Source organism: Triticum dicoccoides, chromosome 5B (genome assembly GCF_002162155.2).
Source record: "Triticum dicoccoides isolate Atlit2015 ecotype Zavitan chromosome 5B, WEW_v2.0, whole genome shotgun sequence".
Taxonomy (NCBI): Eukaryota; Viridiplantae; Streptophyta; class Magnoliopsida; order Poales; family Poaceae; genus Triticum; species Triticum dicoccoides.
The window spans coordinates 324,154,899-324,226,987 of record NC_041389.1 but is presented as its reverse complement, the minus strand read 5'-3'; the positions used below and the strand labels follow the sequence as shown (position 1 = coordinate 324,226,987).

General features: G+C 42.8%; 3 protein-coding genes across 3 annotated transcripts; 2 read left to right on the top strand and 1 right to left on the bottom strand.

Moving 5' to 3' along the window:
* Positions 1-43,240: 43,240 nt before the first annotated feature.
* Positions 43,241-49,371, top strand: LOC119308695 (phosphoglycolate phosphatase 2-like). Its single transcript, XM_037584828.1, has 11 exons — positions 43,241-43,427; positions 43,516-43,583; positions 44,593-44,685; positions 44,766-44,837; positions 45,923-45,994; positions 46,737-46,796; positions 46,893-46,945; positions 47,358-47,455; positions 47,538-47,637; positions 48,738-48,841; positions 48,938-49,371. Exons 1-11 carry the CDS (start codon positions 43,349-43,351, stop codon positions 49,036-49,038), a joined length of 900 nt encoding a protein of 299 aa, XP_037440725.1. The 5' UTR covers positions 43,241-43,348; the 3' UTR covers positions 49,039-49,371.
* An 803-nt stretch (positions 49,372-50,174) lies between these two features.
* On the bottom strand, positions 50,175-65,728 carry LOC119305543. Its single transcript, XM_037582038.1, has 2 exons — positions 65,455-65,728; positions 50,175-50,531 (listed from the first exon to the last, which is right to left on the bottom strand). Exons 1-2 carry the CDS (start codon positions 65,654-65,656, stop codon positions 50,413-50,415), a joined length of 321 nt encoding a protein of 106 aa, XP_037437935.1. The 5' UTR covers positions 65,657-65,728; the 3' UTR covers positions 50,175-50,412.
* A 735-nt stretch (positions 65,729-66,463) lies between these two features.
* Positions 66,464-69,626, top strand: LOC119308694. Its single transcript, XM_037584827.1, has 2 exons — positions 66,464-67,871; positions 69,353-69,626. The coding sequence occupies exon 1, from the start codon at positions 66,564-66,566 to the stop codon at positions 67,845-67,847; it is 1,284 nt and encodes a 427-aa protein (XP_037440724.1). The 5' UTR covers positions 66,464-66,563; the 3' UTR covers positions 67,848-67,871; positions 69,353-69,626.
* The last annotated feature ends 2,463 nt before the right edge of the window (positions 69,627-72,089 follow it).

Here is a 72,089-nt window from a genome sequence, read left to right as displayed (position 1 = left end):
ACATGGGCTGTAGGGGGTGCGCCTTGGCCTACATGGGCCAAGGGCACCAGCCCCAAGAGGCCCATGCGCCTGGGGAAACCCTAAAGGAAGAGTCCCAGCAGGGGAAGGCACCTCCTAGGTGCCTTGGGGGGGGGGGAGGACTCCTCCCCTGGCCGCCGCCCCCTTGGAGATTGGATCTCCTAGGGGCTGGCGCACCCCCCCTTGGGATCCCTATATATAGTGGGGTAGGAGGGCCTCCCAAAATACACCTTATGCCTTTGGTGCAGCCCCTCCCTCTCTCCCAAGTTCTTCTCCTCTCCCGTGGTGCTTGGCGAAGCCCTGCGGGATTACCACGCTCCTCCACCACCACCACGCCGTTGTGCTGCTGTTGGATGGAGTCTTCCTCAACCTCTCCCTCTCTCCTTGCTGGATCAAGGCGTGGGAGACGTCACCGGGCTGTACGTGTGTTGAACGCGGAGGTGCCGTCCGTTCGGCACTTGATCATCGGTGATCTGAATCACGACGAGTACGACTCCATCAACCCCGTTCACTCGAACGCTTCCGCTTAGCGATCTACAAGGGTATGTAGATGCACTCTCCTTCTACTCGTTGCTGGTCTCTCCATAGATAGATCTTGGTGACGCGTAGGAAATTTTTTGAATTTCTGCTACGTTCCCCAACACTTTCGTTCAAAACCAACACCTTGATTCTTCCGGTGCCTTCCTTGCTTGCGTACAATTTCCTCGAATTGCTTACTTCTGGCAAGGCTCTTGTAAACACCTTTCTCTATAATTCCCTTCAATAAGCTATTTTCTTGCTCAAGTGTAACTTGGCTAAGAGAATCATTAGTGTAATCAAGAGAACTACTAGAAGCAACAACATTGGGTTTAGCATGATTATTGTTACTACTAGAAGAAGAATCTTTCTTACTCTTGTTGCTAGATTTTACTTGTGGCATGTAAGTAGATAAGAGTAAACGCTTGGCAATGTAAGAAGAACTTTTCTTGTGAAGATCATCATTGATTGCCTTTAAAAACTCATGCTCTTGCTCCAAGTTGAGCTTTTCAAAGCGTAACTTCTCATGAGTCTTTAAAAGTTCTCGATGATCTTCCAAGGTAGTTTCATGAGCTAACTTAAGAATGTTTAGTTCTTTAGTTAGATGCTCAATCTTCTCCTTATCATTGTCATTCGTTTTATCTTGATTAGCATGATTAATTGACGTTTCATCATGTATTCATCACTAGAGTTGTCAACAAGTAAATCATCATCACCTAACAAATCATCTTCATCACTATTGAAATCAACATACTCGGGGTGTGATACCTTTGGGCCTTTAGCCATGAATCATCTTCCAATTCCTTCATTTGGGGAGTCAAATATGTCGTAGGAGTTGGTTGACACAAGTGTTAGACCGGCAACACCTTCATCTTGAGTATATTCAGAGTCGGAGTGATAGCTTCTTTCGGAGTGATGGTCGGAGTCGGAGCGGGATACCCATTCACCAACATGAGCTTGATGTCTTTGCTTTGTGTAGCTCTTTGATGATTTGTCCTTCCTTTCTGAATCCTTGCTTCTCCGGGAGGTTCTTCGTTCATAACGATCATCTCTACTCCTTCTCTCTCTTGGTGGTGATTCCTCTCTTCTACTTCTTCTTTTAGGTGAACCTTCTCTCCTTTTGTAGGGAGCCGTACACTCATTGGAGTAGTGTCCGGGTCTTCCAAAATTGTAGCAATTATGTTCACGACTCGAAGATCTTTTTTCATTGTAGGACCTTGGCTTGGAACTTCGTTCCTTGCTTCTACTCTTGTAGAATTTGTTGAAGTTCTTCACCATTAGGCTCAACTCTTCATTGAAGGTTTGTTTCTCACTTGATGATGTAGGAGCATCGCATGAGGCTTTGTAAGCACCACTTGACTTGTTGTGAAGCTCTTCCTTATCCTTGAGTGACATCTCATGAGCAACAATTCTTCCAATGACTTCCGTTGGCTTGAGATCTTTGAATTGGGCATCATTTGGATCAATGTGCACAAGGTATCATATTTTCCATCCAAGTCTCTTAGGATCTTCTTGATGATGAATCTATCGGTCATCTCTTCACTTCCTAAGCCGGCAATCTCATTTGTGATGAGAGCAAGCCTAGAGTACATTTCAGCGACACCTTCACCATCCTTCATTTTGAACTTGTCAAGTTGATTTTGAAGCACATCCAATTTGGATTTCTTGACGGAGTCGGTACCTTCGTGCATATCAATCAAAGTATCCCAAATTTCCTTTGCATTCTCAAGGCGGCTGATTTTGTTGAACTCTTCGGGGCACAATCCGTTGAAGAGAATGTCATAAGCTTGAGCGTTGTATTGCAGCATCTTCAACTCTTCCATGGTAGCTTCATGGTTCGGTTCTCTCCCATCAAAGAATTCACCTTGCAAGCCAATACACACAATAGCCCAAACGACGGGGTTATATCCAAGAATATGCATTTTCATCTTATGCTTCCAACTAGCAAAATTAGTACCGTCAAAGTAAGGACCTCTACGGTGGTAATTTCCCTCGCTAGATGCCATACTCTCCTAGGTTGTGAAACCAAGGCTATGATCACCAAAAGCTATGGAAATCAAGGGAAATGGAGACCGTAGCTCTGATACCACTTGGTGGATCGAAAGTATGTCTAGAGGGGGGTGATTAGACCACCTGACCAAATGAAAACTTAACCTTTTCCCAATTTTTGTTCTTGGCAGATTTTAGCAACTTAGCATAAGTCAAGCAATCTCAACACAATTCAAGCAAGCATGCAAAGAGTATATGAGCAGCAGAAAGTAAAGCATGCACCTTGCAAGAAAATAAATGGGAGGAGTTTGGAGGGAGAAAACACAATGTTGACACGGAGATTTTTAGCATGGTTCTGATAGGTGGTGCTATCGTACATCCACGTTGATGGTGACTTCAACCCACGAAGGGTAACAGTTGCACTAGTCCACAGAGGGCTCCACCCATGAAGGGTCCACGAATAAGCAACCTTGTCTATCCCACTATGGCCATCGCCCACGAAGGACTTGCCTCACTAGAGTAGATCTTCACGAAGTAGGCGATCTCCTTGCCCTTACAAACTCCTTGGTTGAACTCCACAATCTTGTCGGAGGCTCCCAAGTGACACCTAACCAATCTAGGATACACCACTCTCCAAAAGGTAATAGATGGTGTGTTGTTGATGAACTCCTTGCTCTTGTGCTTCAAAGGATAGTCTCCCCAATAGTCAACTCTCTCTCATAGGATTGGATTTGGTAGAAAGAAGATTTGAGTAGAAAGCAACTTGGGGAAGGCTAGAGATCAAGATTCATATGGTTGGATTGGAATATCTTGGCCTCAACACATGAGTAGGTGGTTCTCTCTTAGAAAATGAATGCTGGAAGTGTAGGCATGTTCTGATGGCTTCCCTCACGAATGAGGAGAGGGTGGAGGGGTATATATAGCCTCCACACAAAATCTAACCGTTACACACAATTTGCCAAACTCAGTGGGACCGAATCATAAAACTTGGTCGGACCGATTTAGTTCATAATGTGACCGTTAGGCATTTCGGTGGGACCGACATGTCAACTCGGTGGGACCGATTTTGTTAGGGTTAGGGCATAACATAATCTCGGTTGGACCGATTACATAAACTCAGTGGGACCGACTTTGGTAATAAGCAAACCAAAGAGTTGGTCAGGCAAACTCGGTGGGACCGATTCGCTCATTTCGGTGGGACCGAAATGTTATGAAAGGGAAACAGGGAGTTTGCATTACGAACTCGGTGGGACCGATTGCTCATCTCAGTTGGACGAAAACGTTTCAAAGGGAAACAGAGAGTTTGCAATCCCATCTCGGTGAGACCGAGATCCCTATCGGTGGAACCGAAGTGACTAGGGTTTTCTGGCAGTGGCTATGTCAAATGAACTCGATGGTGCTAGATGGATCAAATCGGTGGGGCCGAGTTTGAATTTTGGTTTGGGACATATGTGGATATGAGAAAGTGGTTGAGGGTTTTGGAGCATATCACTAAGTACTTTGAGCAAGCAAGCCATTAAGCAACACCTCATCCCCTTTTAATAGTATTAGCTTTCCTATAGACTCAATTTGATCTTGGATCACTAAAAGTAAAATGTAGAGTCTTGATCTTTAGAGCTTGAGCCGATCCTTTGTCCTTAGCATTTTGAGGGGTCCACAATCCTAATCCATGCCATGGAAATCATTGAACTTTCCTGAAATATTCATCTTGAAATAGCATTAGTTCAATGAGCCATATGTTGTTAATCATTACCAAAACCACCCGGGGATAGTTGCACTTTCAGGGGTATGAACCATGGAAAAGTTGGAATACATTAGATATTACACCAATAGAAATAAAGAACGAGTTTGCAACAATACCTTAAAGTGGTGATTTATTTTCTTATACTAACGGAGCTCATGATATTTTCTGTCAAGTTTTGTGTTGTGAAGTTTTCAAGTTTTGGGTAAGGATTTGATGGACTATGGAATAAGGAGTGGAAAGAGCCTAAGCTTGGGTATGCCCAAGGCACCCCAAGTTAATATTCAAGGACAACCAAAAGCCTAAGCTTGGGGATGCCCCAGAAGGCATCCCCTCTTTCGTCTTCATCTATCGGTAACTTTACTTGAGGCTATATTTTTATTCACCACATGATATGTGTTTTGCTTGGAGCGTCTTGTATGATTTGAGTCTTTGCTTTTTATTTTACCACAATCATCCTTGCTGTACACACCTTTTGGGAGAGACATGCATGAATCGTGATTTATTAGAATACTCTATGTGCTTCACTTATATCTTTTGAGCTAGGCAATATTGCTCTAGTACTTCACTTATATCTTTTTAGAGCACGGCGGTGGCTTTATTTTATAGAAATTGTTGAACTCTCATGCCTCATTTATATTATTTTGAGAGTCTTTTAGAACAGCATGGTAATTTTGTTTGGTTATAAATTTAGTCCTAATATGATGGGCATCCAAGAGGGATATAATAAAAACTTTCATATGAAGTGCATTGAATACTATGAGAAGTTTGATTCTTTATGATTGTTTTGAGATATGAAGATGGTGATATTACAGTCATGCTAGTGGAGTAGTTGTGAATTTGAGAGATACTTGTGTTAAAGTTTGTGATTCTCTTAGCATGCACGTATGGTGAACCGTTATGTGATGAAGTTGGAGCATGATTTATTTATTGATTGTCTTCCTTATGAGTGGCGGTCAGGGACGAGCGATGGTCTTTTCCTACCAATCTATCCCCCTAGGAGCATGCACGTAGTACTTCATTTTGATAACTAATAGATTTTTGCAATAAGTATGTGAGTTCTTTATGACTAATGTTGAGTCCATGGATTATACACACTCTCACCCTTCCACCATTGCTAGCCTCTCTAGTATTGCACAACTTTCACCGGTACCATACACCCACCATATACCTTCCTCAAAACAGACACAATACCTATCTACTATGGCATTTCCATAGCCATTCCAAGATATATTGCCATGCAACTTTCCACCGTTCCATTTATGATGACACGCTTCATCATTGTCATATTGCTTTGCATGATCATGTAGTTGACATCGTATTTGTGCCAAAGCCACCATTTATAATTCTTTCATACATGTCACTCTTGATTCATTGCACATCCCGGTACACCGCCGGAGGCATTCACATAGAGTCATATTTTGTTCTAAGTATTGAGTTGTAAGTAAACAAAAGTGTGATGATCTTCATTATTAGAGCATTGTCCCATGTGAGGAAAGGAAGATGGAGACTATGATTCCCCCACAAGTCGGGATGAGACTCCGAACGAAAAAAATAAAAATAAAGAGGCCATAAAAAGGAAGAATGCCCAAATAAAAAAATGAGAGAAAAAGAGAGAAGGGGCAATGTTACTATCCTTTTTCCACACTTGCACTTCAAAGTAGCACCATGATCTTCATGATAGAGAGTCTCCTATTTTATCACTTTCATATACTAGTGGGAATTTTTCATTATAGAACTTGGCTTGTATATTCCAATGATGGGCTTCCTTAAATTGCCCTAGGTCTTCGTGAGCAAGCAAGTTGGATGCACACCCACTTAGTTTCTTTTTGAGCTTTCATACACTTATAGCTCTAGTGCATCCGTTGCATGGCAATCCCTACTCACTCACATTGATATCTATTGATGGGCATCTCCATAGCCCGTTGATACGCCTAGTGGATGTGAGACTATCTTCCTCCTTTTTGTCTTCTCCACAACCACCATATTCTATTCCACCTTAGTGCTATATCCATGGCTCACGCTCATGTATTGCATGAAGATTGAAAAAGTTTGAGAACATCAAAAGTATGAAACAATTGCTTGGCTTGTCATCGGGGTTGTGCATGATTTAATTATTTTGTGTGATGAAGATAGAGCATAGCCAGACCATATGATTTTGTTGGGATAGCTTTCTTTTGCCATGTTATTTTGAGAAGACATGATTACTTTGTTAGTATGCTTGAAGTATTACTGTTTTTATGTCAATATTAAACTTTTGTTTTGAATCTTTCGGATCTGAACATTCATGCCACAATAAAGAAAATTACATGGATAAATATGTTATGTAGCATTCCACATCAAAAATTCTGTTTTTATCATTTACCTACTCAAGGACGAGCAGGAATTAAGCTTGGGGATGCTTGATACGTCTCCAACGTATCTATAATTTTTTATTGTTCCATGCTATTATATTATCTATTTTGGATGTTAATAGGCATTTATATGCTATTTTATATTATTTTGGGACTAACCTATTAACCGAAGGCCCAGTGCCAGTTTCTGTTTTTTTGCCTATTTTAGAGTTTCGCATAAAAGGAATACCAAACGGAGTCCAAACGGAATGAAACTTTCACGATGATCTTTCTTGGACCAGAAGCAAACCAGAAGACTTGGAGATGAAGTCGGAGACGCAACAAGGCACCCACGAGGGTGGAGGGCACGCCCCCTACCTTGTGGGCCCCTTGTGGGTCTCCTGACGTAGTTCCTTCGCCTATATATACTCTTATACCCCAAATACTTCCAGGGGAGCCACGAAACCACTTTTCCACTGCCGCAACCTTCCGTACCCGTGAGATCCCATCTAGGGGCCTTTTTCAGCGTCCTACCAGAGGGGGATTCGAGCATGGAGGGCTTCTACATCAACACCATTGCCTCTCCTATGAAGCTTGAGTAGTTTACCACAGACCTTCGGGTCCATAGCTAGTAGCTAGATGACTTCTTCTCTCTCTTTGGTTCTCAATACCATGTTCTCCTTGATGTTCTTGGAGATCCATTCGATGTAATATTCTTTTGCAGTGTGTTTGCCGAGATCCGATGAATTGTGGATTTATGATCAGATTATCTATGAATATTATTTGGTTCTTCTCTGAAATCTTATATGCATGATTTGATATCTTTGCAAGTCTCTTCGAATTATTGGTTTAGTTTGGCCTACTAGATTGGTTTTTATTTCAATGGGAGAAGTGCTTAGCTTTGGGTTCAATCTTGCGGTGTACTTTCCCAGTGACAGTAGGGGCAGCAAGGCACGTATTGTATTGTTGCCATCGAGGATAAAAAGGTGGGGTTTTCATCATTTTGCTTGAATTAGTTCCTCTACATCATGTCATCTTACTTAATGTGTTACTCGGTTCTTTATGAACTAAATACTCTAGATGCAAGTAGGAGCCGGTCGATGTGTGGAGTAATAGTAGTAGATGCGGAATTGTTTCGGTCTACTTGACACGGCCGTGATACCTATGTTCATGATAATTGCCTTAGATATCGTCATAACTTTGCGCTCTTCTATCAATTGCTCGGTAGCAATTTTGTTCACCAACCGTAATATTTGCTATCTTGAGAGAAGCCACTAGTGAAACCTATGGCCCCCGGGTCTCCTTTCCATTATATTGAATCTATTTTACATCATATTAGTTTCCCATCAACTTGCCAATTCCTGTCGCCGCTCCTTTAATTTGCAACCTTTACTTTCCAATCTATAAACCAAAAATACCAAAAATATTTACTTTACCGTTTATATAGCTCTATCAGATCTCACTTTTGCAAGTAACCGTGAATGGATTGACAACCCCACTATCGCGTTGGATGCAAGTTGTTGATTGTTTGTGCATGTATTTGGTGAATTTTGTGTTGTCTCCTACTAGATGACACCTTGGTTCTCAAACTGAGGGAAATACTTAATCTACTTTGCTGCATCACCCTTTCCTCTTCAAGGGAAAAACCAACGCAAGCTCAAGAGGTAGCACTTAGTGATAAAAGTAAAGCAATTACATGGCGTTTGTATTTCATACAATAAAGCGACAACCATAAGGCTCCTGCCAGTTGCCGATAACTTTTACAAAACATGATCATCTCATACAATAACGTATATCAAATCATGTCTTGACCATATTTATAACCCACAAGTATAGGGGATCAATTGTAGCTTCTTTCGATAAGTAAGAGTGTCGAAGCCAACGAGGAGCTAAAGGTAGAACAAATATTCCTCAAGTTACAACTCTACGCATGCTTAACGTTTGCTTTAAATAGAACAAGTATGAAACTTGAAGTACTTTGTAGGTGTTGTTGGATAGGTTTGCAAGAATATAAAGAGCACGTAAATAAAAAGTAGGGGCTGTTTAGGTAAGGAGACAATAAAGTAAATATAGCGAGTGTGGAAAAGTGGTGGTAGGAGTTGTGAAATTGTCCCTAAGCAATTAACTACTTTACTAGACTAATAGCAAGTTTTATGTGGGAGAAGCATAAGCTAACATACTTTCTCTTCTTGGATCATATGCACTTATGATTGCAAGTCTAGAAAGCATCCGAAACTACTAAAGATCATTAAGGTAAAACCCAACCATAGCATTAAAGCATCAAGTCCCCTTTATCCCATACTCCACAACCCCCTTACTCAGGTTTATGCTTCCGTCACTCAAGCAACCCACTATAAGCGAATCATGAACATATTGCAACACCCTACAGCGGGAATCCCTCACGCTTGCGTGACACGGAGGGCACAATAGGACAGCAACATAACCACAAGCAAATTAACCAATCATAGCAATTCATCAATTACCGATAGGACAACGAAAATCTACTCAGACATCATAGGATGGCAACGCATCATTGGATAATAATATGAAGCATAAAGCACCATGTTCAAGTAGAGGGTACAACAGGTTGCGGGAGAGTGGACCGTTGAATATAGATGGGGGAAGGTGATGGAGATGTTGGTGCAGATGGCGGAGGTGTTGGTGTAGATCGCGGTGATTATGATGGCCCCCGGCGGCGTTCCGGCGCCATCGGAAGTGAGGGGGAGAGAGCCCCCCTTCTTCTTCTTCTTCTTCCTTGACCTTCTCCCTAGATGGGAGAAGGGTTTCCCCTCTGGTCCATGGTCTCCATGGTGTGGGAGGGGCAAGAGCCCCTCCGAGACTGGATCTGTCTCTCTATCTCTCTCTGTTTCTGCGTTCCCTGATTCTGCCCTTTCACCGTTTCTTATATATCCGGAGATCCGTAACTCCGATTGGATTGAAACCTTTGCCCAGATTTTTCTCAAAAAATTAGCTTTCTTGCGGCAAAAGAAGAGCATCAACCGCCTTACGGGGTGCCCACGAGGGTCAGGGGCGCGCCCCCTACCTTGTGGACCCCTCGGGCACCGTCTCGCGTTGATTTTTCTTCCCAAAAATCATAAATATTCTAAAAATAATCTCCATCCGTTTTTGTCCCATTTGGACTCCGTTTGATATTGGATTTCTTTGAAACATAAAACATGCAACAAACAGGAACTGACACTGGGCACTGGATCAATATGTTAGTCCCAAAAATAGTATAAAAAGTTGCCAAAAGTATATGAAAGTTGAATAACATTGGCATGGAACAATCAAAAACTATAGATACGACGGAGACGTATCATCATCCCCAAGCTTAATTCCTGCTCGTCCTCGAGTAGGTAAATGATAAAAAGATAATTTTTGATGTGGAATGCTACCTAGCATAATCTTGATCATGTAATCTAATCATGCATGAATATTAAGACACGAGTGATTCAAAGCAATAGTCTATCATTTGACATAAAAACAATATTACTTCGGGCATCCCAACAAACAATCATGTCTTTCAAAATATCAATGCTACAGAACGCTATCCCTACAAAATCATATAGTCTTGTATGCTCCCTTTTCTTAACACAAGGTACCCCTCATGCTCATCCCGGTGTCAGCCAAGAAATTGGTTCATACTTTTTAACGCGCTTTAGCCTTTTCAACCTTCACGCAATACATGAGCGCAAGCCATGGATATAGCACTATAGGTGGAATAGAGTATGATGGTGGAGGTTGTGTGGAGAAGACAAAAAGGGAGAAAGTCTCACATCAATGCGGCTAATCAACGGGCTATGGAGATGCCCATCAATTGATGTCAATGTGAGGAGTAGGGATTGCCATGCAACGGATGCACCAGAGCTATAAGTGTATGAAAGCTCAAACTGAAACTAAGTGGGTGTGCATCCAACTTGCTTGCTCATGAAGACCTCGGGCATTTGAGGAAGCCCATCATCGGAATATACAAGCCAAGTTATATAATGAAAATTCCCACTAGTATATGAAAGCGGTAACTCAAGAGACTCTCTATATGAAGAACATGGTGCTACTTTGAAGCACAATTGTGGTAAAAGGATAGTAACATTGCCCCTTCTCTCTTTTTCTCTCATTTTTTTTATTTTCTCTTTTTTTCGTGGGCTTCTTTGGCCTCTTTTTTATTTGGGATTCTTTGGCCTCTTTTATTTTTTTTAAGTCCGGAGTCTCATCCCGACTTGTGGGGGAATCATAGTCTCCATCATCCTTTCCTCACTGGGGCAATGCTCTAATAATGATTATCATCACACTTTTATTTACTTACAACTCAATATACAACTCGATATCTAGAACAAAGATATGACTCTATATGAATGCCTCCGGCGGTGTACTGGGGTGTGCAATTATCTAGCGTAGCAATGACATCAAAAAACGGACAAGCCATGAAAACATCATGCTAGCTATTTTATGATCATGCAAAGCAATATGACAATGAATGCTCAAGTCATGTATATGATGATGATGGAAGTTGCATGGCAATATATCTCAGAATGGCTATGGAAATGCCATGATGGGTAGGTATGGTGGCTGTTTTGAGGAAGATATAAGGAGGGTTATGTGTGATAGAGCGTATCATATCACGGGGTTTGGATGCACCAGCGAAGTTTGCACCAACTCTCGAGGTGAGAAAGGGCAATGCACGGTACCGAAGAGGCTAGCAATGATGGAAGGGTGAGAGTGCGTATAATCCATGGACTCACATTACTCATAAAGAACTCATATACTTATTGCAAAAGTTTATTAGCCCATGAAGCAAAGTACTACTATGCATGCTCCTAGGGGGGAGGTTGGTAGGAGTTAACCATTGCGCGCCCCCGACCTTCACGCAAAGATAAACAATCAAAATACAATGCGCGCCAATTTGGTTACATAGTTAGGAGACCATACGTGCATGCTTCGGGAATCACAAACCTTAACACCAATATCCTTACTAAACACAACCATTTACTAGAACCTCCCACATATTATCATCTCTATATTGCAAAACTATTGCAAGGAATCAAACATATCATATTCAGTGATCTACAAGTTTTATGTAGGATTCTATGACTAACCATGTGAATGACCAATTCCTGTCATCTCTCTAAATAGATATAATTGAAGCTAGAGAGTTTAATTCTTTCTACAAAATATATGCCCACGCTCTAACAAATATAAGTGAAACAAAAGAGGGTTCTACAAATGGCAGTTTTCTATGTGAAGAGAAACAGGCAATCCAAACTTCAAATGATATAAGTGAAGCACATGAAGCATTCTATAAAGCCATACTCAAAAGATATAAGTGAAGTGCAATGAGCATTCTATAAATCGACCATGGACTATCTCATACCAGCATGGTGCATAAAATAAAAGTGAAAACTAAATGCAAAAGACGCTCCAAGATTTGCACATATCACATGAACAAAACGAATCCGAAAACATACCGATACTTGTTGAAGAAAGAGGGGATGCCTTCCGGGGCATCCCCAGCTTAGACGCTTGAGTATCCTTGAATATTTACTTGGGGTGCCTTGGGCATCCCCAAGCTTGAGCTCTTGCCTCTCCTCCTTTTCCTCATATCGAGACCTTCTCAATCATCGAACACTTCATCCACACAAAACTTCAACAGAAAACTCGGTAAGATCCGTTAGTATAATAAAGCAAATCACTACTCTAAGTACTGTTGCAAACCAATTCATATTTTGTTTTTGCATTGTGTCTACTGTAATATAACTTTTCCATGGCTTAATCCACTGATAGAAATTGATAGTTTCATCAAAACAAGTAAACTATGCATCAAAAACAGAATCTGTCAAAAACAGAACAGTCTGTAGCAATCTGAACATTAACCATACTTATGTTACCCCAAAAATTCTACCAAAATTAGGAAAAATAAAAAATTTGTAAAGAAAGACAGTGCAAAAAGTTTCAGAACCTTTTGATGTTCCAGTAAAAAATGTAAAATCGCGCACTACAGCCAAAGTTTCTGTCTTGCACCGCACAAACCAACAAGCATTGTAAACATCCTAAAGGCAAACCTTAGCACATTATTTTACAATGGAATTGTACAAGGGGATAATTATTTTTGATGAAAAGTTTCTGTAATTAAGATTCACAAAGTTTCCGTGAGCATGAACAAACTTCAAGGAGCTCCCCCACTTCAACAATGTTTGTCTTCTCACTTTCACTTTCCTTTTTGAAAAGGTTTTGGGTTCCCCTCTTTTTTTTAGACTATATAAAAGCACTCAACAGAAATAAATGACTCTCTAAAACTTTCGGGTTGTCTCTCTGGCAGCGCTTTCTTTAAAGCCATTAAGCTAGGCATATAGTGCTCAAGTAATGGATTCACCCGGATCACAAGGTATATCAAAGCCAATTTTAATTAACAATGATTTGTAATTTAGTAGTGAGCACAAAGTAACATATATCAAGCAACAACGAAGTCTAACTCTCTTCCTATGCATCGGCATGTCATAAAAGAACAATTCATGCACACATAGTAAAGGCCAATGCATAGTACAAGCAGTTTCTTGCAATTCTATCATATTGGAAACATAGAGAGGGTGAGATATAGTTCCTCTCTCATAATAATTACAAGTAGGAGAAGCAAGCACATGCATATCATATCTATGAAAATCATCATGTGTAGTAGTAAACTGCAACCCATCAATATAATCCTTAATAAGCACGAAATTCTCTGATATAGTGTAGTTTGGAGAATTCAAAAAGATAATAGGACTATCATGCGTGGGTGCAATAGCAACAATTTCATGTTTAACATAAGGAACTATAGCAAGTTCATCACCATAAGCATCATTCATATTGGCATCATGGCCACAAGCATGGCAAGCATCATCAAAAAGGGGTATTTCAAGAGAATCAACGGGATCATAACAATCATCATAGCAATAATTCTTCGGTAAGCACGAAGGGAAATTAAACAATGTATGAGTTGAAGAGTTACTCTCATTAGAAGGTGGGCACGGGTAGCTAATCTGCTCTTCCTCCTTTTGTTCTTCGCTCTCCTCATCATCTTTTTCATCCAATGAGCTCATGGTTTCATCAATTTCTTCTTCCATAGACTCCTGCAAAATATTAGCCTCTTCTTGGACAACGGAGACTTTTTATCAATAAATTCATCAATATCGGAATTGAATTCATAATTCTCATAGCAATATTTAAGTATAGCAAAATTTTCAGGTCTGTAAACAGCATCATCAAGATTTTCACACTCTTTAAACAAAGATTTCAATTTCATAAGCACCCATAAAAGCAACGAATTCTTCTATTTTTCCACATCATAGTAATCATATATACCATTAGCATAAGAAGCCAAGGTTTTATCATCATTAAATTTGCATGAAAAGGGAAGGTGTGGAGCCTTCATCCTAGAGCAACAAGTATAATCATATCTCAAGCATAGTTCCCGAGCATACCAATGCAACATATGAATTTGATCCCGTAATAATTTCCCTTTTTGAGTCAAGCGATAATCCCTAAAGTATTCACGTTGATCCAACGTGTCTCCCATTACATAACTGAATGGGGTTTTCTCAGGATTATTAAAGTAGTACATAATATTTTTCACATAACCAGCATCGAGGGTTTTAGGAGGTTCCCCATCTCCATGAGTAGCAAGTACACCTAATTTTTTTGGTATTTTGTGTTCCATATCCATAACTAAAGATAGAGAACAACTTAGAACAGCAAATAAAAATTACTTAGTGATAAAGCAAACAAGCACACACGAGAATATTCACCCCATGCTATGACTCCTCGACAACGGCGCCAGAAAAAGGTCTTGATAACCCACAAGTATAGGGGGTCAATTGTAGCCTCTTTCGATAAGTAAGAGTGTTGAACCCAACGAGGAGCTAAAGGTAGAACAAATATTCCCTCAAGTTCTATCGACCACCAATACAACTCTACGCACGCTTAACGTTCACATTACCTAGAACAAGTATGAAACTAGAATTACTTTGTAGTTGTTGTTGGATAGGTTTGCAAGAATATAAAGAGCACGTAAACAAAAAGTAGGGGCTGTTTAGGTAAGGAAACAATAAAGTAAATATAGCAAGTGTGGAAAAGTGGTGGTAGGAGTTGTGAAATTGTCCCTAAGCAATTGACTACTTTACTAGACTGATAGCAAGTTGTATGTGGGAGAAGCATAAGCTAACATACTTTCTCTTCTTGGATCATATGCACTTATGATTGGAAGTCTAGCAAGCATCCGCAACTACTAAACATCATTAAGGTAAAACCCAACCATAGCATTAAATCATCAAGTCCCCTTTATCCCATACGCCACAACCCCCTTACTCGGGTTTATGCTTCTGTCACTCAAGCAACCCACTATAAGAGAATCATGAACGTATTGCAACACCCTACATCGGGAATCCCTCATGCTTGTGCAACACGGAGGGCACAATAGGACAGCAACATAACCACAAGCAAATTAAACCAATCATAGCAATTCACCAATTACCGATAGGACAACGAAAATCTACTCAGACATCATAGGATGGCAACGCATCATTGGATAATAATATGAAGCATAAAGCACCATGTTCAAGTAGAGGGTACATCGGGTTGCGGGAGAGTGGACCGCTGAATATAGATGGGGGAAGGTGATGGAGATGTTGGTGAAGATGGCAGAGGTGTTGGTGTAGATCACGGTGATGATGATGGCCCCCGGCGGCATTCCGGTGCCACCGAAAGCGAGGGGGAGATAGCCCCCCTTCTTCTTCTTCTTCCTTGACCTTCTCCCTAGATGGGAGAAGGGTTTCCCCTCTGGTCCATGGTCTCCATGGCATGGGAGGGGCGAGAGCCCCTTCGAGATTGGATCTATCTCTCTGTCTCTCTCTGTTTCTGCGTTCCCTGATTCTGCCCTTTCACGGTTTCTTATATATCCGGAGATCCGTAACTCCAATTGGATTGAAACCTTCTCCCATATTTTTCTCCGAAAATTAGCTTTCTTGCGGCAAAAGAAGAGCATCAACCGCCTTAAGGGGTGCCCACGAGGGTCAGGGGCGCGCCCCCTGCCTCGTGGCCCCCTCGGGCACCTTCTCGCGTTGATTTTTCTTCCCAAAAATCATAAATATTCCAAAAATAATCTCCGTCCATTTTTATCCCGTTTGGACTCCATTTGATATTGGGTTTCTGCGAAACATAAAACATGCAACAAACAGGAACTGGCACTGGGCACTGGATCAATATGTTAGTCCCAAAAATAGTATAAAAAGTTGCCAAAAGTATATGAAAGTTGAATAACATTGGCATGGAACAATAAAAAATTATAGATACGACGGAGACGTATCACATATCACATCACAACATGCCCTGCAAAAACAAGTTAGACGTCTTCTACTTTGTTGTTGCATGTTTTACATGGCTGCTATGGGATTCTAGCAAGAACCGTACTTACCTACGGCACAAAAACCACAACGATGATTTATCAAGTTTGTCGTTTTAACCTTCACAAGGACCGGCCGCAGTCAAATTCTATTCAGCTAAAGTTGGAGAAACAGACACCCGCCAGCCACCTTTATGCAAAACTAGTTGCATGTCTATCGGTGGAACCGGTCTCATGAACCTGGTCATGTAAGGTCGGTCCGGGCCGCTTCATCCAACAATATATATACCACCGAATCAAAATAAGACATTGGTGGTAAGCAGTATGACGATCACCGCCACAACTCTTTGTGTTCTACTCGTGCATATCATCTACGCATAGACCTGGCTCGGATGCCACTGTTGGGAAACATAGCATGCAATTTCAAAAATTTCCTACGCTCACGAAAGATCTATCTAGGAGATGTATAGCAACGAGAGGGGGAGAGTGTGTCCACGTACCCTCCTATACTGAAAGCAGAAGCGTTAGCTTAACGCGGTTGATGTAGTCGAACATCTTCTCGATTCAACCAATCAAGCACCGAATGTACGTCACCTCCGAGTTCTGCACATGTTCAACTCGATGATGTCCCTCGAACTCTTGATCCAGTAGAGGTACGAAGGAGTAGATGAGTTCCGTCAGCATAACGGCGTGGTGACAGTGATGGTGATGTGATCCGTGCAGGGCTTCGCCTAAGCACTATGACCGGAGGAGTAAGAGGGGGGCACCGCACACGGCTAAGACAATTGATGTGCTTTGGGGTGCCCCCTACCCCCGTATATAAAGGAGGAGAGGGGAGGAGGGTCGGCCTAGGGCGCGCCCAAGTGGGGAGGTCCTACTAGGACTCCTAGTCCTAGTCGCCCCCTTCCTTTCCAATGCAGGGGGAAAGAGGGAAGTAGAGGGAGAGGGAGAGGGAGAAGGAAAGGGGGGCGTGCCCCCTCCCCTAGTCCAATTCGGACTCCCCAGGGGGGGCACGCGCCACCTTCTTGTGGCCTGCCTCTCCTGTCCCCTATGGCCCATAAGGCCCATTACTTTCCCCGGGGGGGTCCGGTAACCCCTCGGTACTCTGATAAATATCCGAAACACTCCGGAACCATTCTGGTGTCCGAATACCACCTTCCAATATGTCAATCTTTATCTCTCGACCATTTCGAGATTCCTCGTCACGTCCGTGATCTCATCCGGGACTCTGAACAACCTTTGGTCACCCAAACACATAACTCATATATTACATATCGTCATCGAATATTAAGCGTGCGGACCCTACGGGTTCGAGAACTATGTAGACATGACCGAGACACCTCTCCGGTCAATAACCAATAGCAGAACCTGGATGCTCATATTGGTTCCCACATATTCTATGAAGATCTTTATCGGTCGAACCGCAGTGTCAACATACGTTATTCCCTTTGTCATCGGTATGTTACTTGCCCGAGATTCGATCGTCGGTATCTTCATACCTAGTTCAATCTCGTTACCGACAAGTCTCTTTACTCATTTCGTGGTGCATCATCCCGCAACTAACTCATTAGTCACATTGCTTTCAAGGCTTCATATGATGTGCATTACCGAGAGGGCCCAAAGATACCTCTCCGATACTCGGAGTGACAAATCCTAATCTCGATCTATGCCAACAGAACAAACACCTTCGGAGATACCTGTAGAGCATCTTTATAATCACCTAGTTACGTTGTGACGTTTGATAGCACATAAGGCATTCCTCCGGTGTCCGGGAGTTGCATAATCTCATAGTTGGAGGAATATGTATTTGACATGAAGAAAGCAGTAGCGATAAAACTGAACGATCATTATGCTAAGCTAATGGATGGGTCTTGTCCATCGTATCATTCTACTAATGATGTGATCTCATTCATCAAATGGCAACTCATGTCCATGGCTAGGAAACTTAACCATCTTTGATCAACGAGCTGGTCCAGTAGAGGCATACTAGGGACACAGTGTTTTGTCTATGTATTCACACATGTATCAAGTTTCTGGTTAATACAATTCTAGCATGAATAATAAACATTTATCATGATATAAGGAAATATAAATAACAACTTTATTATTGCCTCTAGGGCATATTTCCTTCATAATGTACCCCAGATCATCTCAGACCCTAGCAAAAGATGTCATTGGAAATATTGAAAATGTGAGAGTGATTTGTTAGATATGATGTGATATATCATTGTTAAAGTCAGACTAAGCAAGGACTAGTTTCGACGTGAGAACACTATAACCGCCTCACTATACTCTTTGAGATAATCTATACATTGACCTATCCATTAATGAACAACCATATTATGTTGCGTCTTCGGAGGTTCAGGCCCCTCAATCAAGAGGAAATGGGAGGGCCCATTCAAACCCTAGCTTTTCGGTCTATGAACTTTTACCTCTATTCCTTTGGTCAACATAGTTTATGTTGTTGATTACCCCCTGTAATTGATGCTTGGAAGTTTTATTGGTGAAAATTTCATATGTTCTCATTGTTATTCATCCTCACTAATCACGATCCACGTAATGCGTTGTTAGTAGTTTGTTGCATTGCCGACATGCGATGTTAATCTTGTGAAGTTGTATATAATTCAACACCTTGATATTATTTGTGATGTTGTTATTTTCTAGTGGTGATGTGCGAGCGTCGAGTGCATGTCACTTCGCCTTCATGGGCCTAGAGAAGAGCGTTGTGTGATTAGTTTGTTCATGGCAGTAGTTGGAGTGACAGAATTTACCAGCCCCTAAATTTATGGAATATTGCATGCATGAGGGGTTGGTGGAACTCCAAACTTTATGGCTATGGTTAGATGTTATCTTAATTGCTCTCTTGTATTTACAAATGCTTACATAGATGGCATAACTGTAAAGTATGTTGTCTTTTCAACAGTAACTCAATGAAACTTAATGTGAGCAACTTGGTGAAACTCCTTGTGTCCTTGCTACCTCTTGAGCTTGCGCTGGTTTTTCCCTTGAAGAGGAAAGGGTGATGCAGCAAAGTAGAGTAAGTATTTCCCTCAGTTTGAGAACCAAGGTATCAATCCAGTAGGAGACAACGCTCAAGTCACCGAATACTTGCACAAACAATCAAACAACTTGCAACCAACGCGATAAAGGGGTTGTCAATCCCTTCATGGTTACTTGCAAAAGTGAGATCTGATTGAGATAGATAGACGGTAAAGTAAATATTTTTGGTATTTTTGGTTAATAGATCGGAAAGTAAAAGATTGCAAAAATAGTAGATCAGAAACTTATATGATGGAAAATAGACCTGGGGGGCATAGGTTTCACTAGAGGCTTCTCTCAAGATAAAAAATATTACGGTGGGTGAACAAATTACTGTCAGGCAATTGATAGAAAGAAGCAAAGTTATGATGATATCTAAGGCAATGATCATGAATATAGGCATCACGTCCGTGTCAAGTAGACCGAAACGATTCAGCATCTACTACTATTACTCCACACATTGACCGCTATCCAACATACATCTAGAATATTAAGTTCATAAGAACGGAGTAACGCATTAAGCAAGATGACATGATTAGAGGAATTAACTCAAGCAATATGATGAAAACCCCATCTTTTTATCCTCGAAGGCAACAATACAATACGTGCCTTGCTGCCCCTACTGTCACTGGGAAAGTACACCGCAAGATTGAACCCAAAGCTAAGCACTTCTCCCATTGCAAGAAAAACCAATCTAGTAGGCCAAACTAAACCAATAATTCGAAGAGACTTGCAAAGATATCAAATCATGCATATAAGAATTCAGAGAAGAACCAAAAAAATATCCATAGATAATCTGATCATAAATCCACAATTCATCGGATCTCGGCAAACACACCGCAAAAGAATATTACATTGAATAGATCTCCAAGAACATCGGGGGGAACATGGTATTGAGAATCAAAGAGAGAGAAGAAGTCATCTAGCTACTAGCTATGGACCATAGGTCTGTGGTAAACTACTCACGCTTCATCGGAAGGGCAATGGTGTTGATGTATGCTACGTCTTGAGCTTGCGTTGGTTTTCCTTGAAGAGGAAAGGGTGATGCAGCAATAGTAGCGTAAGTATTTCCCTCAGTTTTTGAGAACCAAGGTATCAATCCAGTAGGAGGCTCCTCAAAAGTCCCACGCACCTACACAAACAAACAAAGAACTCGCAACCAACGCAATAAAGGGGTTGTCAATCCCTTCACGGCCACTTGGCGAAAGTGAGATCTAATAGAGATAGTATGATAAGATAAATATATTTTTGGTATTTTCTAATATAGATGCAAAAAAGTAAAGATGCAAATAAAAGTAGATTGGAAGCAAATATGATAAGAGATAGACCCGGGGGCCATAGGTTTCACTAGTGGCTTCTCTCAAGATAGCATAAGTATTACGGTGGGTGAACAAATTACTATCGAGCAATTGATAGAAAAGCGAATAATTATGAGATTATCTAGGCATGATCATGTATATGGGCATCACATCCGCAACAAGTAAACCGACTCCCGCCTGCATCTAGAGTATTAAGTTCATAAGAACAGAGTAACGCCTTAAGCAAGATGACATGATGTAGAGGGATAAACTCATGCAATATGATGTTAACCCCATCTTTTTATCCTCGATGGCAACAATGTACGTGCCTTGCAACCCTTTCTGTCATTGGGTAAGGACACCGCAGGATTGAACCCAAAGCTAAGCACTTCTCCCATGGCAAGAAAGATCAATCTAGTAGGCCAAACCAAACTGATAATTCGAAGAGACTTGCAAAGATAACTCAATCATACATAAAAGAATTCAGAGGAGATTCAAATACTTCTCATAGATAAACTTGATCATAAACCCACAATTCATCGGGTCTCGACAAACACACCGCAAAAAGAGTTTACATCGAATAGATCTCCACAAGAGAGGCGGAGAACATTGTATTGAGATCCGAAAAGAGAGAAGAAGCCATCTAGCTAATAACTATGGACCCGAAGGTCTGTGGTAAACTACTCACAACTCATCGGAGGGGCAAGGATGTTGATGTAGAAGCCCTCCATGGTTGATTCCCCCTCCGGCGGAGCGCCGGCGAAGGCTCCAAGATGGATCTCGCGGATACAGAAGGTTACGGCGGTGGAAATTGTGTTTCGGTGGCTCCCTGGATGTTTTCGGGGTACGTAGGCTTATATAGGAGGAAGAAGTACGTCGGTGGCCATCCGAGGGGCCCACGAGACAGGGGGCGCCCTATAGGGGGGGCGCCCTCCTATCTCGTGGAGGCCTCGGCTGCTTCTTGACTTACACTCCAAGTCCTCTGGATCACGTTCTTTCCAAAAATCACGCTCCCGAAGGTTTCATTCCGTTTGGACTCCGTTTGATATTCCTTTTCTTCGAAATACTGAAATAGGCAAAAAAAATAGCAATACGGGCTGGGCCACCAGTTAGTAGGTTAGTCCCAAAAATGATATAAATGTGTAAAATAAATCCCATAAACATCCAAAAGGGGTAATATAATAGCATGGAACAACCAAAAATTATAGATACGTTGGAGACGTATGAAGCATCCACAAGCTTAATTCCTGCTCGTCCTCGAGTAGGTAAATGATAACAAAGAAATTTTTGATGTGGAATGCTACCTAGCATAATTCTCAATGTAATTTTCTTTATTGTGGCATGAATGTTCAGATCCAAATGATACAAAATAAAAGTTCAAATTAACATGAAAATGGTGATACTTGAAGCATACTAATCAAAGTAATCATGTCTTCTCAAAATAACATGGCCAAAGAAAGTTATCCCTACAAAATCATATAGTCTGGCTGTTGCTCTATCTTCATGACACAAAGTATTTAATCATGCACAACCCCGATGACAAGCCAAGCAATTGTTTCATACTTCAATAATCTCAAACTCTTTCAACTTTCACGCAATACATGAGCGTGAGCCATGTACATAGCACTATATGTGGAGTAGAACGGTGGTTGTGGAGAAGATAGTCTCACATCAACTAGGCGTATCAACGGGCTATGGAGATGCTCATTAATAGATATCAATGTGAGTGAGTAGGGATTGCCATGCAACGGATGCACTAGAGCTATAAATATATGAAAGCTTAACAAAAGAAACTAAGTGGGTGTGCATCCAACTTGCTTGCTCACGAAGACCTAGGGCATTTTTGAGGAAGCTCATCATTGGAATATACAAGCCAAGTTCTATAATGAAAAATTCCCACTAGTATATGAAAGTGACAACATATGAGACTCTCTATCATGAAGATCATGGTGCTACTTTGAAGCACAAGTGTGGAAAAATAGATAGTAGCACTGTCCCTTCTCTCTTTTTCTCTCATTTTATTTTTTTTCTTTTCCCTTTTTTTTCTTTTTTTTTCTCTGGCCTTCTTTTTTTTCTTTTTGGCCTTTCTCTTTTTTATTTTCTTTTCTTTTTCTCTTTTTTTTTTCTTTTTGTAAAGTCTAAAGTCTCATCCCGACTTGTGGGGGAATCATAGTCTTCATCATCCTTTCCTCACTAGCACAATGCTCTAATAATGAAGATCATCACACTTTTATGGATTTACAACTCAAGAATTACAACTCAAAGCTAGAAAAAGATATGACTCTATATGAATGCCTCCGGCGGTGTACCGGGATATGCAATGAATCAAGAGCGACATGTATGAAAATTATGAAGGTGGCCTTGCCACAAATAGAATGTCAACTACATGATCATGCAAAGAGCAATATGACAAAAGTAATGCGTGTCATATGAACGGAACGGTGGAAAGTTGCATGGCAATATATCTCGGAATGGCTATGGAAATGCCATAATAGGTAGGTATGGTGGCTGTTTTGAGGAAGGTATATGGTGGGTGTATGGTACCAGCGAAAGTTGCGCGGCACAAGAGAGCCTAGCAATGGTGGAACGGTGAAGTGCGTATAATCCATGGACTCAACATTAGTCAAAAGAACTCATGTACTTGTTGAAAAAATCTAGAAGTCATCAAAAACCAAAGCACTACGCGCATGCTCCTAGGGGGATAGATTGGTAGGAAAAGACCATCGCTCGTCCCCGACCGCCACTCATAAGGAAGACAACAAATAAATAAAAAGTTGCTCCAACTTCATCACAAAGCGGTTCACCATACGTGCATGCTACAGGAATCACAACCCTCAACACAAGTATTTTTCATAATCACCTCAACTAGCATGACTTTAATATCACTACCTCCATATCTCAAAACAATTATCAAGCATCATATTGATCATAGCATCCAATTCTTTTTCTATGATAGTTTTTATTATACCCAACTTGGATGCTCATCATTCTAGGACCAACTTTGTAACCATAGAAAATACCATGCTGTTCTAAAAGACTCTCAAAAAGATATAAGTGAAGCATGAGAGACTAGCAATTTCTTCAAAATTAAGACACCACCATGCTCTAAAAGATATAAGTGAAGCACTAGAGCAAAAACTATCAAGCTCAAAAGATATAAGTGAAGCAAATAGAGTATTCTAGCAAATTCTAATCAAGTAGGCTTCTCCCAAAAGGTGTGTAAAGCAAGGATGATTGTGTTAAACTAAAAATCAAAGACTAATATAATACACGACGCTCCAAGCAAAACACATATCATGTGGCGAATAAAAATATAGCTCCAAGTAAAGTTACCAATGAACGAAGACGAAAGAGGGGATGCCTTCCCGGGGCATCCCCAAGCTTAGAATTTTGGCTATCCTTGAATATCTTTGGGTGCCATGGGCATCCCCAAGCTTAGGCTCTTGCCACTCCTTATTCCATAGTCCATAAAAGCTTTACCCAAAACTTGAAAACTTCACAACACAAAACTCAACAGGAAATCTTATAAGCTCCGTTAGTGAAAGAAAACAAAACCACCACATAAAGTACTGTAATGAACTCATTCTTTATTTATTTTGGTGTTAAACCTACTGTATTCCAACTTCTCTATGGTTTATAAACTATTTTACTAGCCATAGATGCATCAAAATAAGCAAACAACACACGAAAAACAGAATCTGTCAAAAACAGAATAGTATGTAGCAATCTATAACTAACGAAAACTTCTGGAACTCTAAAAATCCTACCGAAATAGGAAGTCCTGGACAATTTGTCTATTGATCAGAATCAAAAAGAATCAATGCAAAATCACGATTCTGTGATTTAACAAAACTAAATTCGTGCGTGCAAAGTTTCTGTTTTTCAGCAGAATCAAATCAACTATCATCATAGGTTATCCTATAGGTTTTACTTGACACAAACACTAAGATAAAAACACATCTAAACAGAAAGTAGATGCAAGATTTTTTACCAAACAGGAACAAAAAGTAAAAATACAAATAAAATTGGGTTGCCTCCCAACTAGCGCTATCATTTAATGCCCCTAGCTAGGCATAAAAGCGAAGATAGATCTAAGTAGTGCCATCTTTGGCACTAAATTCATAAGTAGCTCGCATGATAAATTCATAAGGTAATTTGACTTTCTTTCTTGGAAAGTCCTCCATGCCTTTCTTTAATGGAAATTAGAATCTAATATTCCCTTCCTTCATATCAATAATCGCACCAATCGTTCTAAGGAAAGGTCTACCAAGAATAGTAGGGCAAGAAAGATTGCAATCTATATCAAGAATGATAAAATCTATGGGCACCAAATTTCTATTTGCAACAATGAGAACATCATTGATCCTTCCCATTGGCTTTTTAATGGTGGAATCCGCAAGGTGCAAATTTAAAGAGCAATCATCAAGATCATGAAAACCTAGAATATCACATAAAGTTTTCGGAATCGTGGAAACACTAGCACCCAAATCACACAAAGCAAAACACTCATGATCTTTAATTCTAATCTTTATAGTAGGTTCCCACTCACCATTAAGTTTCTCTAGGTGTAGAAACTTCCAAATTAAGTTTTTCATCATAAGATTGCATCAAGTCATCAACGATATGTTTGGTAAAAGCTTTATTTTGACTATAAGCATGAGGAGAATTAACAACGGATTGCAACAAGGAAATACAACCTTCTAAAGAACAATTATCATAATCAAATTCCTTGAAATCCGAGATGGTGGGTTCAATGCTATTTAAAGTCATGACCTCTCCAATCCCACTTTTACCAAATTTAGCATCAAGATCTAAAGACTCCGAATTCTTGGGACGCCTTCTAGGCAAAGTTGACTCATCATCAGTCCCATAATTATCAAGATTCATATTGCAAAACAAATATCTAATAGGAGACGCATCAATAACTTTAAGATCTTCATCATTATTTTCATGGAAACTAGAAGAACACGCCTTTATAAAGCTATCTTTCTTAGCACGCAATCTAGCGGTTCTTTCCTGCACTCATCAATGGAAATTCTCATGGCTTTGAGAGACTCATTGATATCATGCTTAGGGGAAGAAGATCTAAGTTTAAGAGAATCAACATCAAGCGAAAGTCTATCAACGTTCCTAGCCAAATCATCAACTTTGAGCAACTTTTCTTCAAGAAAAGCATTAAAGTTCTTTTGAGAGATCATAAATTCTTTCACACTATTCTCAAAATCAGTGGGCATCTTATTAAAATTACCATAAGAATTATTGTAGGAATTTCCATAATTATTAGAGGAATTACTAGGGAATGGTCTAGCATTAAAGTTTCCTCTATAAGCATTGTTTCCAAAACTATTCCTACCAACAAAATTCACATCCATATATTCATTATTATTCTCAATCAAAGTAGACAAAGGCATATTATTGGGATCAAGAGGAGTATTCTTAGTAGCAAACAATTTCATAAGTTCATCCATCTTTCCACTCAAAACATTGATTTCTTCTATAGCATGCACTTTTTTTACTAGAAGATCTTTCGGTGTGCCATTGAGAATAATTAGCCATAATATTATCAACAAGTTTTGTAGCATCTCCTAACGTGATTTCCATAAACGTGCCCCCCGAAGCCGAATCTAAGAGATTTCTAGAAACAAAGTTCAAACCGGCATAAATTTTTTGTATGATCATCCATAAATTCAAACCATGAGTAGGGCAATTGTGAATCATCAATTTCATTCTTTCCCAAGATTGGGCAACATGCTCATGATCAAGTTGTTTAAAGTTCATAATGTCGTTCCTAAGAGTGATGATCTTAGTAGGAGGAAAATACTTAGAGATAAAAGCATCTTTGCACTTGTTCCAAGAATCAATACTATTTTTAGGCAAAGACGAAAACCAAACTTTAGCACAATCTCTAAGTGAAAACGGAAATAACTTCAATTTAACAATATCATTATCCGTATCTTTCTTCTTTTGCATATCACACAAATCAACAAAGTTGTTTAGATGAGTAGCGGCATCTTCACTAGGAAGGCCGGCAAATTGATCTTTCAGAACAAGATTCAGCAAAGTAGTATTGATTTCACAAGACTCAACATCATTAAGAGGAGCAATCTGAGTACTAAGGAAATCATTATTATTGGTATTCGAGAAATCACACAATTTGGTATTATCTTGCGCCATGTCAACAAGTAATCCAACACACAAGCAAAAAGAAAAAGGCAAGCGAAAGAGAGAGAGAGGAGGAGCTTGGGAAAGAGAGGGCGAATAAAACGGCAAGGGTGAAGTGGGGGAGAGGAAACGAGAGGCAAATGGCAAATAATGTAAATGCGAGGGAGATGAGTTTGTGATGGGTACTTGGTATGTCTTGACTTGAGCAAAGACCTCCCCGGCAACGGCGCCAGAAATCCTTCTTGCTACGTCTTGAGCTTGCGTTGGTTTTCCTTGAAGAGGAAAGGGTGATGCAGCAATAGTAGCGTAAGTATTTCCCTCAGTTTTTGAGAACCAAGGTATCAATCCAGTAGGAGGCTCCTTAAAAGTCCCACGCACCTACACAAACAAACAAAGAACTCACAACCAACGCAATAAAGGGGTTGTCAATCCCTTCACGGCCACTTGCGAAAGTGAGATCTAATAGAAATAGTATGATAAGATAAATATATTTTTGGTATTTTATAATATAGATGCAAAAAAGTAAAGATGCAAATAAAAGTAGATTGGAAGCAAATATGATAAGAGATAGACCCGGGGGCCATAGGTTTCACTAGTGGCTTCTCTCAAGATATCATAAGTATTACGGTGGGTGAACAAATTACTGTCGAGCAATTGATAGAAAAGCGAATAATTATGAGATTATCTAGGCATGATCATATATATAAGCATCACGTCGGCAACAAGTAGACCGACTTCTGCCTACATCTACTACTATTACTCCACACATTGACCGACTCCTGCCTGCATCTAGAGTATTAAGTTCATAAGAACAGAGTAACGCCTTAAGCAAGATGACATGATGTAGAGGGATAAACTCATGCAATATGATATAAACCCCATCTTTTTATCCTCGATGGCAACAATACAATACGTGCCTTGCAACCCTTTCTGTCACTGGGTAAGGACACCGCAAGATTGAACCCGAAGCTAAGCACTTCTCCCATGAAAGAAAGATCAATCTAGTAGGCCAAACCAAACTGATAATTCAAAGAGACTTGCAAGGATAACTCAATCATACACAAAAGAATTCAGAGGAGATTCAAATACTTCTCATAGATAAACTTGATCACAAACCCACAATTCATCGGATCTCGACAAACACACCGCAAAAAGAGTTTACATCGAATAGATCTCCACAAGAGAGGGGGAGAACATTGTATTGAGATCCAAAAAGAGAGAAGAAGCCATCTAGCTAATAACTATGGACCCGAAGGTCTGTGATAAACTACTCACAACTCATCGGAGGGGCGTGGATGTTGATGTAGAAGCCCTCCGTGGTTGATTCCCCCTCCGGCGGAGCGCCGGCGAAGGCTCCAAGATGGGATCTCGTGGATACAGAAGGTTACTGTTGGAAATATGCCCTAGAGGCAATAATAAAAGTATTATTATTATATTTCCTTGTTCATGATAATTGTCTTTTATTCATGCTATAACTGTATTATCCGGAAATCGTAATACACGTGTGAATACATAGACCATAATATGTCCCTAGTGAGCCTCTAGTTGACTAGCTCGTTGTGATCAACAGATAGTCATGGTTTCCTGGCTATGGACATTGGATGTCGTTGATAACGGGATCACATCATTAGGAGAATGATGTGATGGACAAGACCCAATCCTAAGACTAGCACAAAAGATCGTGTAGTTCATTTGCTAGAGCTTTGCCAATGTCAAGTATCTCTTCCTTCGACCATGAGAGCGTGTAACTCCTGGATACCGTAGGAGTGCTTTGGGTGTATCAAACGTCACAACGTAACTGGGTGACTATAAAGGTGCACTACAGGTATCTCCGAAAGTATCTATTGTTTTATGCGGATCGAGACTGGGATTTGTCACTCCGTGTAAACGGAGAGGTATCTCTGGGCCCACTCGGTAGGACATCATCATATGCGCAATGTGACCAAGGAGTTGATCACGGGATGATGTGTTACGGAACGAGTAAAGTGACTTGCCGGTAACAAGATTGAACAAGGTATTGGATACCGACGATCGAATCTCGGGCAAGTAACATACCGATAGACAAAGGGAATTGTATACGGGATTGATTAAGTCCTTGACATCGTGGTTCATCCGATGAGATCATCGTGGAACATGTGGGAGCCATCATGGGTATCCAGATCCCGCTGTTGGTTATTGACCGGAGAACGTCTCGGTCATGTCTACATGTCTCCCGAACCCGTAGGGTCTACACACTTAAGGTTCGATGACGCTAAGGTTATAAAGGAAGTTTGTATGTGGTTACCGAATGTTGTTCGGAGTCCCGTATGAGATCCCGGACGTCACGAGGAGTTCCGGAATGGTCCGGAGGTAAAGATTTATATATGGGAAGTCCTATTTTGGCCACCGAAAAATGTTCGGGATTTTTCGGTATTGTACCGGGAAGGTTCTAGAAGGTTCCAAAGTGGGGCCCACCTGCATGGGGGGACCCACATGGACGTGGGTAGTGGGGGCAAGGCCCCACACCCCTGGTCAAGGCGCACCAAGATCCCCCCTTAGAAGGAATAAGATCATATCCCGAAGGGATAAGATCAAGATCCCTAAAAAGGGGGGGTAACAATCGGTGGGGAAGGAAATAATGAGATTTCTTTCCTCCCACCTTGGCCAACGCCCCAATGGACTTGGAGGGCAAGAAACCAGCCCCTCCATCCCTATATATAGTGGGGAGGCACATGGGAGCTATAGACGAAGTTCTGGTGCAGCCCTCCCCCTCTCACAAGTACTCCTCCTCTCCCGCGGTGCTTGGCGAAGCCCTGTAGGATTGCCACGCTCCTCCACCACCACCACGCCGTTGTGCTGCTGTTGGATGGAGTCTTCCTCAACCTCTCCCTCTCTCCTTGCTGGATCAAGGCGTGGGAGACGTCACCGGGCTGTACGTGTGTTGAACGCGGAGGTGCCGTCCGTTCGGCACTAGGATCATCGGTGATTTGAATCACGACGAGTACGACTCCATCAACCCCGTTCACTTGAACGCTTCCGCTTAACGATCTACAAGGGTATGTAGATGCACTCTCTTTCTACTTGTTGCTGGTCTCTCCATAGATAGATCTTGGTGACACGTAGGAAAATTTTGAATTTCTGCTACGTTCCCCAACAGTGGCATCATGAGCTAGGTCTATTGCGTAGATTCTTTGCACGAGTAGAACACAAAGTAGTTGTGGGCGTTGATGTTGTTCAATATGCTTATCGTTACTAGTCCAATCTTGTTTCGACGGTATTGTGGGATGAAGCGGCCCGGACCGACCTTACACGTACTCTTACGTGAGACAGGTTCTACCGATTGACATGCACTTGGTGCATAAGGTGGCTAGCGGGTGCCAGTCTCTCCCACTTTAGTCGGAACGGATTCGATGAAAAGGGTCCTTATGAAGGGTAAATAACAATTGGCATATCACGTTGTGGTCTTGCGTAGGTAAGAAACGTTCTTGCTAGAAACCCATAGCAGCCACGTAAAACATGCAACAACAATTAGAGGACGTCTAACTTGTTTTTGCAGGGTATGCTATGTGATGTGATATGGCCAAGAAGAATGTGATGAATGATATGTGATGTATGAGATTGATCATGTTCTTGTAATAGGATTCACGACTTGCATGTCGATGAGTATGACAACCGGCAGGAGCCATAGGAGTTGTCTTTATTTATTGTATGACCTGCGTGTCATTGAAGAACGCCATGTAAACTACTTTACTTTATTGCTAAACGCGTTAGTCATAGAAGTAGAAGTAGTCGTTGGCGTGACAACTTCATGAAGACACAATGATGGAGATCATGATGATGGAGATCATGGTGTCGTGCCGGTGACGATGATGATCATGGAGCCCCGAAGATGAAGATCAAAAGGAGCAAAATGATATTGGCCATATCATGTCACTATTTGATTGCATGTGATGTTTATTATGTTTATGCATCTTGTTTACTTAGGACGACGGTAGTAAATAAGATGATCCCTTACAAAATTTCAAGAAGTGTTCTCCCCTAACTGTGCACCGTTGCTACAGTTCGTCGCTTCTAAGCACCACGTGATGATCGGGTGTGATGGATTCTTACGTTCACATACAACGGGTGTAAGACAGTTTTACACAGCGAAAACACTTAGGGTTAACTTGACGAGCCTAGCATGTGCAGACATGGCCTCGGAACACGGAGACCGAAAGGTCGAGCATGAGTCGTATAGTAGATACGATCAACATGAAGATGTTCACCGACGTTAACTAGTCCGTCTCACGTGATGATCGGACACGGCCTAGTTGACTCGGATCATGTAATCACTTAGATGACTAGAGGGATGTCTATCTGAGTGGGAGTTCATAAGATGAACTTAATTATCTTGAACATAGTCAAAAGACCTTTTGCAAATTATGTCGTAGCTCGCGCTATAGTTCTACTGTTTAGATATGTTCCTAGAGAAAATTATAGTTGAAAGTTGATAGTAGCGATTATGCGATCAGTAGAAAGCTTATCTCCTTAATGCACTGCTCAGTGTGCCGAACCCCAAACGTCGTTTGTGGCGAACATCGGACATACACGTTTTGATAACTACGTGATAGTTCAGTTAAACAGTTTAGAGTTGAGGCACGAAAGACGTTTTCGAAACTTCGCGAAACATATGAGATGCTTCGAGGGCTGAAATTGGGATTCCAGGCTCGTGCCCACGTCAAGAGGTATGAGACCTCCGACGATTTTCTTACCCTGCAAACTAAGGGAGAAAAGCTCAATCGTTGAGCTTGTGCTCAGATTGTCTGAGTGCAACAATCACTTGAATCGAGTGGGAGTTGATCTTCCAGATGAGATAGTGATGTTTCCCCAAAGTCATTGCCACCAAGCTGCTAGAGCTTCGTGATGAACTATAACATATCAGGGATAGATATGATGATCCTTGAAATATTCGTGATGTTTGACACCGCGAAAGTAGAAATCAAGATGGAGCATCAATTGTTGATGGTTGGTGAAACCACTAGTTTCAAGAAGGGCAAGGGAACAAAGGGATACTTCATGAAATGGCAAATCAGCTGCTGCTCTAGTGAAGAAACCCAAGGTTGAACCCAAACCCGAGACTAAGTGCTTCTGTAATAAAGGGAACAACCACTGGAGCAGAATTACCCTAGATACTTGGTAGATGAGAAGGCTGGCAAAGTCGATAGAAGTATATTGGATATACATTGTGTTGATGTGTACTTTACTAGTACTCCTAGTAGCACCAGGGTATAAGATACCGGTTCGGTTGCTAAGTGTTAGTAACTCGAAATAAAAGCTACGGAATAAACGGAGACTAGCTAAAAGTGAGCTGACGATAATGTGTTGGAAGTGTTTCCAAGTTTGATGTGATCAAACATCGCACGCTCCCTCTACCATCAAGATTAGTATTAAACCTGAATGGTTTATTGAATCTCGATCGTAGTGATACACATTTTCATGCCAAAAGATATAAGATAGTAATGATAGTACCACTTACTTGTGGCACTGCCATGTAAGTCATAATGGTATAAAACGCATGAAGAAGCTCCATGTTGATGGATCTTTGGACTCACTCGTTTTTGAAAAGTTTGAGACATGCGAACCATGTCTATTGGTGTATATGCATGAAGAAACTCCATGCAAATGGATCGTTCGGACTCACTTGATTTTGAATCACTTGAGATATGCAAATCATACCACATGGGCAAGATGACTGAAAAGCCTCATTTTCAGTAAGATGGAACAAGATAGCAACTTGTTGGAAGTAACACATTTTGATGTGTGCAGTCGAATGAGTGCTGAGGCATGCAGTGAATATCATTATGTTCTTACTTTACAGATGATTCGAGTAAATGTTGAGTATATTTACTTGATGAAACACAAGTCTGAATTATTGAATGGTTCAAGTAATTTCATAGTGAAGTAGCAGATCATTGTGACAAGAGGATAAAATGTCTATGATATGATCATAGAGATGAATATCCGAGTTACGAGTTTTGGCACACAATTAAGACATTGTGGAAATTGTTTCGCAATTAATACCGCCTGGAACACCATAATGTGATGGTGTGTCCGAACATCATAGTTGCACCCTATTGGATATGGTGCGTACCATGATGTCTCTTATCGAATTACCACTATCGTTCATGGGTTAGGCATTAGAGACAACCACATTCACTTTAAATAGGGCACCACGTAATTCCGATAAGATGACACCGTATGAATTATGTTTAGAGAAACCTAAGTTGTCGTTTCTTAAAAGTTTGGGGCTGCGACGCTTATATGAAAAAGTTTCAGGTTGATAAGCTCGAACCCAAAGCGGATAAAATGCATCTTCATAGGAAACCCAAAACAGTTGGGTATACCTCCTAATTCAGATCCGAAAGCAATATGGATTGTTTCTAGAATCGGGTCCTTTCTCGAGGAAAGTTTCTCTCGAAAGAATTGAGTGGGAGGATGGTGGAGACTTGATGAGGTTATTGAACCGTCTCTTCAACTAGTGTGTGACAGGGCACAGGGAGTTGTTCCTGTGGCACCTACACCAATTGAAGTGGAAGCTTATGATATTGATCATGAAACTTCGGATCAAGTCACTCCCAAACCTCGTAGGATGACAAGGATGCGTACTACTTCATAGTGGTACGTAATCCTGTCTTGAAGGTCATGTTGCTAGACAACAATGAACCTACGAGCTATGGAGAAGCGATGTTGGGCCCGGATTCCGATAAATGGCTTGAGGCCATAAAATCCGAGAGAGGATCCATGTATGAAAACAAAGTGTAGACTTTGGCAGAACGGCTCGATGGTCGTAAGGCTAATGAGTACAGATGGATTTCAAAAGGAAGACGGACAATGATGGTAAATGTCACCATTAAGAAAGCTCGACTTGTCGTTAAGATGTTTTCCGACAAGTTCAAGGAGTTGACTACGATGAGATTTTCTCACTCGTAGCGATGCTAAGAGTCTGTTGGAATTATATTAGCGATTACTGCATTATTTATGAAATCTTGCAGATAGGATGTCAAAACATTGTTTCCTCGACAATTTTAATGAGGAAAGGTTGTATGTGATACAACCGGAAGGTTTTGTCAATCCCGAAAGATGCTAATAAGTATGCAAAGCTCCAGCAATCCTTCTAAGGACTGGAGTGAGCATCTCGGAGTTGGAATGTATGCTTTGATGATGATCAAAAAATTTGGGTTTGTACAAAGTTTATGAGAAACTTGTATTTCCAAAGAAGTGAGTGGGAGCACTATAGAATTTCTGATGAGTATATGTTGTTGACATATTGTTGATCAGAAATGACGTAGAATTTCTGGAAAGCATATAGGGTTATTTTGAAAGTGTTTTTCAATGGAAAGCCTGAATTAAGCTACTTGAACATTGAGCATCAAGATCTATAAGGATAGATCAAAATGCTTAATAATACTTTCAAATGAGCACATACCTTGACATGATCTTGAAGGTGTTCAAGATGGACCAGTCAAAGAAGGAGTTCTTGCCTGAGTTGTAAGGTACGAAGTTAAGACTTAAAGCTCGACCACGGCAGAATAGAGAGAAAGGACGAAGGTCGTCCCCTATGCTTAAGACGTAGGCTCTTCAGTATGCTATGCTGTGTACCGCACCTGAAGTGTGCCTTGCCATGAATCAGTCAAGGGGTACAAGAGTGATCCAAGAATGGCTCACAGGACAGCGGTCAAAGTTATCCTTAGTAACTAGTGGACTAAGGAATTTTCTCGATTATGGAGGTGGTAAAAGAGTTCGTCGTAAAGGTTACGACGATGCAAGCTTGACACCTATCCGGATAGCTCTGAGTAGAGAGACCGGATACATATAATGGAGCAATAATTTAGAATAGCTCCAAGTAGAACAGTTGTTTGGAATAGCTCCAAATAGAGCGTGGTAGCTGCATCTAGGAGATGACATAGAGATTTGTAAAGCACACACGGATCTGAAAGGTTCAGACCCGTTGACTAAAACCTCTCTCACAAGCAACATGATCAAACATAAAACTCATTGAGTGTTAATCACATAGTGATGTGAACTAGACTACTGACTCTAGTAAACTCTTGGGTATTAGTCACATGGTGATGTGACCTGTGAGTGTTAATCACATGGCGATGTGAACTAGATTATTGACTCTAGTGCAAGTGGGAGACTGTTGGATATATGCCCTAGAGGCAATAATAAAAGTATTATTATTATATTTCCTTGTTCATGATAATTGTCTTTTATTCATGCTATAACTGTATTATCCGGAAATCGTAATACACATGTGAATACATAGACCACAATATGTCCCTAGTGAGCCTCTAGTTGACTAGCTCGTTGTGATCAACAGATAGTCATGGTTTCCTGGCTATGGACATTGGATGTCGTTGATAACGGGATCACATCATTAGGAGAATGATGTGATGGACAAGACCCAATCCTAAGACTAGCACAAAAGATCGTGTAGTTCATTTGCTAGAGCTTTGCCAATGTCAAGTATCTCTTCCTTCGACCATGAGAGCGTGTAACTCCTGGATACCGTAGGAGTGCTTTGGGTGTATCAAACGTCACAACGTAACTGGGTGACTATAAAGGTGCACTACAGGTATCTCCGAAAGTATCTATTGTTTTATGCGGATCGAGACTGGGATTTGTCACTCCGTGTAAACGGAGAGGTATCTCTGGGCCCACTCGGTAGGACATCATCATATGCGCAATGTGACCAAGGAGTTGATCACGGGATGATGTGTTACGGAACGAGTAAAGTGACTTGCCGGTAACAAGATTGAACAAGGTATTGGATACCGACGATCGAATCTCGGGCAAGTAACATACCGATAGACAAAGGGAATTGTATACGGGATTGATTAAGTCCTTGACATCATGGTTCATCCGATGAGATCATCGTGGAACATGTGGGAGCCATCATGGGTATCCATATCCCGATGTTGGTTATTGACCGGAGAACGTCTCGGTCATGTCTACATGTCTCCCGAACCCGTAGGGTCTACACACTTAAGGTTCGATGACGCTAGGGTTATAAAGGAAGTTTGTATGTGGTTACCGAATGTTGTTCGGAGTCCCGGATGAGATCCCGGACGTCACGAGGAGTTCCGGAATGGTCCGGAGGTAAAGATTTATATATGGGAAGTCCTATTTTGGCCACCGAAAAATGTTCGGGATTTTTCGGTATTGTACCGGGAAGGTTCTAGAAGGTTCCGGAGTGGGGCCCACCTGCATGGGGGGACCCACATGGACGTGGGTAGTGGGGGCAAGGCCCCACACCCCTGGTCAAGGCGCACCAAGATCCCCCCTTAGAAGGAATAAGATCATATCCCGAAGGGATAAGATCAAGATCCCTAAAAAGGGGGGATAACAATCGGTGGGGAAGGAAATAATGAGATTTCTTTCCTCCCACCTTGGCCAACGCCCCAATGGACTTGGAGGGCAAGAAACCAGCCCCTCCACCCCTATATATAGTGGGGAGGCGCATGGGAGCTATAGACGAAGTTCTGGTGCAGCCCTCCCCCTCTCACAAGTACTCCTCCTCTCCCGCGGTGCTTGGCGAAGCCCTGTAGGATTGCCACGCTCCTCCACCACCACCACGCCGTTGTGCTGCTGTTGGATGGAGTCTTCCTCAACCTCTCCCTCTCTCCTTGCTGGATCAAGGCGTGGGAGACGTCACCGGGCTGTACGTGTGTTGAACGCGGAGGTGCCGTCCGTTCGGCACTAGGATCATCGGTGATTTGAATCACGACGAGTACGACTCCATCAACCCCGTTCACTTGAACGCTTCCGCTTAACGATCTACAAGGGTATGTAGATGCACTCTCTTTCTACTCGTTGCTGGTCTCTCCATAGATAGATCTTGGTGACACGTAGGAAAATTTTGAATTTCTGCTACGTTCCCCAACAGTTACAGCGGTGGAAATTGTGTTTCGGTGGCTCTTTGGATGTTTTTGGGGTACGTAGGCTTATATAGGAGGAAGAAGTACGTCAGTGGCCGTCCAAGGGGCCCACGAGACAGGGGGCGCGCCCTATAGGGGGGGCGCCCTCCTATCTCGTGGAGGCCTCGGCTGCTTCTTGACTTGCACTCCAAGTCCTCTAGGTCACGTTCGTTCCAAAAATCACGCTCCCGAAGGTTTCATTCCGTTTGGACTCCGTTTGATATTCCTTTTCTTCGAAATACTGAAATAGGCAAAAAAACAGCAATACGGGCTGGGCCTCCGGTTAGTAGGTTAGTCCCAATAATGATATAAATTTGTAAAATAAAGCCCATAAACATCCAAAAGAGGTAATGTAATAGCATGGAACAATCAAAAAATATAGATACGTTGGAGACGTATCAATGTAGAAGCCCTCCGTCGAATCCCCCTCCGGCAGGGTGCCGGAAAAGGCTCCTAGATAGGATCTCACGGGTACAGAAGGTTGCGGCGGTGGAAAAGTGTTTTCGTGGCTCCCCTTGTTGGTTTGGGGATATATGGGAATATATAGGCGAAGAAATTAGGTAAGGGGGTGCATGCGGGGCCCACAAGGGTGGGGGCGCGCCCTCCGTCCTTGTGGCCGCCTTGTGGCTTCTCCGACTTCATCTCCAAGTCTTTTTGTTGTCTTCTGGTCCAAGAAAAATCATCGCGAAGGTTTTGTTCCCTTTGGACTCCGTTTGGTATTCCTTTTATGTGAAACTAAAAAACAGGGGGGAAACAGGAACTGGCACTGGGCTCTAGGTTAATAGGTTAGTCCCAAAAATAATATAAAATAGCATATTAATGCATATAAAACATCCAAAACAGATAATATAATAGCATAGAACAATCAAAAGTTATATATATGTTGGAGACGTATCAGTCCTCGAGAGTGATTTCATCCCTATATGTAAAATCACTGGCTTGTCATTGTCACAATTAAGGATTGGACCACTTGTTGCATCGTTCCACTTTTGTTACTATTTACTTTCTTGCAATTACTCTTGTGATCAACAAGCCATAAAACATTGTTTGTAACTTTTATAGTGAATTCTTACTAGTTTCCATCAACCAATTCCTTTTTCTCTTCATTGAGTTTAGTGCTTTTGCTACGATAGATTTCCTACACTAGTGGGTTGTCAGTCACCGTTGCCTTTCTCGGTTACTAGATGCGTTGGGTCGGGTTATGTCAGGTGGTTTCTCAGGTGGTGGGCGGTCGGTGGTTCCCAGGTGCAACTTGCTGGCCACCTCTGATGTGTTGTCGGTGGACGACGAGGTGGTCGCTGTGGAGGCTAGTTGTCGGTCTATGCAACCCACCATGCTAGTATTCATTGGAAATGGGGTAAACTGGCAAAATTAAGCTATCTACATGACATGCACAATTAGCATCAAAATAGGGGGAAACACTAAATGAGGCAAAATGCGACACAAGCTTGTTTAAATGGGTATAAATTGATAATTTTCGCGGAGTAGACAAATATTTGTCACAAATGTGAAACTTGGGGTAAGAAGTGTAATTATCTTAATACTAAGAAATTCGGTTCGGGGAACTTTTAGAAGATGCATTTAGGACCTAGTTATGTTTCTTTTTGTGCAGAGATCCTCGGATGCCTTTTTACCACAATTTTTTGTACCCTCCTTACAAACACGAGGATGCCAAAAAATCTAGTATTTTAAAATTTTGTTGTTATGTCTTTTTGAATTTACTGCTTATACCCGTTAGATGAGCCTTTTTTGCAGGCAAGGGTAGATAAGTCTAGCCTGGATTAGAGCATCACCAACAGATGATGTAAAATGTGGCAGTCGCACTCAGAAACAATTTTAGGCCCTAAAAGGTTGGTTTTAGGGCACCATATTGTAGCAGATGTTGTAAGATAGGGTATGAGATTTTCCCCGTCGTAGCAGATGATGCAAAATAGGGCACCGACTACGTTTTCTTCCCCACAATTGCATACATATTGGAAAAAAACTTTACAAGATCATCACACACATGATCAATGACATATCAAAATGTACTTCAAATCCATGTATCAAATGCAAATTTGAAGCATAGCATAGTGCAACACAAACAAAACCATCATTCATACAAACACACCACAGTCATATAAGAATGCATAGGCACTCAAATTTCATTACCTCTATTGCCATCACTTGGAGTTGCATGATCTGATGGCTTGCTTCCTCTTCATTGGCACCATTGGCACTATTGGAACCCAAGGTTCCTCCCATGCTATCCATGTCGCCACCTCATGTCATCTTGCAATCCTCTCCCCATGGAACCACCAACGCGACCCATGCCCCCCTGCATGCCACCACTAGTAGAAAAACGACCTTTAGTACCGGTTTGTAAGGACCTTTAGTCCCGGTTCTGGAACCGGCACTAAAGGGTGGGGACTAAAGGTACCCCCCTTTAGTCCCGGTTCAACACGAACCGGGGCCAAAGGCCCACCACGTGGCACGAGCCCGTGCGATGGTCTGGGGGACCTTTAGTACCGGTTGGTAACACCAACCGGGACTAAAGGATTTTTTTGGAAAAAATTATTTTTTTTTCAAATTTCAATTTTCTAAATTATTTGACGATTTAGTCTCTAATCACCCCTCATAACTGCTCAAGTGTACACCACTTATTCCAAATCATCTAACTTCCCGGCCGGTCACCCATCCTCTCACTACTCCAGCCTGAGCACGCTTAACTTTCGAGTTCTATTCTCCCTAGTTTCCAAGTCAGCACTTGTTGTTTTCCTGATAATAGTAAGCTGTCAATCCTATTAACCCTCAAGAGTTTAGCTTGAGTATGAAGTCACATGTTTCACTATTTGAGTTTGAAACCATTATTCCGAAATACAATAATTATTTAGTAACACTAATATTTCTTGAATAAGTAGTTTGACCATAGTTTGACCAAAATTCAAAAGAGGTAAAATAATTATTTAGTAACACTAATATTTCTTGAATAAGTAGTTTGACCATAGTTTGACCAGATTTAACCAAAATTCAAAAAAACCCTAAAATTTAAGCATAACTTTTTTTCCTTGAAGAATTTCAGGATTCTAAAAATTTGCAAAGACGGCCTACGGACGTCGAAATCGGATGCGGATTTTCATGCTGATTTTTTGATATATTATGCGGGTTTTTTTCGACATCGTATGCAAAAGATATGGTCGTTTTACTTTTTCCTAACATTTTTTTTTGCAAAACATGTCAAAATTTATGTTTTTAAATTTCCCTAACTACTAGAAGTAGTAACATAACTACATCTCGAAGGATTTAATTTTTGAAGTTTTTATCATTTTCTTTTTTTTCAAAACAGAAAAGGCGATACCAGGGGGGTAGAGTTTGAAAATTGCCCTTTAGTCCCGGTTTGTGTCTCCAACCAGGATTAAAAGTTAGACCCCTTTTGTCCCGGTTTGTGATACAAACCCATAAAGCCTCCCATGCCGCCTCACACGACACTCATGAAGCCTCCCTTGGCACCCATGAAGCCTTCCATGCCATGTCACATGCGTGCACCATGCTGCTACCCATGGCATCCATGTCAATACCAATGACGCCATGCCTACTTCCATGTATCCTCCCATCGACCTCTCATCACCAACATGAGGTATGCTTTTTTGCTTCTCGTCAAGACTACTTGTGTCCATGAACATTAGCTTTTGCTCTTGTTCCAATGTTTTGGTTTTTTCATTCCATGCCCACATTCCTCTCCTCGGCCACATGCTTTAGCTCCTCGGGTACCACCAACCTCTCCTTGGATGTAACCCTCCTCTCCTCGGTCGCCGCATTTCACTTGTCGGCTGGCGACCTCTCCTCCATTTATTTGATCTTCATAGCCTTTCTTTCTTCAGCCATATCTTTTCTTGCATTCAAGATGGCGTCTAATGATTCCTTCATATCATTGTCTTCGGCCTTCATGCCTTCTTTGCCATTCCTTCTTCTACTGGGCTTACTCGTATAAGCAACCGAGTTGGGAGCGGAGCTTTGTTCTCCTTCTTCGCGCACTTGATACATCATCATCATTACCACCACCAATCATTGCTGCATTACCAAAAAAGGCTTTCTCCCCACTTTATATATAAAGCAAACCACCAGAGCCACAAGACCCAACATAACTTTACACCACACACACACGCAAATAAAACAGACAAACAGAGTACTAGAGGGCATTGTTGCATTTCCAACCGTGCTATTAGAGTTCTTCTCATTAGGAACTTCACATGCCTCTCGGTTCTTCAACTTCTCCTCATTTTCAAGATCCTTCCAACAATGATGCAAAGTGAATGACCTGCCTTTCTTCCCCATTTTTCCCTTTTCCTTTTCCTTTGACAACCAATACATCTGACAAAACAAGCTAGCAACCAATACATCTGACAAGATATTTGATCAATATGAGCAAATAATCACCTCGTGTCCACCATTTGTACCACTTGGGCCGATGCGCTTAACTTGCGACAAGCACCCCGACCACTTTTGACACTCTGATGATACTGTTGACCGTCGATGGCGGAGTGAAGCAGCCAATCCATCGTTGTCACTAATGTTGCATGTTGATATGTCTCCAACGTATCTATAATTTTTGATTATTTTCATGCTATTATATTATCATGTGTATGCTTTATATGTCATTTTATATTATTTTTATGGACTAACCTATTAATTTAGTGCCCAGTGTCAGTTCTTCTCTATTTCTTTGATTCGCAGAAAAACCATACCAAACGAAGTCCAAACACGATGAAATTTTACGATGATCTTTTCTGGAACCAAAGAGACCCTAGAAGCTTTCAGGAGAAACCAGAAGACCCACGAAGCTCCAAAAGATCAAACAACGTGCCCTGGGGGGGGGGGGGAGCACCAGCACTCATGCCCCCCTTGAGGCCCCCATGACCTAATCTTTGGCCTGTAAATTCTCATATATTTCAAAAACCCCGAAGCGAGACCCGAAACAATTTAATCGTCGTCACAAGCCTCTATTCTTCCACGATCCATCTAGATGCCTTTTTTGGTACTCCCCTAGAGGGGGAAACCATTGGGGAGGCAATCTTCATCGACCTTGTTGCCCCCATGATGATGTGTGAGTAGTTCCTTCAGGAAATATGGGTACATAGCAATAACTAGACGACTTTCTCTTCTCTATTTTGATCTTCAATATAATTATCTCCCATGAAATCTATTCGATGTAATTCTCGCAGTGTGTTTGTTGGGATCCGATGAATTGTGAATTCCTCGAGAGACAAAATCTTGTGGTGCAACATTCGTATAGTGCCAAAGAGTTTCATCATCGAGACTACACACACCAAAACTGAATAATTCAGACACACATCACGCCACAAATTGCATTGAAAAGATCGAATTTGTGGCAAATATAACCTTTGAGACATTTCCTCAAACATGTTGTGCACGTCGGTGGTCGTGGTGACGAGGATGTCGGTTCCTCCTCCCCAGACGACAGTGGGACAAAATTAAGAGAGACAGAGGTCACCACCACATCAGCCATTGCCACGGCCTTGCTTTTCTTCGCGCATAGGGCAACTGGCGTTGGATCCTGTTGCGGCCTCTTGCCGTCGGTGCCGTCCATGGCTTTGGGGGAGGGGGCTTGCTTTTCGGAGCAATGACGTGGCCCGACACATCCTATCAACCACGAAGACGACTCGTGGGGTCGCAAACACTTGTCAACGGACATCGGAAGCCTTCAGTTTGGTGGCGGCGGGAACCATCAGATGAGAAGTTGTGGGTGCAGCGACGATGATGACGGGGTTGGCGGTCGGGTCAGTGGTGCTGTCCACGGCCACATGTGTGAAGTTTCTGCTCGCAGTTGGGCAGTCATGCGCTACAGGATTTGTATTACGACAACGGGTTGTTGCTGCAAAAAATTGAGGCCGCCAATTTTTTTTACAACATAAGATAGAGATAGGCCAACAATTTTTTAAGGGATATGGTATTTTTTTAACACAAGACTTGAATCCTGTTTGGCTGGTTCCACCATAAAGAATCTATCCACGTGAGATAGGCTCAAAACATAAGTGTTGGAGTAACATTTTTTTTGTGTGGTAAAAATGCGGGAAAATATCCACTGATACCGACACTCATATGCTCCCCATGATACAAAGTTGAAAAGTTCAAATTTAAACATTCTAAAACAAGTCATGGATGTTCACAACACATATTTCGACACCCCCTAAAAAATCTAGATCAAAATTCAAAATACACATGAAGAACCAAAAAAGACAAATTTAGATGTGAATTGTGTCATTTCAGTTTTTGTCTTCCTTTGACACTATTCATGACGGATTTCTCTTTTTCGTTTCTCAAATGTATATTTTGAATTTTCATTTGATTTTTTTAGGGATTATCTAAACATGTGCTGTGAACACCCATGATTTATTTTTCAGAAGTAATTTTTTTTAAATAGGTAGCATGGGAGCATCTGTGGGTTGGGTATCGCCTGATACTTCCGTGTACAAATTAAACCCATTAAGCTACGCGTGAAGGGCGGCCAACCAGCTATGCCACGTGGCGCAAGCTGGTTGGCCGCGGTGTGAAATCTTTCGGAATTTTCTTTAGATGAAGGTATGGATTAATTTTTAAATGTATTTCTTTCTTTGTAGATGGAGGTGAGGACCTCTGGTATTTTTTAAATGGAGGGTTATGCAAAGTGGCACTCGCTGGTCGTTTTTTTTTTACTTTTTTTAAGATGAAGATGATGATTTTTTTTAAAGATATTTTTTAGAGGATGCGATGATTCTATATATTTTTTAAAATAAAAACGTGCATATAACTTCCTCTTCGTAGCTCCCATCGTAAATCACTTGTTGTTGAAGATGCTCTTACCTACTGCCACGTTCGCCGCACGTTTTCTCGACGAGGATGCAGCGAATAATAATTTTCACATAGCCGGAGCGCAAAAGCAGCAGGAGCCGCCGCGAAGAAGAAAAGCCATGGCCAAAGGTCTCCTCACCGCCGACGCCGCCCGATCCCTCGTCGGCTCCGTCGACGCCTTCCTCTTCGATTGCGATGGTCTCGTCTTCATCGCCCCCCGTTTCTTCTGCTCTCGCCAGTGGATTCCTACCCCTGCTCCTTTGATTTTATTTTTTTGTTTCTTCAGGGGTGATTTGGAAAGGGGACGAGCTCATCCAAGGGGTCCCCGAGACGCTGGAGTTGCTGCGAAAATTGGTATGCCGCACCGGACGTTCTGGTAGCAAGAGTACCGCTCTAATCACGAAGTGGCGAACGATTTGCGCCCCCGGCCCCCTCTCATCTCTTCCTTAGTTGGTAAAATTGTAGTTAAAGCTGTGTGTCTTGTTTGGATAGGCAGTGTTATAGTAGCCACTCGGATCACACCGCATCAATCTTCTTATGAGAAGATTTTTTCTAGTTTCTGCTTAATTTTTTAAGGGAAAGTTTTAGCTTAAATTGTTAACATTAGATAATCTGTATTCTAGTCTCAGCTATGATTTGGTTGCATTCAGTTGATCCTAGGGGGTATTTTGAAATTACCAGAGGGATGGTCAACTGCGATGGGGCCTTTTCTCCGTGTTCTTGCACTTCACAGGAGCTAGCCCTGCTTACTGAAATCTTGTTAAAGCATTTACTTAGCTAGATTGGAAGTCTAAAGACAGGAAGTAAACTTTGCATTTGCTCTCGTCACAGCATCACATATTCTTTGAGCAGTACACAAGTCAGATTGAAGATAATTTCCAAGTCATGGCTAGAGAATGAAAGGGGTAATATTTGGATTCTTCATAAGATGTAAAAAAATCTTTATGTTTGTACCGTGCAATCACACTTAATCATTAATCTGACAAGGCTGGAAAATTTGTTATAGTAGCTAATGACTGAGCTTCCCTGCTATGTCTCAAATATCAGTAACCTCCTAGTTCTGTAACTAATAGAAATAAATTACTCATATATATGATTATTCAACATGGTGTTTGCTTTATCATCATTCTGGTTTCTCTCGTTTGTTCTTCCAACATGATATACTGCTGGTCTAGGAATATCATAGCATCCATATTGACCAAACAAGTACTGATAACCTTCTCTTCCACTATTAGGGCATTGATATGCTCTTTTGAATAATTTCCAGTTTTCAAAGTCCATCGCTGTATTTTGGTTGGTTCATAAATGCACCATTATGTGAAGATTCCGTAATGATGCTTCTATTTGGTTTCACTTGGTGCAGGGCAAGAAATTAGTTTTTGTAACAAACAATTCTAGGAAGTCGAGAAGGCAGTATTCAAAGAAATTCAAAACACTTGGCCTTGAAGTTACTGAGGTAGTTTTCTCTTTTCAGTACAACCATATTTCTGTGATCATTGTTTTCTGTATTGTATTGATCCGTTAACTTGTTTGTAGGAAGAGATCTTCACGTCATCATTTGCAGCAGCCATGTTCTTGAAGTTAAATAATTTTTCTCCAGAAAAGAAGGTATCGTGAAATATTTCTGCATAGGTTGATTTTCTCTTAGTAATTTTTGCATTATATACATGTCTTGGAGTATGCTCTATGACTGATACCCCCTCTGTTTAAGACGGGACGTTTTGTACATAGGCGTAGTCTACAACTTGCGACTTTGGCCCGTAGTTTCTTTTTACATGAATATAAGAAAGAATGTATTAAGAAAATATTGTGGACTAATTTAATGATATCATTTGACCTTACCAATCTAAATAGTCTTTATAGCAGTTAGCTCAAGAAATTTGACTGTACGAGCTTCTTAAAATGCCATGTTACTGTATGATCAGTTACTGTGTCATGATAAAAATATTATTATGAAACACTTCAACAGAACCATAAATTGGATCATTCGAAACAGTGATGTATGTGGGTGCTTAACAACACAACAACAGCCTGCAGCACTTTACAATAAGATTGTGAAAGTTATACTAAACTAGGGGACAAACCAAAAAGCACTTACTTGAGCTGATTGTTCTTCCTTTATACAAAACAATATGATGCATATTACCAATGGTTACATGAAAAATTCCAGTTTATGTCTAGCCATTTGCTATCCTACATTTTTAAGAGGTCGAGTTTCCCTTTACTGTTTGCAGAAGGACTGTTTCTAGCTCTTGACTACATCTGGCTTAACTAGTAAAAGTATCTTTTATCTTATATAATAAAGAACTGGCATTCATTGCTCTGTGCAGTTAAAGATGGGATCCAACCTGTTCTGTTTGCTTGTTTCCTATAATCTGTGGTTTATGAGCTTTACAGAAAGATGTCAACAGGAACATCATTTCCCTTGGCACACAATTTAAGAAGCTTGACCAAATTCAGTTGCTAGTTCAACTCTATCCAGTATTCTGGTTGCACTTCTAGTTCCTTGCACTATTTCCATGTGTTATTTTATGTTTCCGTTCTGATACCAATGCTCCTGATATTTGGGCATTTGTCATTTTGCTTAATCTGCTACCTATTGTATTATTTGCTGCAAAATGGTATTTAACGAATTTCATGCCTTAATTTTCCACTATTAAAATACTGATTACTGCTGAAACTTCATCTTGAAGGTTTATGTTGTTGGTGAGGATGGCATTTTGGATGAGCTCAAGTTAGCTGGCTTTGAATGTTTTGGTGGTCCGGTATGTATGTCATACTTGGTCTGACCATCTGTTATCTATTCTATTCCATTTGCAAGTTTGTGGTTCGGGTCCTCTAGTTTCACCATGATGTCCTGTTTTTCTGATTTTTAAAATAAAATAAAATGATGTCCTGTTTTTCTTGATACATCCAAGTTATGCTAGTTATTATTCAAAAAATAAATTAAGCTTCTCACTTGTGTTTTCTTGAACTTCTTTACTAAACTAAAGATGAACAAATATATTATTGGAGTGCTAAGATTGATAGTTTTAATGGTTCATGTATACAATTAGACCATTGATTATGTGTGAATATTTCCCACATTGATGCATCATAATTCTCTGTTTCTTTCGGAAATAAATTTATTGTGAAAAGTCAGTAGGAACAAAGTTCCTCATTGCATGGGACATTTGCTGTATGATTGGCCACTTCCGGGTGCAGCATGCCATTTACTATGGTTTTCAATGTTGAGGCAACAGTCATTTTGGACGAGTCACCTATATCTGAAATAAAATAGGCACACATAGTTGAGTTTACAACAGATACAGTTGCAAAAACATTCCAAGCAATAGCAAGATGAGTATTCCGAACCATAGAGCCAAACATGTCAAATTTATTGCAATATTTTGAATTATTTCTATCCATCAATAAGGGAGACTTTCCAAAGGCTTGAAAACATCAGTTCACCTTAAGGAGATATGTTACCTTTGTTTTGCCTTCCAAAACTGATGTTGTTTTTTGTAGGAGGATGGCAAGAAAAACATAATGTTAGAGGCGAACTTCTACTTTGACCACGACAAAAGTGTAATGCCAAACCTGTTTATCAAATTTAATTTCCAACCACCTTTCTTTGAAATATTAGACCCCACCGTGATCTAAGATAAATGAATCTCCTTCCAGGTTGGAGCTGTCGTTGTTGGACTTGATCAGTACTTCAACTATTACAAAATGCAGTAAGGCCTCTTATCTTGTTTAATCTTATTTGTTGCTTGCAACCAGAAGAATCGTATTAGTAAAGTTGTACAATTGTTATTTTCTGTGCCGATTGCAAGGTCTTTTTGCTGCCGAACTTCACATCTGTCTCCTGCAATTTCTAAGTGACTGTTTGCAAGTTTATCAAGAGCATATTTTAGATATTATTCTCCAGAAGTTATAATCATAGCATACTCTAACCAAACATGTTTTTTCTTTGATAACTTGATGCATGCCATCTCACAGCCCCAGTTTTCCATTATTGTTGGCAAAATGTAACCTTGTGACTACATTTAAAGTTGGAGCGCTGCATTCTTTCTTCCATGATACAACCTCGTCCTTTCAACTTTCTGTGGTTTTCTGCAAGGGTCAAACATAATGGTGTTCTCGCAGGTATGCAAGCTTGTGTATCCGTGAGAATCCAGGCTGTCTTTTCATTGCGACCAACCGTGATCCTACTGGACATATGACATCCGCCCAAGAATGGCCAGGTTTTTCTGTCCAGAAATGTCAAACTTTGATTTCAGGAGCTTCTATTGTACTGGTTCATTTTCTGATTGCGTTGAGTTTCAGGAGCTGGAACTATGGTTGCTGCAGTAAGTTGCTCGGTGCAGAAAGAGCCCATTGTTGTTGGAAAACCTTCAAGCTTTTTGATGGACTTCCTATTGAAAAGGTCTGCAAACTGCACACATAAGAAAAATATAATTTGCTTGTTACTAAAACGTGTACTAAATAGGATATCATGAAATCATCTATAGGATTATTCTTATGTACAATGGCTGTAAATAAGTAGGTAATACTGATGCATCTAGAGAAATAAATCCAAACTAAATGAGGGTTTTCTCACAACAAATCGCCCAAACATATGTTCCGAGGCACTGTTATTTGGAGCTCATGCAGTCCTTCGATTGGAAATTTTATATGAATGGGTACTAATAAGTATTTATTGTTTTGGAACAATAGCATTTAATATTGTTTCTACGGAAGTTTTGTCAAGTCTTAGATACCATACCAGCACACTTTGGTTTCCCACAGACACTAAGTCTACATAAGAGTTGATTTTAATCTCTCAGTTACGTAAAATTCCCAACCAACGAATTGCATTGGCTCCAAACACCGCCTAAGATTTGTTTGGACGGATTGTTGTGAAAACCCCTCATTTGGCTTACATTTGATTTGTTTCTCCAGAGAGAGGGAGAGAGTGGGTGAGTGGTGTAGATAATCACAACTCTTCATTTCTTAGTAGTGCAGGAGCTCCTGAACTCTTCGACTGAACACAGTTTCTTGCATGGTTGCATATATAGTCAGCTTCATAATGTTCTGAAGTATGCATCTTCTAGATTTCTTGAAAGTATCATCATCATTACGTTTGTACTGAACATGAAGTGCACATCTCAAACGAAAAAAATATCTAATTTCCTGTACAAACTTTCCTTCATGCACATTCTCGTCTTGCTAAACATTTCGTTGGCGGGCAACGCTCATACAACAGTGTGACGATGGGATAACAATCATGCTGTTTTATATTTATATCTGAATTTTCTGTTTATAACTTATCTGTAAATTGAAGGGGAGCCTTGGCGCAGTGGTAGAGCTGCTGCCTTGGGTTCAAGTCCTGGAAACAGCCTCTTGCAGAAATGTAGGGAAAGGCTGCGTACAATAGACCCAAAGTGGTCGGACCCTTCCCCAGACCCTGCGCAAGCGGGAGCTACATGCACTGGGGCTGCCCCCCTTCAACTTATCTGTAAATCCTCGCTGTTTGTACTCTTGCAGCTTCAATTTGGAAACGTCGAGAATGTGCATGGTTGGTGACAGACTAGACACAGACATACTATTTGGCCAGAATACTGGTTGCAAGACCCTCCTTGTTCTGTCAGGCGAGGAACTTTTGCCCTTTCTCATATGTGTTGAACAATCTCGTACTCGTGTTTACTGAAGTGCTCAAATGCCTTGGACCTGCGTTGCATTTGCAGGTGTGACTACCTTACCAGAACTTCAGGATGCCTCAAATACCATCCATCCAGATCTTTACACAAACTCTGTGCACGATCTCGTCAAGTTGCTGCAGCAATAACCCTGGACTTGGCAATTGGCACTACAGATGCAGCTCGAGTCCTGACTACAGCACCAGCAATAATCTCCGGGACACTTTGTATGTCACCTAACAAAATTTTACGTGAACAGCGTATTTGACCCTGTGGAGTTATGATCTATTCTTTTGGTAGCTGCTTCGTAGCTACCCTGGCCTGTATTTGTAGACCACTTCAACTCAATCTAAGTACTGCCATTCACAAGTCAATTACACAGCAGCATATATTTATCATGGCATTGTTAAAACTTCCAAGTGGGACAATGGAATCACATGTCAGTCTTGAAATGTATGGAACTGAACAGTTTTGTTTCATAAGTTTATTCAAGTGTGGCACCAATCATTTCAATATCTAAGATTGGCCGATAATGAGACTAGTTATATTTGGGCTATGTGACCCAAAGCTAATACCATGGATTTATATTCATAAGTATTTTCTAGTGCTATCATTTTTGTGTCATGTAACTTATGTTTTATTGATGTAATTGTTGAATAAACCTGAATACTAGAATGTGATTGCATAAATGCCTCAAGCCACTTCGTCCCGGTGGCAACAACTTCGTTCAAACTGCCATTACCTTTCTTGAATGTGATCAATGCTGCACGATGTAAGTCCTGCCACCCCAGCGTACATATTTTTACTTAAGCTGCTTATAAGGCTAATAGGATCTGCTAGAAGGGTGTTTATGAAGGGAGGGGGTTGCAAACAGGGAGAGCACAAACAAAATTGGGGTGACACCGGGGAAGTCTTGATCCATGCCTCTAGGATAGTTCTACAAATGAAGCGCGAGCAGCGCCAACACCACGAAAGGACATCAGCGACGATGTTTATAGGGACGACATTAGGCATCGGTTGATGCATCGAAAGACCATGACGTTGTAGCTCTTCCAGGCCCCTGAATTGCGCCAAGATAAGGGCAGTGAAGAGCAGGCACAGAGAGGACGACGTTAGTAGCCCCAAAATCACCAACACAGGAGGTATGCAGCAAAGCGCCCTGGAGAACCACCTTCCAGACATTAGGCCCGTGTGCTCGACGTGATACAAAATTGATTTTTTTTTGAACCGGGCTTTACCCCTTTCCATTGCCAAGAACAGAAATACAACCAGTTCGAGCGAGAGTGTCAGGAGGAGGGAAAGAAGTAAAGCGAGTTCAAGCACTACCAAAAAACCCACCATACTCGCTCGCCATCGAAACGAGTACCATGGGGCAAAATCCTGGTAGCACATCATAACATCTAACCTATTACAATCACAAAAGCTCAAGAACAAGTATCAGAACCCAGCAACAAAGTCTAGCATTTATATAGTAATCTCGCCAAGAGAATCCAGCATCGGGGTTGCGCGCCTGTCTTCTTTCTTCAAGCACCCTGGATTGGTTGCTTGATAGCGCCGCACACCTTCATCAGCTTCATCGTGCCAGTTCTGATCATCTCGGCTTCGGAACGATGATCCTTGGCGTCCTCCCCTTGCTGAAGCCCTGCCCAGTAAAGAAGAAAGGAACACAAAGAAAACACAATCTCAAAAGGAGTCTTGATTTGCTTTTTTTCAAAGGTAGCTCGGTTGCGCGCCAACCAAATCGCCCAACACACAGCCGCCAGACCTACTGTGTAAAACTTTTGTCTCCCAGGAAGGAATTTGTTGCACCACACAAAGTACTGCCAGTAACTCGACGGACATCTATCAGTACCAAGAGCAACTCCAATCGGCCGCCATACAATTCTAGCCACAGGGCAATTGAAGAATAGGTGTTGCATCGTTTCAACCTGTTTGCAGAAGGAGCAACAGGGGTTCCCTGGCCATTTCTTTTTCCTCATGACATGCCTAGTGAGAATAGCGTCTTGCGACATCTGCCATAAGAAGATTTTGATTTTAAGAGGGATTTTGGCTTTCCAAATCCATCTATAATGGCAACCACTAAGAGGTTCCTCCAGCATCTTATACACCGATTTGGTGGTGAACTTGCCATTCTGGTTAAGTCCCCAAAATACACGATCGTTCCTCTCGACGAGGGGGATACTACAAACTGCAGTACGCATATCCTCCCATTGCTTGGACAGCTCAGGGGTAAGCCTACGTCTGAACATGTCGGTGTCCTCAAGCCTATCTTTTCTATTCAGGGTCCACGTAGGATAGTTGCATATCTCAAACAGACGAGGGTATTGGTCCTGAAACGGGGTCAGCCCATTGATTGGATCTTTCCACAACCTTATCAGGTTTCCAGCACCAGTTTCGATCTTCCTGCCCATCATATAAATGTTTTTGATTTTGAGTAGGGCCTTCCAACAGAGCGAGTCAGAGAATTTGGGGGAAACTTCAGCAACAGATGTGTTGCGAAGATATCTGGCACGGACTATATCCTGCCAGAGTCCTTTTTGTGTCTCTAATTTCCACCACCACTTGACCATGAGACTGATGTTTTGTTTTCTAAGGTCTTTAATGCCCAACCCCCCTTTGTTTTTGGATCTACAAATCTTGTTCCACTTGACAAGATAGTATCTCCTCTTTTTGTTACATCCTTGCCAAAAGAATCTGCGCCTGTGTTTATCCAACCTCTCGATGAAGGTCTTGTTCATAAGCCACATAGACATATGATATAGCGAGAGCTGGGTGACAACAGAATCAAGCAGAGTGTGTCTCCCTCCCATTGAGGCAGCGTTTCCAATCCAGGCATCAAATTTTTTTAGATACTTATCAACAATGAACTCCCAGTCCGAAGTTTTAAGATTGGCATAACTCACAGGCATCCCCAAATACTTAAGTGGGAAACTTCCAACCTCACAGTTAAAAATTTCTGAATATTTTTCTACCACATTATCATCTCCTCCCACAGTGAGGATCTCGCTTTTCTGGAAATTAACTGTCAAACCGGACATCATTTCGAACATATATAACAACAACTTCAGGTTGACTGCCTTATCCACATCATCCTCGATACATATGATTGTATCGTCCGCATATTGTAGAATTGCCACCCCATCAGGAATCAAGTCGGCCGCCAGACCAACAATCAGTTTACTTTTCTGGGCATTTTTAATCATTTTAGCGAGACATTCAACAGCTAAGTTGAACAGAAAGGGGGAGTGCGGGTCACCCTGCCTCACCCCTTTTTTGCTTTGAAAGTATGGCCCAACACTACCGTTTAGTTTAATGCTGACTGTCCCATTACGCAAGATTTGTTCAATCCAATTGCACCACTTATCATCAAAACCTCGCATCTTGTGGCACTCCAGAAGAAAGTCCCAGTTTACCTTGTCATATGCTTTCTCAAAGTCCAGTTTAAGTACAATCCCTACTCTCTTCTTAACATATGTGTAGTTAAGAAGCTCATGTAAGGACAGGACTCCGTCCATGATATTTCTCCCTTTAATGAAGGCGTTTTGAGTAGGACTAATGAGTTTGTTTGCATATACAACAACTCTACGATCAAGGACTTTCGTGATTAACTTGTATGGGCATCTCAATAAGCATATAGGCCTATATTGCTGAATCTTCTCAGCCCCAGAAATTTTTGGGAGAAGAGTGATCACCCCATAGTTCAACCTTTGAACATCCAACGTTCCTTGGTGGAAAGCTCTAAACAGGGCCATAATATCATCTTTAACTATGTCCCAGCACACCTGATAAAACTCAGCAGGAATGTTATCAGGCCCGGGGGCCCTATTGGGAGCCATATCAAACAGGGCCTCCTTAACCTCTTGCTCTGTAAACTCTCTACATAGATCCTTATTGTCTTTGTCATCCAATTTCTCCTCAGGGGACCAGATCCCCGGGTCCAGATGAATCTGGTTACCAGGAGCTGGCCCAAACAACTCTTTGTAGAACTCAGTGGCATGGGCAACCAGGTTGTCCGTGCCTTCAATCAAGGTCTCCCTACTTTGAGTGAATGTATAGTATTTTTCCGTTTCCTCCCATTGGCAATTTTGTGATAATAGTCAGTATTCAGGTCCCCTTTGAGCAGCCAGCGCTCATGGGACTGTTGAAGCCAAAAAATTTCCTCGTTAACTAGGAGCTCGTAAAGCTCGGCGTTGATATCCATCTTTCTACTATACAAGTCAGGAGGCAACATATCTTCTTCTTCCATTTCCTCAAGCATGGCAAGTTCCATACGTAGGTCCTCCTTCCTCTTCTTATCATGACCATACTTATCAGAGCCCCATCCTTTAAAGTATGTTTTAAATCTCTTCAGTTTGATATTTAGAATATCAATGGGATAAGAGGATGTAACCTTCCTCGCCCAAATCCTACTCACAGTAGGCAGAAACTTTTCATCTTTAATCCAGGACAGGTTGAAACGAAATTCACGAGGTTTCGGGGCTTCGCGCCCTTCTTCACCAGAGGATAACAAAAGTGGACTATGATCAGAGATCTCACGAACTAATTTCTTTACAGATACCAGGGGAAATATATCCTCCCAGCATTCTGACATGAGAATTCGATCAAGTTTCTCCAGTGTGGGGTGATTCTGGTTATTGGTCCATGTATACTTCCCTCCACTGATGTGAATTTCCCTAAGAGCTAGTGTATTGATGATGGAATTAAACAAGTCAGTGGCTTTGTTGTTCGACATCTTCTTATTCTTCTCTCCCGAATGTCGTAGGATATTAAAATCCCCTCCTACTATGTAGGGTACGGTCATGCCACTGCAACAGGAAGCTAGCTCAACTAGGAATTCATTTTTGAATTCATCATGTGCCGATCCATAGGCTACCAGCAAACCCCACTGGATCTTTTTTTGTATGTCATGCAACACTAGTTGCAGTATGTATTTGCCCTTAGTACAAGAGACTATATCAAACTTATCCCTCCGCGTACCGCATAGGATGCCTCCAGATTTGCCTGTGGAAGGCACCCAATTCCACTGGAAAATGTCAAAGGGATCGATTCTCCTTAGGCATTTAGGAGTAAACTCTTTTTTCATAGTTTCTTGCAAACCCAGGAAATCAAGGGAATGGTCACTGATCATGTCTGAGAGGCAGGTGGCCATTCCTTTCTTGCCCACCCCTCGACAGTTCCAAATGAGTCCTCTCATTTGGAACGTTTTTTGTGGAATTTGGTCTGAGTAACCCTACCAGGAGACGGGGCAGGGTTACATTTTAAATCCTCCTCAGTACTCTCCCTTTTCTGACTCCTAGTCACAGGCCTAGGAATCTTAACATTGGATTTACTATGTTTTTTCTTTTTAGGCTTAGCAGAAGAGATGCGCTCATAAATGTGTTCTTCCTGGTCTAACCAATCTAAACTCACAGGAGTTTCTTTACCAAACCATTTGTTACAATCAGAACATCTTGCTCATTGTCAGTATTATTGATTGAGTTTTTGTCATTTAATTCCTTTCGTGCACACTCAAGCTCTCTAATAATGTCAACGACAGCAAAATCATCATTGGGAATTTCCACCCCTATCAAATTCGCTCTACTAATCAACTCATCATTGGAAAGTGCATCGAAAGAATTCTTGAAAGTAGGGGCATTGTTACCTTCCAGGTTTTTCTTGCTGGCCATTTTCTTAGCCCTGTCCTCCACCTTGTCCTGCATTCCAGAGATGTTACGCTTGCTGAACCTCAGTGGGGCTTCAGGTGCTAGTGGGGGGGGGGGGTGAGAATGATCTCTTCAATGCTTTCAAGAGATGGGAGTTGTACCACATAACTGTTGGAAATATGCCCTAGAGGCAATAATAAAAGTGTTATTATTATATTTCCTTGTTCATGATAATTGTCTTTTATTCATGCTATAACTGTATTATCCGGAAATCGTAATACACGTGTGAATACATAGACCACAATATGTCCCTAGTGAGCCTCTAGTTGACTAGCTCGTTGTGATCAACAGATAGTCATGTTTTCCTGGCTATGGACATTGGATGTCGTTGATAACGGGATCACATCATTAGGAGAATGATGTGATGGACAAGACCCAATCCTAAGCATAGCAGAAAGATCGTGTAGTTCGTTTGCTAGAGCTTTGCCAATGTCAAGTATCTCTTCCTTTGACCATGAGATCGTGTAACTCCTAGATACCGTAGGAGTGCTTTGGGTGTATCAAACGTCACAACGTAACTGGGTGACTATAAAGGTGCACTACAGGTATCTCCGAAAGTATCTATTGTTTTATGCGGATCGAGACTGGGATTTGTCACTCCGTGTAAACGGAGAGGTATCTCTGGGCCCACTCGGTAGGACATCATCATATGCGCAATGTGACCAAGGAGTTGATCACGGGATGATGTGTTACGGAACGAGTAAAGTGACTTGCCGGTAACGAGATTGAACAAGGTATCGGTATACCGACGACCGAATCTCGGGCAAGTAAAATACCGCTAGACAAAGGGAATTGTATACAGGATCGATTGAGTCCTTGACATCGTGGTTCATCCGATGAGATCATCGTGGAACATGTGGGAGCCAACATGGGTATCCAGATCCCGCTGTTGGTTATTGACCGGAGAACGTCTCGGTCATGTCTGCATGTCTCCCGAACCCGTAGGGTCTACACACTTAAGGTTCGATGACGCTAGGGTTATAAAGGAAGCTTGTATGTGGTTACTGAATGTTGTTCGGAGTCCCGGATGAGATCCCGGACGTCACGAGGAGTTCCGGAATGGTCCGGAGGTAAAGATTTATATATAGGAAGTCCTGTTTCGGCCATCGGGACAAGTTTCGGGGTCATCGGTATTGTACCGGGACCACCGGAAGGGTCCCGGGGGCCCACCGGGTGGGGCCACCTGCCCCGGGGGGTCACATGGGCTGTAGGGGGTGCGCCTTGGCCTACATGGGCCAAGGGCACCAGCCCCTAGAGGCCCATGCGCCAAGATATAGGAAAAAGGGGAGAGTCCTAAGGGGGGAAGGCACCTTCGAGGTGCCTTGGGGAGGATGGACTCCTCCCCCCCTCTTAGCCGCACCCCTTCCTTGGAGGAGGGGGCAAGGCTGCGCCTCCCCCCTCTCCCCTGCCCCTATATATAGTGGAGGGGAGGGAGGGCATCCATACCTGAGCCCTTGGCGCCTCCCTCCCTCCCGTGACACCTCCTCCTCTCCCGTAGGTGCTTGGCGAAGCCCTGCAGGATTGCCACGCTCCTCCATCACCACCACGCCGTTGTGCTGCTGCTGGATGGAGTCTTCCTCAACCTCTCCCTCTCTCCTTGCTGGATCAAGGCGTGGGAGACGTCACCGGGCTGTACGTGTGTTGAACGCGGAGGTGCCGTCCGTTCGGCACTTGATCATCGGTGATCTGAATCACGACGAGTACGACTCCATCAACCCCGTTCACTTGAACGCTTCCGCTTAGTGATCTACAAGGGTATGTAGATACACTCTCCTTTCTACTCGTTGCTGGTCTCTCCATAGATAGATCTTGGTGATTCGTAGGAAAATTTTTGAATTTCTGCTACGTTCCCCAACAGTGGCATCATGAGCTAGGTCTATTGCGTAGATTCTTTGCACGAGTAGAACACAAAGTAGTTGTGGGCGTTGATGTTGTTCAATATGCTTACCGTTACTAGTCCAATCTTGTTTTCGGCGGTATTGTGGGATGAAGCGGCCCGGACCGACCTTACACGTACTCTTACGTGAGACAGGTTCCACCGATTGACATGCACTTGGTGCATAAGGTGGCTAGCGGGTGCCAGTCTCTCCCACTTTAGTCGGAACGGATTCGATGAAAAGGGTCCTTATGAAGGGTAAATAGCAATTGGCATATCACGTTGTGGTTTTGCGTAGGTAAGAAACGTTCTTGCTAGAAACCCATAGCAGCCACGTAAAACATGCAAACAACAATTAGAGGACGTCTAACTTGTTTTTGCAGGGTATGCTATGTGATGTGATATGGCCAAAAGGATGTGATGAATGATATGTGATGTATGAGATTGATCATGTTCTTGTAATAGGATTCACGACTTGCATGTCGATGAGTATGACAACCGGCAGGAGCCATAGGAGTTGTCTTTATTTTTTTGTATGACCTGCGTGTCATTAAAGAACGCTATGTAAACTACTTTACTTTATTGCTAAACGCGTTAGCCATAGAAGTAGAAGTAGTCGTTGGCGTGACAACTTCATGAAGACACGATGATGGAGATCATGATGATGGAGATCATGGTGTCATGCCGGTGACGATGATGATCATGGAGCCGCGAAGATGAAGATCAAAAGGAGCAAAATGATATTGGCCATATCATGTCACTATTTGATTGCATGTGATGTTTATCATGTTTATGCATCTTGTTTACTTAGGACGACGGTAGTAAATAAGATGATCCCTTACAAAATTTCAAGAAGTGTTCTCCCCTAACTGTGCACCGTTGCTACAGTTCGTCGCTTCTAAGCACCACGTGATGATCGGGTGTGATGGATTCTTACGTTCACATACAACGGGTGTAAGACAGTTTTACACAGCGAAAACACTTAGGGTTAACTTGACGAGCCTAGCATGTGCAGACATGGCCTCGGAACACGGAGACCGAAAGGTCGAGCATGAGTCGTATAGTAGATACGATCAACATGAAGATGTTCACCGACGTTAACTAGTCCGTCTCACGTGATGATCGGACACGGCCTAGTTGACTCGGATCATGTGATCACTTAGATGACCAGAGGGATGTCTATCTAAGTGGGAGTTCATAAGATGAACTTAATTATCCTGAACATAGTCAAAAGACCTTTTGCAAATTATGTCGTAAGCTCGCGCTTTAGTTCCACTGTTTAGATATGTTCCTAGAGAAAATATAGTTGAAAGTTGATAGTAGCGATTATGCGATCAGTAGAAAGCTTATGTCCTTAATGCACCGCTCAGTGTGCTGAACCCCAATGTTGTTTGTCGATGTTGCGAACATCGGACATACACGTTTTGATAACTACGTGATAGTTCAATTAAATGGTTTAAGTAGAGGCACCAAAGACGTTTTCGAAACGTCGCGGAACATATGAGATGTTTCGAGGGCTGAAATTAGGATTTCAGGCTCGTGCCCACGTCAAGAGGTTTGAGACCTCCGACGATTTTCTTAGCCTGCAAACTAAGGGAGAAAAGCTCAATCGTTGAGCTTGTGCTCAGATTGTCTGAGTACAACAATCACTTGAATCGAGTGGGAGTTGATCTTCCAGATGAGATAGTGATGTTTCCCCAAAGTCATTGCCACCAAGCTGCTAGAGCTTCGTGATGAACTATAACATATCAAGGATAGAGATGATGATCCTTGAGGTATTCGCGTTGTTTGACATCGCGAAAGTATAAATCAAGAAGGAGCATCAATTGTTGATGGTTGATGAAACCACTAGTTTCAAGAAGGGCAAGGGAAAGAAGGGATACTTCATGAAACGGCAAATCAGCTGCTGCACCAATGAAGAAACCCGAGGTTGAACCCAAACCCGAGACTAAGTGCTTCTGTAATAAGGGGAACAACCACTGGAGCAAGATTACCCTAGATACTTGGTAGATGAGAAGGCTGGCAAGGTCGATAGAAGTATATTGGATATACATTATGTTAATGTGTACTTTACTAGTACTCCTAGTAGCACAAGGGTATTAGATACCGGTTCGGTTGCTAAAGTGTTAGTAACTCGAAATAAAAGCTACGAAATAAAAGGAGACTAGCTAAAGGTGAGCTGACGATATGTGTTGGAAGTGTTTCCAAGGTTGATGTGATCAAGCATCGCACGCTCCCTCTACCACCGAGATTGGTGTTTGCGTTGAGCTTAGACATGATTGGATTATGTCTATCGCAATACGGTTATTCATTTAAGGAGAATAATGGTTACTCTGTTTATTTGAATAATACCTTCAATGGTCTTACACCTAAAATAAATGGTTTATTGAATCTCGATCGTAGTGATACACATGTTCATGCCAAAAGATATAAGATAGTAATGATAGTACCACTTACTTGTGGCACTGCCATGTAAGTCATAATGGTATAAAACGCATGAAGAAGCTCCATGTTGATGGATCTTTGGACTCACTCGTTTTAGAAAAGTTTGAGACATGCGAACCATGTCTATTGGTGTATACGCATGTAGAAACTCCATGCAGATGGATCGTTTGGACTCACTTGATTTTGAATCACTTGAGATATGCAAATCATACCACATGGGCAAGATGACTGAAAAGCCTCGTTTTCAGTAAGATGGAACAAGATAGCAACTTGTTGGAAGTAACACATTTTGATGTGTGCAGTCCAATGAGTGCTGAGGCATGCAGTGAATATCGTTATGTTCTTACTTCACAGATGATTCGAGTTAGATGTTGAGAATATTTACTTGATGAAACACAAGTCTGAATTATTGAATGGTTCAAATAATTTCAGAGTGAAGTAGAAGATCATTGTGACAAGAGGATAAAATGTCTATGATATGATCACAGAGATGAATATCTGAGTTACGAGTTTTGGCACACAATTAAGACATTGTGGAAATTGTTTCGCAATTAATACCGCCTGGAACACCATAGTGTGATGGTGTGTCCGAACATCATAGTTGCACCCTATTGGATATGGTGCGTACCATGATGTCTCTTATCGAATTACCACTATCGTTCATGGGTTAGGCATTAGAGACAACCACATTCACTTTAAATAGGGCACCACATAATTCCGTTGAGACGACACCGTTTGGAGAAACCTAAGTTGTCGTTTCTTAAAGGTTTGGGGCTACGACGCTTATGTGAAAAAGTTTCAGGTTGATAAGCTCGAACCCAAAGCGGATAAAATGCATCTTCATAGGAAACCCAAAACAGTTGGGTATACCTCCTAATTCAGATCCTAAAGCAATATGGATTGTTTCTTGAATCGGGTCCTTTCTCGAGGAAAGGTTTCTCTCGAAAGAGTTGAGTGGGAGGATGGTGGAGACTTGATGAGGTTATTGAACCGTCTCTTCAACTAGTGTGTGGCAGGGCACAGGAAGTTGTTCCTGTGGCACCTACACCAATTGAAGTGGAAGCTTATGATATTGATCATGAAACTTCGGATCAAGTCACTACCGAACCTCATAGGACGACAAGGACACGTACTACTTCGGAGTGGTAAGGTGATCCTGTCTTGAAGGTCATGTTGCTAGACAACAATGAACCTAAGAGCTACGGAGAAGCGATGGTGGGCCCAAATTCCGACAAATGGTTAGAAGCCATGAAATCCGAGATAGGATCCATGTATCAGAACAAAGCATGGACTTTGGTGGACTTGCCCGATGATCGGCAAGCCATTGAGATAAATGGATCTTTAAGAAGAAGACGGACGTGGACGGTAATGTCACCGTCTATGAAGCTCGACTTGTGGCGAAGAGTTTTTTCACAAGTTCAAGGAGTTGACTACGATGAGATTTTCTCATCCGTAGCGATGCTTAAGTCCGTCGGAATCATGTTAGCATTAGCTGCATTTATGAAATATGGCAGATGGATGTCAAGACAAGTTTCCTTACTAGTTTTCGTAAGGAAAGGTTGTATGCAATACAATCAGAAAAGTTTTGTCGATCCTAAGGATGCTAAAAGGTATGCTAGCTCCAGCGATCCTTCTAAGGACTGGAGTGAGCATCTCGGAGTTGGAATGTATGCTTTGATGATGATCAAAGATTTTGGGTTTGTACAAAGTTTATGAGAAACTTGTATTTCCAAAGAAGTGAGTGGGAGCACTATAGAATTTCTGATGAGTATATGTTGTTGACATATTGATGATCAGAGATGATGTAGAATTTCTAGAAAGCATATAGGGTTATTTGAAAGGTGTTTTCAATAGAAAGCCTGGATTAAGCTACTTGAACATTGAGCATCAAGATCTATAAGGATAAATCAAAATGCTTAATAATACTTTCAAATGAGCACATACCTTGACATGATCTTGAAGGTGTTCAAGATGGACCAGTCAAAGAAGGAGTTCTTGCATGAGTTGTAAGGTACGAAGTTAAGACTTAAAGCTCGACCACGGCAGAATAGAGAGAAAGGATGAAGGTCGTCCCCTATGCTTAAGACGTAGGCTCTTCAGTATGCTATGCTGTGTACCGCACCTGAAGTGTGCCTTGCCATGAGTCAGTCAAGGGGTACAAGAGTGATCCATGAATGGATCACAGGACAGCGGTCAAAGTTATCCTTGGTAACTAGTGGACTAAGGAATTTTCTCGATTATGGAGGTGGTAAAAGAGTTCGTCGTTAAGGTTACGATGATGCAAGCTTGACACCTATCCGGATAGCTCTGAGTAGAGAGACCGGATACATATAATGGAGCAATAATTTAGAATAGCTCCAAGTAGAACAGTTGTTTGGAATAGTTCCAAATAGAGCGTGGTAGCTGCATCTAGGAGATGACATAGAGATTTGTAAAGCACACACGGATCTGAAAGGTTCAGACCCGTTGACTAAAACCTCTCTCACAAGCAACATGATCAAACATAAAACTCATTGAGTGTTAATCACATAGTGATGTGAACTAGACTACTGACTCTAGTAAACTCTTGGGTATTAGTCACATGGCGATGTGACCTGTGAGTGTTAATCACATGGCGATGTGAACTAGATTATTGACTCTAGTGCAAGTGGGAGACTGTTGGAAATATGCCCTAGAGGCAATAATAGAAGTGTTATTATTATATTTCCTTGTTCATGATAATTGTCTTTTATTCATGCTATAACTGTATTATCCGGAAATCGTAATACACGTGTGAATACATAGACCACAATATGTCCCTAGTGAGCCTCTAGTTGACTAGCTCGTTGTGATCAACAGATAGTCATGTTTTCCTGGCTATGGACATTGGATGTCGTTGATAACGGGATCACATCATTAGGAGAATGATGTGATGGACAAGACCCAATCCTAAGCATAGCACAAAGATCGTGTAGTTCGTTTGCTAGAGCTTTGCCAATGTCAAGTATCTCTTCCTTTGACCATGAGATCGTGTAACTCCTAGATACCGTAGGAGTGCTTTGGGTGTATCAAACATCACAACATAATTGGGTGACTATAAAGGTGCACTACAGGTATCTCCGAAAGTATCTATTGTTTTATGCGGATCGAGACTGGGATTTGTCACTCCGTGTAAACGGAGAGGTATCTCTGGGCCCACTCGGTAGGACATCATCATATGCGCAATGTGACCAAGGAGTTGATCACGGGATGATGTGTTACGGAACGAGTAAAGTGACTTGCCGATAACGAGATTGAACAAGGTATCGGTATACCGACGATCGAATCTCGGGCAAGTAAAATACCGCTAGATAAAGGGAATTGTATACGGGATCGATTGAGTCCTTGACATCGTGGTTCATCCGATGAGATCATCGTGTAACATGTGGGAGCCAACATGGGTATCCAGATCCCGCTGTTGGTTATTGACCAGAGAACGTCTCGGTCATGTCTGCATGTCTCCCGAACCCGTAGGGTCTACACACTTAAGGTTCGATGACGCTAGGGTTATAAAGGAAGCTTGTATGTGGTTACCGAATGTTGTTCGGAGTCCCGGATGAGATCCCGGACGTCACGAGGAGTTCCGGAATGGTCCGGAGGTAAAGATTTATATATAGGAAGTCCTGTTTCGGCCATCGGGACAAGTTTCGGGGTCATCGGTATTGTACCGGGACCACCGGAAGGGTCCCGGGGGCCCACCGGGTGGGGCCACCTGCCCCGAGGGGTCACATGGGCTGTAGGGGGTGCGCCTTGGCCTACATGGGCCAAGGGCACCAGCCCCTAGAGGCCCATGCGCCAAGATATAGGAAAAAGGGGAGAGTCCTAAGGGGGGAAGGCACCTTCGAGGTGCCTTGGGGAGGATGGACTCCTCCCCCCCTCTTAGCCGCACCCCTTCCTTGGAGGAGGGGGCAAGGCTGCGCCTCCCCCCTCTCCCCTGCCCCTATATATAGTGGAGGGGAGGGAGGGCATCCATACCTGAGCCCTTGGCGCCTCCCTCCCTCCCGTGACACCTCCTCCTCTCCCGTAGGTGCTTGGCGAAGCCCTGCAGGATTGCCACGCTCCTCCATCACCACCACGCCGTTGTGCTGCTGCTGGATGGAGTCTTCCTCAACCTCTCCCTCTCTCCTTGCTGGATCAAGGCGTGGGAGACGTCACCGGGCTGTACGTGTGTTGAACACGGAGGTGCCGTCCGTTCGGCACTTGATTATCGGTGATCTGAATCACGACGAGTACGACTCCATCAACCCCGTTCACTTGAACGCTTCCGCTTAGCGATCTACAAGGGTATGTAGATGCACTCTCCTTTCTACTCGTTGCTGGTCTCTCCATAGATAGATCTTGGTGATTCGTAGGAAATTTTTTGAATTTCTGCTACGTTCCCCAACAATAACTGCATGAAGTCTTCATCCCAGGATCCACCTCACCAGTGACCTCCACAATCTGAGAAGGATTAGAAACAGTCTGACAAGGAGTAACAGATATGTTATGTGTGTCTTTTTTCACCTGAATATCTTGCGCAGCATCCTCCATGATATCAGGATTCCTGGGAACAATCCAGCGAGAGGAATCAACCACCCCTTCCCTCATCTTCTCCTCAATCTCTCTCTGCATTGTTTCAATAAGCAGGGAGCCATCCCCATCACTTTTAGTAGAGGGAGACCCCTCATTGTCATCGTATAGCAGGCGACAGGCCTTGCCACCACGATAGGAGCCCCTAGTATTGCCATGTCCAGCAGACTCAGGCTGCTGCACCCCTCTCTCATGTTCAGTACGTTTCCTCTTAGGAGTCTGATCAGCCTTGGTTCCATCCACAGGGATGAGATCCTCCTCTTTTGCATTTCCAGGATTCTTGACCAAAACCTCCTCAACCTCGTAAGTAAACCTGTAGAAGCGTCCTGCCAGCACTCCTTCAGCAGTGGCAGGAAGCTGAGCTATCGACCTACACCCAATCTTAGCTCTGACAGAAGAAGGGCGATTTATAGTTGACATATCGACTTCCAGAGTAATCCCAACTAACGCTCCCACATAAGCTATAGTCTTATCACATCTCTTGTTAGGCGGAATTTTACCAATCTTGACCCAAGCAATTTCAAGCAGTCCCTCAGAATCAATATCTTCAGACCAGGGAGATAATTTAACACTAACCCCACACTTTTTCAGCTTAATATGTTCAACAAAAAGAGCTCTCTCAACCTCTCTAGGGTTCGGCATTCTTATAACAAATTTTTGTGGAGCAAAGAATCTAGCAGAGCAGCGCCACCCCTGACCAACATACACGCTCAGCTCGTGTTCAATATCCTTGGTCAGAGCCGAGCCATCAGTGATGGTGACAACAATATTGAAAATATTATCCCTGTTCTGTCTATCCACACTAAAATCAGGGATGTAAAAGAAACCCTGACCCTTAGTTTGAAACGCACACATCACAGGTGTGTGATCCCAGGGGAAGAACTCACTGCAGACAAAAGACAGATGACCCCTCTTTTTGCATCTCTCACAGAACGCCTTAGGGCATCTAACAGTAAAGTGCCCAAGCAAATGGCAGATCTGACAAGCATCACAAGGAGGAACAACAGTACCAGAGGAGGAGTACTCGCGGTTACCAGCAGTCGGATTGTTCTTGTCGACGGTGTGGTGATCTTTTTCACTTCTGGAGTCCCCATCTCGGATCTCTTGACGGTGGGGAAGAGCTGCCTGTTGCCCTCCGGCCGCAACCGGCTCCTGAGTGTCCTGCAGGTCACCGCCCTCCCCATCCCACCTGGATTGGCGGTTTCGGTTCTCCTGCAGGTTGCCGGCCGCCTCTTCCCACTTGTCGTTGGTGGTGGAGGAGCTCCCCGCCTCCGTCTTGCGCTTCCAGACGTGAGTATCGAATCCACGGCCGCGACCGCGGTCGAAACGCCCGGCGCCACGCCCCTGGCGGCCCGCACCAAACCCATCCCCTCTCATCTCAGCAGGAGGCTTCTCTTTGGATCTAGCAACAGGATTCGCAGGCAATCTATCCGGTGGTTTCTCTCTGGCTCTAGCAGAAGGGTTGGTGGGGGATCGAGATGCAACTACTTGGGCAAAGGAACGCAAATCGCCATGGATTTTGCCTTCCCACCAATCGAAATTGGGACGAACCCTAGATCTGACGGGAGGCGGAGCGCTCCAGAAGTGGGCGAGCCCCTCGTCGAGATCCAAAATGGAGGAAGGGGTGGCTGCCGTGCGTTTTATACCCGCGGCGCCCCCAGAAACCCTAACTCCGCCGCTTCCATGGCGGTCAGATCCACTCTCGCCTACGTGTCGACCATCCGCGCCATGGTGGACCGGTCCGCGCCCCAGGATCCCGGGCCCATCCGTCAGACGTGGTGTTCGGCGGTGTGCGCCCCGATCGACACGGCCGCTCCCGTGTACCGCCCGCCCATGCAGCGGGCCATGCGGTGGCGTGATCTCACCGGAATTTCCGCCGATCGCCGGCGCTCTGTCGCAAACCCTAGCAAAGTGGCAGGGAAATGCAACAATATCGCCGATATCAATCCACTCACCAGGGCGAAGGTAGCGAGCGTCCACCGCGTGTCCCCTTGCGTCGAGCAGCACGATCCGGAGGGCGTCCCCGCGCAGCCATAGCTCGCCGTCGTCGAGCGTGACGCGGCGCGCGGTCACCAGATCCGTAGCAAATCGAACTCTCCATCGTGCATCATCGGGCGTGGCCGTAGCCGCCGTGGTGGAGGAGGAGCCGCCGTGCATCGTTCTGCCGGCGAGCTTGTTGGCACGGTGCACGCGGCGGTCGCAGGCTTCTGTTTGCGTTCCTGCTTTGGAGTCTGTTTATTCTTCGGCCTGCTCTGAAACAGAGCATCGCAAATGAAACAGCATGCCACACAGAGTCTCTTTGTCTCGATTATATCGTGATACAAAATTGATGTAATTAGGTTCATATGAGAGAGTAAAACAAAAACTTACCCATGGCAGAATCACCTAAATCACACGCAGTAATTATTCGTCAAATGTTTGTCTTCACGTGTAAAAATGCATCCTACATTTCCGTTCTTTCTTATTATAAACATGTAAAGTAAGCTATGCAGACGTCGAAAATACAGTTGCATTTGAAAAACAAATTCTAAAATTCAAATAGGCTATGTAAATTGCTCCGTAGCCCCACCACAAGTACACCACCGCTACCGCTGTTTTTTTTTTTGCATGGCATTCTTTCTGTTTTTTTAACACAGTACAGATGCAAGCGCTCATATACACGCGCATACACCCATCCCTATGAACGCACACACGCACACCCTACCCCTATGAGCACCTCCGGAAGACTGAGCCGGAATATCATCTTGAAATTTCACAGTCCCTCTAACCATCCAACCATAGGTTGGTTCGCAGGCGTTCTTTCTGTTTGAAAAGAAAAGAAAGATAAGCGTGTAAAATAAGCTACGTATGTAAACTTCAAAAATACAATTGCATTTCGAAAGAAAACAAATTCTAAAATTTGAAATCGGTCCACCCCTTTCATCTCCCCATTCCTCCTTCCACCGGAGCAGAGCGTGCCTTTTCCGCTGCTTTCGGGTACTCCGATCTGCTCCCTCTCCAGAACCCTCTTCTGCCAGACCGCTCCACCACAAGTACGCCACCGCCACCGCCACCGCCACCGGCAATGGCGCCGAAGACTGGGAAGAAGAGGGGCGGACGCAAGCCCAAGCCCAAGCCCAAAACCCCACCTTCCTCTAGCTCGCCGACCTCGGTCCTGCCGCCACCGCCGACGGAGACGAAGGCGGCCGACGTCCTCACCGGGGACGTGCTCCGCAACGTCCTCCGCCGTCTCTCCCTCGTCGACCTCCTCCGCGCCGCCCTCGCCTGCCACTACTGGCGCCGCGCCGCCTCCCGCTGCCTCCCCCGCGCCCCTCCCCTCCTCGGCTACTTCCATCACCCCGTCATAACCTGCCTCCCGCCGCCCGTCAAGCAGAAGCACCAACCCCTCCAAGACGCCGTCTTCGTCCCCCTCGGCTCCTCCTCCCCGCTCAGCTCCCTCGATTTCGCCCCGGGCGCCTCCCGCTACAAGCTCTACGACTCTCTCCAGGGCCTCCTGCTCCTCGAGCCGACCGCGGCGCTCCCCGGGGGGATCCTCCCGCGCTTCCTCGTCCTCGACCCGGCCACCCGCCGCCGCGCGCTCCTCCGGCCGCCGCCGCGCTCCACGGTGCCCGATGACCGCCTCTGGCGCCCCTCCAGGTTCTACATCGGCTCCGCGCTTCTCTCCCGCGCGCACCCGAGCAAGCTCTGCTTCGAGGTCGTCTGCTTCGCCATCGACGACGGGCACCCGCGTGCCTGGGTCGCGTCCGTCGACGAGGGCCAGTGCCGCTGGCGCGCGCTCCCGCGGGCCGTGGACGTCGAGGTCGAATTCGAGCCCTGGTGCTTCGAGCGACGCTGCGTGCACGCCGCCGGGAAGCTCTATTGGCACATCTGCAACTCCGGTCGCGTGCTCGTGCTAGACCCTTCCACACTGCACTTCTCTTACATGCTGGCGCCGGCTGCACTGTCGGACCACTTCAGCAAGTACCGCGTCGGGGAGATGCCGGAGGACGGGCAGCTCTGCATCGCGACCGTGGAGAACCAGATGATGCAGCTCTGGGTGCGTGGGGAGACCAGGTGGAGCGACAATGGGTGGCGTCTTGAGAGGGAGATGAACCTTAGCAAGTTGTACGACGCACTGCCGGGCGTGCCCAGGGACAGGAGGGCCAGGTCGGCGAGCATCATGCTCACCGACATGGACGCCGGCCGCACAGGGAAGCTGTTCATCCAGATGCTGGGCTATGGGCGCTACTCGTTCGATCTCAAGACTTGCAAGCTGGAGCGCCTGACGATGGAAGATGGCAAGGAGTACGGGGACCCCATCTTCGCCTACTCCCTGGCATGGCCGCCTGCCTTCCTGGCTGAAGCGTAATGGCTTGACGAATTTTGGCCATTTGTAAGATCTTCCTTCCCTCTTCATGTCATTTTTTTCCCAGTGATATTGCTTGATAAAATGCCTACCCGCTCCTATACATTTTCATATGTGTTTGCGTTTAAGGTTTAACTAGGTTGTTGCATGTGTATAAATGCATCAGCTTTACTAGGCTAATATCTTTGGAAGCACAAGCGTATCCATTAGTAATAGGATCTGTAATGTTCTCTAAGGATTTCTCCCCCCGCGGCAAGGAATGAGAAGTCACTATTCCAAAATGGAAGTTTGTTTTAGCAGTTCTTATATATCTTACCACATTGTCTTCTTGTTGGTTAGAGATAATATATTCTGGTGGTAGAAGAGCTAATAACATTCTTTGATCATCCTGTTCTGATTGCTTCCCAAAGCTTGCCGGTAATTAGTAATTCATCTTTACATTAACTTGAAAGCACTTTACGGATGAAGTTTGATGGCATCATGGCACTATATCCCTTCAATTATGGTCCCTTTAAGCGACTTCCATAGCACAGATTATTTAGCACGCGGGAAGTAAAGTTCGCACCAATGCCAACATAATGTTCATTTGTTTACCTACGCAACTTTTACTTGGATTGCATTGAGTTTCAGCACACATTCCACCTGTTCTTGTTTTAAGTTGTCATAGATAACTTTTAGCTTACCTTCAGAATTCCAAGGGTGATTGCAAAATTGAATTGAAGTTGAAGTTAGATTTTATACAAAAATTACTAGGAATCCACTGGATCTTAGTTTGTTTAAAGAAAACAAATCTTTTCGTAATTTTCATGGTGATTCCTCTTTTTTTTGTCATGGTCCTTATCTGATAGAATGAAGGAAACAAATATTGCTAGTATTTGTTATGCAATGTGACCCAGAACGGATTTGAGGTTAAAATAGCTGAAAATACCCATGAACCGCCTCATTTTAAACTTACCTTAATTTTCTTTTCTTCTCTTTCTTTAACTTTTTTTTGGCGGTGGGTTGGGTCATATTTATTCTTAAGTTCTGTAGTGGCACAACCAATTTCCCCCCTTACATTAGGCGATCTTTATGGTTGACAAGGATACTGCTTGTTCTTTTGAGTTATTTTTCTCAAATTGACCGTTAGAAGGCCAAAGAAACCTCTTAACTCTAAGCGATACTATTGGTGTTCATATGATTATTTGTGTGTTCTTCATCATCCTGCTACTTGTTAAGCACTTTGTAGTTCATTGCATGCAGTCAGTAGATGTTTTCAGCTCCCACGCTATGTACCTATTTTGTGTGGGGATTTGGAAGTTCACCGAATAGCCCATTTGACGCATTTTCGCTGTTCATAGTTGTCACTTTTTTTTCCGATAAAGTTCATAGTTGCCACTATTTCTCAGTTCGTCTGAATGTACAATCTTATCTTTTGGTTAAGTATTTTACCAGCAGCTCAGCTCATTTGCTCAAAATTGCACAAATGTGAATCCCCGGTTGATGATTCTATCATTGCTATGACTCAGGGCGGTGACCACGTTCCGAGATTTTGTTCGAAGCCAGCTCACATGCTTCCATTTCTGGTGACTACTCACCACTGCGCCACTGTGATGTTCCCCTTTCATTCAGCACGAATCGAAGGCTACCTTATTTTCTCTATGAGACTGTTATAAGCAATGTCGCCTTCATGCTATCTGAGCATCTTTTGGACTAGATGATGTTCTGAAGACGCATCAATTTGTGCTGATCTTTCACTCATGGGTTTGCTTGTTGCCAGTGGTACTTATTGCTTTTTGGCTACCGCGTTTCTTCTCCCATGCTTGTTAATTTTTGTGTCATGTGATGGTCAAACCAATGGCGTGAATTTGTATGTGCTCCGTGCGAGATCGCTCGCAGTCTTGAATCTAGCTAGTGCTCTCGCAGTCTTGAATCTAGCTAGTGCAACTGAACCAGATTTTTCTCGAATGGAATGGGAAAGCGTGTAAATTTCTCTAATTCATAAATACTCCCTCCGTCCCATGATATAAGAACGCGTAGTGTTAAAAACATTATTATATTTTGGGACAGAGGGAGTGGTACAGTGCAATTGTGTTCGAGGGGGTTACACCATCGAAGAACTAAAGGATCATGGACACATTAATAGATAATAGACTGAGAGAAAATTTTGTGGCAAGTGCTTCTGGTGTTGCCAGGAGGACGGTTTCCCGTCAAAGTGTAGCTGTGGTCGCCCCTCGCCAGACCTGGCAAAAGGCAAAGGCTTCCTTGTCTCGACGCAGGACAGGACTGACACGGCAGGTAGCCTATGCGTTGCAGCCATATGGAGTATAATTTTTACTAAATGACCCCGGGCTATTTCGTCGTCTGACCTCATTCTGTGCATTTTGAAACCGAACCAAAAAGCTATACCGAACCGAACCAATTTTTACGGTTTTTATGGTTTCTGGTTGGTACGGTATGAACTTTCATACCGTTTTGAACTTTGGTTTATATGGTATATACCCAAAAACCGAATGGTTAACCGAATAAACCGTAGTAAAAAAGAAATTTATATTTCTTGAGGCAAACAGCAATATAAGTTATCATTTTTCTTGTACACGAGTCAAATCACTACCAAGCACGTATATTTTTCTCGTAACATAGTCATTTTTCTCTTTAAAAAATGCTAAGCGCGTTCATAACCATCAACAGATGAATCCATTTATGCATATATAGTTATATACTACTCCCTCCGTTTTATTTACTTTGCATATTAGAGTTGACTGAAGCCAAACTTCGTTTGACTAAGTTTATAAAAACAATATAAATATCTACCATAACAAATATATGTAATGTTAAAGTACATTCAACAATAAATCTAATGTTATTGATTTGTTATTGTATATGTTAATATTTTTGTTTATAAACTTTGTAAAAGTTTACAAAGCTTGACTTTGACCAAAGCTAATATGCGGACTAAATAAAAACGAAGGGAGTATTTATGTAAAATAGTATGTGTTTTGAGTTATAAATTTGTAAATTGTTATTATGTTATTTTCAAATTCGCGTCAGCTTTGGTTATTATGGTATATACTGAAATCATACCGAAATAATTCGGTATACCGAAACCAAACCGTATTTTAATTTCACATCATATTTACCGAAGTATTAATATTGTACAAACCGAAAAACTGTATAAACCGAATAAACCGAACGCACAGAGCGAGTCTGACCCCCATTCGTGCTGAACCGTAAGGCGCCACACTTGCACGTCGCCGCGCCGCCCGCCAAGGCGCCGTTGACCGACGACGACAATCGGCCGCCAGTGTGGCAGTCGTCAAAAGCGCCTAGCCCGAAGGCGCAACCACGCTGGATGAGTCGGACTTGTGAGCATGACCGTGTTATCGTTGGGTCAGACTGTCTGATATAGCCGAGTACCGGTGGGTGTGGTAGCTGCATCCGGCTAACATATCGGATAGTCGGATGTGCTCCCTTAACACGCTCGGCCATTCGGCGCGGTAAGTAAGGCAGATAATCCGACATGTTAGGTTGGCGCGGATGGGTCGTTGTGGGCCATAGGTGCACGTGGCGGCGCCTAGTAACTAGGCGTTTATGCCGAAACTTAAAAATACCTTGCTGGGCGCTTAAAAGTCAGACACTCCGGCCCTCCATTAATGTGTGACTATGTGGGTCCACTGTGGCATTGGAAGCATCCTATTTAGCCGCCCAACCCCCGGTGAAGCCATCTGCCATTTCTCCCCCACCGCCCCCTCGTCATCCTCTTCCCTGCCGCCTGTCCTCCTCTTCCCTGCTGTTGATTGTCCTCATCTTTGCTGGCGTCGGCCCCGCCACCTGCACGTGCCTCCGCCGTGCAGGATTTGTTCTCCATGGCTGATAAGTCAACTCCGTCCCCAAAACCAAAGAAGCCGATGGTTGATCAGTACATGGAAGAACTGGAGCGGCAAGTACGTGCAAAGATTGCCGGAAAGCAGCCTGTTGGTGGCAAACCCATTGAGGGAGGATCCACCAATCTTTCGTCTCATGTAAGTAATCTCGTGGCAACATATGTACCGCTGGTCGATTTCAAATCTGTAGGATCTATCCTTTGTGGGTGGTTAAATTTTTTGATTTATGCATGTAGCATTACTGATTGAATCCTAGGTTTGTGGGACAGTCTAGATTGATGCGTTGGTTCAAAACGTCCGGATCCTTAAATACTTAATTTAGTATTAGGGTTTTTAATGTGCAGAAGGCATCCTAAACAAGTAGTAATAAAATCCGTCATGA

Coding starts and splice junctions, on each gene's coding strand:
- LOC119305543 (XM_037582038.1), bottom strand. CDS start 65,656: ATGCACGGCGGCTCCTCCTCCACCACGGCGGCTACGGCCACGCCCGAT. Junction 50,532..65,454: donor CGCTCGCTACCTTCGCCCTG/GTGAGTGGATTG, acceptor TTTACTGGGCAG/GGCTTCAGCAAGGGGAGGAC.
- LOC119308695 (XM_037584828.1), top strand. CDS start 43,349: ATGGCCAAAGGTCTCCTCACCGCCGACGCCGCCCGATCCCTCGTCGGC. Junction 44,686..44,765: donor TTGGCCTTGAAGTTACTGAG/GTAGTTTTCTCT, acceptor ACTTGTTTGTAG/GAAGAGATCTTCACGTCATC. Junction 45,995..46,736: donor TTGAATGTTTTGGTGGTCCG/GTATGTATGTCA, acceptor TGTTTTTTGTAG/GAGGATGGCAAGAAAAACAT.
- LOC119308694 (XM_037584827.1), top strand. CDS start 66,564: ATGGCGCCGAAGACTGGGAAGAAGAGGGGCGGACGCAAGCCCAAGCCC.